General features: G+C 48.9%; 1 protein-coding gene across 4 annotated transcripts; it reads right to left on the bottom strand.

Annotated features, from left to right (window-relative positions):
• Positions 1-468: 468 nt before the first annotated feature.
• On the bottom strand, positions 469-40,328 carry LOC115189823 (adipocyte plasma membrane-associated protein). Of its 4 annotated transcripts, none has more exons than XR_003877006.1 (10): positions 40,133-40,328; positions 28,912-29,001; positions 23,716-23,837; positions 23,433-23,531; positions 20,006-20,158; positions 16,326-16,441; positions 16,085-16,245; positions 15,484-15,679; positions 922-1,353; positions 469-567 (listed from the first exon to the last, which is right to left on the bottom strand). XR_003877006.1 is itself a non-coding variant. In XM_029748329.1 (9 exons), coding segments are annotated over exons 1-9 (1,146 nt in total). In that variant the 5' UTR covers positions 40,135-40,328; the 3' UTR covers positions 785-1,146. The 4 variants fall into 4 exon arrangements, 2 of the variants coding, with proteins under 2 accessions (XP_029604189.1, XP_029604190.1); XR_003877005.1 differs by lacking the exon at positions 469-567 and adding an exon at positions 789-874; XM_029748329.1 differs by lacking the exon at positions 469-567 and having other exon boundaries at positions 785-1,353.
• Positions 40,329-59,965: the final 19,637 nt, after the last annotated feature.

The following is a 59,965-nucleotide window of genomic DNA, read 5'->3' as shown; positions in this document are numbered from 1 at the left end:
CTACCGTACCTCCTCCACCTCCTCCTCCTCCTCCCAGTCTGTTATCTACAGTAGACCCAGGACCCCTACCGTACCTCCTCCTCCTCCTCCTCCTCCCAGTCTGGTATCTACAGTAGACCCAGGACCCCTACCGTACCTCCTCCTCCTCCTCCCAGTCTGGTATCTACAGTAGACCCAGGACCCCTACCGTACCTCCTCCTCCTCCTCCCAGTCTGGTATCTACAGTAGACCCAGGACCCCTACCGTACCTCCTCCTCCTCCTCCTCCCAGTCTGTTATCTACAGTAGACCCAGGACCCCTACCGTACCTCCTCCTCCTCCTCCTCCCAGTCTGTTATCTACAGTAGACCCAGGACCCCTACCGTACCTCCTCCTCCTCCTCCTCCTCCTCCTCCTCCTCCCAGTCTCTTATCTACAGTAGACCCAGGAACCCTACCGTACCTCCTCCTCCTCCTCCTCCTCCCAGTCTGGTATCTACAGTAGACCCAGGACCCCTACCGTACCTCCTCCTCCTCCTCCTCCTCCCAGTCTGGTATCTACAGTAGACCCAGGACCCCTACCGTACCTCCTCCTCCTCCTCCTCCTCCTCCTCCCAGTCTGGTATCTACAGTAGACCCAGGACCCCTACCGTACCTCCTCCTCCTCCTCCCAGTCTGTTATCTACAGTAGACCCAGGACCCCTACCGTACCTCCTCCTCCTCCTCCTAGTCTGTTATCTACAGTAAACCCAGGACCCCTACCGTACCTCCTCCTCCTCCTCCTCCTCCCAGTCTGGTATCTACAGTAGACCCAGGACCCCTACCGTACCTCCTCCTCCTCCTCCTCCCAGTCTGTTATCTACAGTAGACCCAGGACCCCTACCGTACCTCCTCCTCCTCCTCCTAGTCTGTTATCTACAGTAGACCCAGGACCCCTACCGTACCTCCTCCTCCTCCCAGTCTGGTATCTACAGTAGACCCAGGACCCCTACCGTACCTCCTCCTCTCCCTCCTCCCAGTCTGTTATCTACAGTAGACCCAGGACCCCTACCGTACCTCCTCCTCCTCCTCCTAGTCTGTTATCTACAGTAGACCCAGGACCCCTACCGTACCTCCTCCTCCTCCTCCTCCCAGTCTGGTATCTACAGTAGACAGCTAGCGGTTAGCGGTTAGCTCCAGTCCTCCAGGACAGGGAGGAAGGGCAGGTCGGTGCTACCCAGGTAGAGTCTCCCCTGGTGGGCGAACACATCGCTGACGGCCCAGGTCAGGCTGCCTGTAGGGTCATGGAGACTCCCCAGCACCTCCCCTTCGCCGTCCAACTCCAACACCAGGCCGTATCTAGGCAACAGCATGTTGTACCAGCTCAGAGGAACCACCTGGTAGAAAACAGAACACGAACTCCAGCCTTTAATACGTCACTTTATCATGGAAATACACCGGACAAAACATTAGGAACACCTTCCTCATATTGAGTTGCCCTCAGAACAGCCTCAATTCGTCGGGACATGGACTCTACAAGGTGTCGAAAGCGTTCCACAGGGATGCTGGCCCGTGTTGACTCCAGGGATGCTGGCCCGTGTTGACTCCAGGGATGCTGGCCCATGTTGACTCCAGGGATGCTGGCCCATGTTGCCTCCAGGGATGCTGGCCCATGTTGACTCCAGGGATGCTGGCCCATGTTGACTCCAATGCTTCCCACAGTTGTGTCCAGTTGGCTGGATGTCCTTTGGGTGGTGGACCGTTCTTGATACACACGGGAAACTGTTGAGCGTGGAAAAACCCAGCAACGTTGCAGTTCTTGACACAAACCGGTGCGCCTGGCACCTACTACTCAGACCCCGTTCAAAGACAACTAAATATTTTGTTCACCCTCTGAATGGCACACATTCTCAATTATCTCAAGCCTTAACAATCCTTCTTTAAAATCGGTCTCCTCCCCTTCGTCTACACTGATTTGAAGTGGATTTAACAAGTGACATTAATAAGGGATCATATCTTTCACCTGGATTCACCTGGTCAGTCTGTGCCACGGAAAGAGCAGGTGTTCTTAATGTTTTGTCCACTAAGTTTATATTCCCGGATACAAGCTTAAAATTAACTTATTATAACGATATCATATTAAACCTGGAAACAACCACCAGAACACAAAGGGTACAGACTTTACTATTAGTATTATACCATTGTACTATACTATAATATTACTACAGCATAGTACAATGCAGAACAGGACTGTTTATATACATTATCTCCTCTAGAATATCATGTTGCTGGCTGAATTATCTCTTGTATTTATCTCTACTAGAATACAGTGGCTTGCGAAAGTATTCACCCCTTGGCATTTTTCCTATTTTGTTGCCTTACAACCTGGGAATTAAAATACATTTTTGTGGTGTTTGTATCATTTGATTTACACAACATGACTACCACTTTGAAGATGCAAAATATTTGTTATTGTGAAACAAACAAGAAATAAGACAAAAAAACTGAATTTGAGCGTGATAACTATTCACTCCCCCAAAGTCAATCCTTTGTAGAGCCACCTTTTGCACCAATTTCCCTTTAAACCACTGAGTGTTGCTTTAGCAGTATGCTTAGGGTCATTGTCCTGCTGGAAAGTGAACCTCCGTCCCAGTCTCAAATCTCTGGAAGACTGAAACAAGTTTCCCTCAAGAATTTCCCTTTATTTAACGCTATCCATTAATCCTTCAATTCTGACCAGTTTCCCAGTCCCTGCCAATGAAAAACATCCCCACAGCATGATGCTGCCACCACCATGGGGATGGGGATGGTGTTCTCGGGGTGATGAGAGGTGTTGGGTTTGCGCCAGACATAGCATTTATTTTGATGGCCAAAAAGCTATTTTTTTGTCTCATCTGACCAGAGTACCTTCTTCCATATGTTTGGGGAGTCTCCCACATGCCTTTTGGCGAACACCAAATGTATTTGCTTATTTTTTTCTTTAAGAAATGGCATTTTTCTGGCCACTCTTCCGTAAAGCCCAGCTCTGTGGAGTGTACGGCTTAAAGTGGTCCTGTGGACAGATACTCCAATCTCCGCTGTAGAGCTTTGCAGCTCCTTCAGGGTTATCTTTGGTCTCTTTGTTGCCTCTCTGATTAATGCCCCCATTGCCTGGTCCGTGAGTTTTGGTTGGCAGGTTTGTTGTGGTGCCATATTCTTTCCATTTTTTAATTGTGGATGTAATGGTGCTCCGTGAGATGTTCAAAGTTTCGGATATTTTTTTATAACCCAACCCTGATCTGTACTTCTCCACAACTTTGTCCCTGATCTGTTTGGAGAGCTCCTTGGTCTTCATGGTGCCGCTTGCTTGGTGGTGCCTCTTGCTTGGTGGGGCCGCTTGCTTGGTGGGGCCGCTTGCTTGGTGGGGCCGCTTGCTTGGTGGTGCCTCTTGCTTGGTGGGGCCTCTTGCTTGGTGGGGCCTCTTGCTTGGTGGGGCCTCTTGCTTGGTGGGGCCGCTTGCTTGGTGGTGCCTCTTGCTTGGTGGTGCCTCTTGCTTGGTGGTGCCTCTTGCTTAGTGGTGCCCCTTGCTTGGTGGGGCCCCTTGCTTAGTGGTGCCCCTTGCTTGGTGTGGCCCCTTGCTTGGTGGGGCCTCTTGCTTGGTGGGGCCTCTTGCTTGGTGGTGCCCCTTGCTTAGTGGGGCCTCTTGCTTAGTGGTGCCCCTTGCTTGGTGGGGCCCCTTGCTTAGTGGGGCCCCTTGCTTGGTGGGGCCCCTTGCTTGGTGGTGCCTCTTGCTTGGTGGTGCCCCTTGCTTGGTGGTGCCCCTTGCTTGGTGGTGCCTCTTGCTTGTTGGGGCCTCTTGCTTAGTGGTGCCCCTTGCTTGGTGGGGCCCCTTGCTTGGTGGTGCCTCTTGCTTGGTGGGGCCTCTTGCTTGGTGGTGTTGCAGACTCTGGGGCCTTTCAGAACAGGTCTATATATACTGAGATCATGTGACAGATCATTTGACACTTAGATTGCAGACAGGTGGACTTTATTTAATGAATTATGTGACTTCTGAAGGTAATTGTTTGCACCAGATCTTATTTAGGGGCTTCATAGCAAAGGGGGTGAATACATATGCAAGCACCACTTTTCTGTAAATGTTTGTAGAATTTTTTAAACAAGTTATTTTTCTCATTTCACTTCACCAATTTGGACTATTTGGTGTTTGTCCATTACATGAAATCCAAATAAAAATGCATTTAAATTACAGGTTGTAATGTAACAAAATAAGAAAAACACCAACGGGGGGGTGAATACTTTAGCAAGGCCCTGTATCATGTTGCTGTCTGAATCATCTCTTAAAGGAGTCTCTCTGTCCTCTCAGATTAAAGGAGTCTCTCTGTCCTCTCAGATTAAAGGAGTCTCTCTGTCCTCTCAGATTAAAGGAGTCTCTCTGTCCTCTCAGATTAAAGGAGTCTCTCTGTCCTCTCAGATTAAAGGAGTCTCTCTGTCCTCTCAGATTAAAGGAGTCTCTCTGTCCTCTCAGATTAAAGGAGTCTCTCTGTCCTCTCAGATTACTCTCTCTAGTCTCACTGCAGCCTGGAACAAAGACAACACAGAGAGAGAGGTTTACAACACAGGGACTGGGGAGAGAGGTTTACCACACAGGGACGTGGGGAGAGAGGTTTACCACACAGGGACGTGGGGAGAGAGGTTTACCACACAGGGACGTGGGAGAGAGGTTTACCACACAGGGACGTGGGGAGAGAGGTTTACCACACAGGGACGTGGGAGAGAGGTTTACCACACAGGGACTGGGGAGAGAGGTTTACCACACAGGGGCTGGGGAGAGAGGTTTACCACACAGGGACTGGGGAGAGAGGTTTACCACACAGGGGCTGGGGAGAGAGGTTTACCACACAGGGACTGGGGAGAGAGGTTTACCACACAGGGAGGTGGGAGAGAGGTTTACCACACAGGGACTGGGGAGAGAGGTTTACCACACAGGGAGGTGGGAGAGAGGTTTACAACACAGGGACTGGGGGAGAGAGGTTTACCACACAGGGGCTGGGGAGAGAGGTTTTACCACACAGGGACTGGGAGAGAGGTTTACCACACAGGGACTGGGGAGAGAGGTTTACCACACGGGGACTGGGGAGAGAGGTTTACCACACAGGACTGGGAGAGAGGTTTACCACACAGGGACGTGGGGAGAGAGTTTACCACACAGGGACTGGGGAGAGAGGTTTACCACACAGGGACTGGGGAGAGAGGTTTACCACACAGGGACTGGGGAGAGAGGTTTACCACACAGGGACTGGGGGAGAGAGGTTTACCACACAGGGACTGGGGAGAGAGGTTTACCACACAGGGGCTGGGGAGAGAGGTTTACCACACAGGGACGTGGGGAGAGAGGGTTTACCACACAGGGACTGGGGAGAGAGGTTTACCACACAGGGACTGGGGAGAGAGGTTTACCACACAGGGACTGGGGAGAGAGGTTTACCACACAGGGAGGTGGGAGAGAGGTTTACCACACAGGGAGGTGGGAGAGAGGTTTACCACACAGGGGCTGGGGAGAGAGGTTTACCACACAGGGACTGGGGAGAGAGGTTTACCACACAGGGACTGGGGAGAGAGGTTTACCACACAGGGGCTGGGGAGAGAGGTTTACCACACAGGGGCTGGGGAGAGAGTTTTACCACACAGGGACTGGGGAGAGAGGTTTTACCACACAGGGACGTGGGGAGAGAGGTTTACCACACAGGGACGTGGGGAGAGAGGTTTACCACACAGGGACGTGGGAGAGAGGTTTACCACACAGGGACTGGGGAGAGAGGTTTACCACACAGGGACTGGGGAGAGAGGTTTACCACACAGGGACTGGGGAGAGAGGTTTACCACACAGGGACGTGGGGAGAGAGGTTTACCACACAGGGACGTGGGAGAGAGGTTTACCACACATGGACTGGGGAGAGAGGTTTACCACACAGGGACTGGGGAGAGAGGTTTACCACACAGGGACGTGGGGAGAGAGGTTTACCACACAGGGACGTGGGGAGAGAGGTTTACCACACAGGGACTGGGGAGAGAGGTTTACCACACAGGGACTGGGGAGAGAGGTTTACCACACAGGGACGTGGGGAGAGAGGTTTACCACACAGGGACTGGGGAGAGAGGTTTACCACACAGGGACTGGGGAGAGAGGTTTACCACACAGGGACGTGGGAGAGAGGTTTACCACACAGGGAGGTGGGAGAGAGGTTTACCACACAGGGACTGGGGAGAGAGGTTTACCACACAGGGAGGTGGGAGAGAGGTTTACCACACAGGGGCTGGGGAGAGAGGTTTACCACACAGGGGCTGGGGAGAGAGGTTTACCACACAGGGACTGGGGAGAGAGGTTTACCACACAGGGACTGGGGAGAGAGGTTTACCACACAGGGACTGGGGAGAGAGGTTTACCACACAGGGACGTGGGAGAGAGATTTACCACACAGGGACTGGGGAGAGAGGTTTACCACACAGGGACTGGGGAGAGAGGTTTACCACACAGGGACTGGGGAGAGAGGTTTACAACACAGGGACTGGGGAGAGAGGTTTACCACACAGGGACTGGGGAGAGAGGTTTACCACACAGGGACTGGGGAGAGAGTTTTACCACACAGGGACGTGGGGAGAGAGTTTTACCACACAGGGACGTGGGGAGAGAGGTTTACCACACAGGGACGTGGGGAGAGAGGTTTACCACACAGGGACGTGGGAGAGAGGTTTACCACACAGGGACTGGGGAGAGAGGTTTACCACACAGGGACTGGGAGAGAGGTTTACCACACAGGGACTGGGGAGAGAGGTTTACCACACAGGGACTGGGGAGAGAGGTTTACCACACAGGGACTGGGGAGAGAGGTTTACCACACAGGGACTGGGGAGAGAGGTTTACCACACAGGGACTGGGAGAGAGGTTTACCACACAGGGACGTGGGGAGAGAGGTTTACCACACAGGGACGTGGGGAGAGAGGTTTACCACACAGGGACTGGGGAGAGAGGTTTACCACACAGGGACTGGGGAGAGAGGTTTACCACACAGGGACGTGGGGAGAGAGGTTTACCACACAGGGACTGGGGAGAGAGGTTACCACACAGGGACTGGGGAGAGAGGTTTACCACACAGGGACGTGGGGAGAGGTTTACCACACAGGGAGGTGGGAGAGAGGTTTACCACACAGGGACGTGGGAGAGAGGTTTTACCACACAGGGAGGTGGAGGAGAGGTTTACCACACAGGGACTGGGGAGAGAGGTTTACCACACAGGGACTGGGAGAGAGGTTTACCACACAGGGGCTGGGGAAGAGGTTTACCACACAGGGGCTGGGGAGAGAGTTTTAACCACACAGGGACTGGGGAGAGAGTTTTACCACACAGGGACGTGGGGAGAGAGGTTTACCACACAGGGACGTGGGGAGAGAGGTTTACCACACAGGGACGTTGGAGAGAGGTTTACCACACAGGGACTGGGGAGAGAGGTTTACCACACAGGGACTGGGGAGAGAGGTTTTACCCCTTACACAGGGACTGGGGAGAGAGGTTTACCACACAGGGACGTGGGAGAGAGGATTTACCACACAGGGACTGGGGAGAGCAGGAGGTTCCACACAGGGACTGGGGAGAGAGGTTTACCACACAGGGACGTGGGGGAGAGAGGTTTACCACACAGGGACGTGGGGAGAGAGGTTTACCACACAGGGACTGGGGAGAGAGGTTTACCACACAGGGACTGGGGAGAGAGTTTACCACACAGGGGCTGGGGAGAGAGGTTTACCACACAGGGGCTGGGGAGAGAGTTTACCACACAGGGACTGGGGAGAGAGTTTTACCACACAGGGACGTTGGGAGAGAGGTTTAACCACACAGGGACGTGGGGAGAGAGGTTTACCACACAGGGGACGTGGGAGAGAGGTTTACCACACAGGGACTGGGGAGAGAGGTTTACCACACAGGGACTGGGGAGAGAGGTTTACCACACAGGACTGGGGGGAGAGAGGTTTACCACACAGGGACTGGGGAGAGAGGTTTACCACACAGGGACGTGGGGAGAGAGGTTTACCACACAGGGACGTGGGGAGAGAGGTTGACCACACAGGGACTGGGGAGAGGTTTACCACACAGGGACTGGGGAGAGAGGTTTACCACACAGGGACGTGGGGAGAGAGGTTTACCACACAGGGACGTGGGGGAGAGAGGTTTACCACACAGGGACTGGGGAGAGAGGTTTACCACACAGGGACTGGGGAGAGAGGTTTACCACACAGGGACGTGGGGAGAGAGGTTTACCACACAGGGACTGGGGAGAGAGGTTTACCACACAGGGACGTGGGAGAGAGGTTTACCACACAGGGAGGTGGGAGAGAGGTTTACCACACAGGGACTGGGGAGAGAGGTTTACCACACAGGGAGGTGGGAGAGAGGTTTACAACACAGGGACTGGGGAGAGAGGTTTACCACACAGGGGCTGGGGAGAGAGGTTTACCACACAGGGACTGGGGAGAGAGGTTTACCACACAGGGACTGGGGAGAGAGGTTTACCACACAGGGACTGGGGAGAGAGGTTTACCACACAGGGACGTGGGAGAGAGATTTAACACACAGGGACTGGGGAGAGAGGTTTACCACACAGGGACTGGGGAGAGAGGTTTACCACACAGGGACTGGGGAGAGAGGTTTACAACACAGGGACTGGGGAGAGAGGTTTACCACACAGGGACTGGGGAGAGAGGTTTACCACACAGGGACTGGGGAGAGAGGTTACCACACAGGGGCTGGGGAGAGAGGTTTACCACACAGGGACGTGGGGAGAGAGGTTTACCACACAGGGACTGGGGAGAGAGGTTTACCACACAGGGACTGGGGAGAGAGGTTTACCACACAGGGACTGGGGAGAGAGGTTTACCACACAGGGAGGTGGGAGAGAGGTTTACCACACAGGGAGGTGGGAGAGAGGTTTACCACACAGGGGCTGGGGAGAGAGGTTTACCACACAGGGACTGGGGAGAGAGGTTTACCACACAGGGACTGGGGAGAGAGGTTTACCACACAGGGGCTGGGGAGAGAGGTTTACCACACAGGGGCTGGGGAGAGAGTTTTACCACACAGGGACTGGGGAGAGAGTTTTACCACACAGGGACGTGGGGAGAGAGGTTTACCACACAGGGACGTGGGGAGAGAGGTTTACCACACAGGGACGTGGGAGAGAGGTTTACCACACAGGGACCGGGGAGAGAGGTTTACCACACAGGGACCGGGGAGAGAGGTTTACCACACAGGGACTGGGGAGAGAGAGTTACCACACAGGGACGTGGGGAGAGAGGTTTACCACACAGGGACGTGGGAGAGAGGTTTACCACACAGGGACTGGGGAGAGAGGTTTACCACACAGGGACTGGGGAGAGAGGTTTACCACACAGGGACGTGGGGAGAGAGGTTTACCACACAGGGACGTGGGGAGAGAGGTTTACCACACAGGGACTGGGGAGAGAGGTTTACCACACAGGGACTGGGGAGAGAGGTTTACCACACAGGGACGTGGGGAGAGAGGTTTACCACACAGGGACTGGGGAGAGAGGTTTACCACACAGGGACTGGGGAGAGAGGTTTACCACACAGGGACGTGGGAGAGAGGTTTACCACACAGGGAGGTGGGAGAGAGGTTTACCACACAGGGACGTGGGAGAGAGGTTTACCACACAGGGAGGTGGGGAGAGAGGTTTACCACACAGGGACTGGGGAGAGAGGTTTACCACACAGGGACTGGGGAGAGAGGTTTTACCACACAGGGGCTGGGGAGAGAGGTTTACCACACAGGGGCTGGGGAGAGAGTTTACCACACAGGGGACTGGGGAGAGAGTTTTACCACACAGGGACGTGGGGAGAGAGGTTTACCACACAGGGACGTGGGGAGAGAGGTTTACCACACAGGGACGTTGGAGAGAGGTTTACCACACAGGGACTGGGGAGAGAGGTTTACCACACAGGGACTGGGGAGAGAGGTTTACCACACAGGGACTGGGGGAGAGAGGTTTACCACACAGGGACGTGGGAGAGAGGTTTACCACACAGGGACGTGGGGAGAGAGGTTTACCACACAGGGACTGGGGAGAGAGGTTTACCACACAGGGACTGGGGAGAGAGGTTTACCACACAGGGACGTGGGGAGAGAGGTTTACCACACAGGGACTGGGGAGAGAGGTTTACCACACAGGGAGGTGGGAGAGAGGTTTACCACACAGGGAGGTGGGAGAGAGGTTTACCACACAGGGAGGTGGGAGAGAGGTTTACCACACAGGGACGTGGGAGAGAGGTTTACCACACAGGGAGGTGGGAGAGAGGTTTACCACACAGGGACTGGGGAGAGAGGTTTACCACACAGGGACTGGGGAGAGAGGTTTACCACACAGGGGCTGGGGAGAGAGGTTTACCACACAGGGACGTGGGAGAGAGGTTTACCACACAGGGAGGTGGGAGAGAGGTTTACCACACAGGGACGTGGGAGAGAGGTTTACCACACAGGGAGGTGGGAGAGAGGTTTACCACACAGGGACTGGGGAGAGAGGTTTACCACACAGGGACTGGGGAGAGAGGTTTACCACACAGGGGCTGGGGAGAGAGGTTTACCACACAGGGGCTGGGGAGAGAGTTTTACCACACAGGGACTGGGGAGAGAGTTTTACCACACAGGGACGTGGGGAGAGAGGTTTACCACACAGGGACGTGGGGAGAGAGGTTTACCACACAGGGACGTTGGAGAGAGGTTTACCACACAGGGACTGGGGAGAGAGGTTTACCACACAGGGACTGGGGAGAGAGGTTTACCACACAGGGACTGGGGAGAGAGGTTTACCACACAGGGACGTGGGGAGAGAGGTTTACCACACAGGGACGTGGGAGAGAGATTTACCACACAGGGACTGGGGAGAGAGGTTTACCACACAGGGACTGGGGAGAGAGGTTTACCACACAGGGACGTGGGGAGAGAGGTTTACCACACAGGGACGTGGGGAGAGAGGTTTACCACACAGGGACTGGGGAGAGAGGTTTACCACACAGGGACTGGGGAGAGAGGTTTACCACACAGGGGCTGGGGAGAGAGGTTTACCACACAGGGGCTGGGGAGAGAGTTTTACCACACAGGGACTGGGGAGAGAGTTTTACCACACAGGGACGTGGGGAGAGAGGTTTACCACACAGGGACGTGGGGAGAGAGGTTTACCACACAGGGACGTGGGAGAGAGGTTTACCACACAGGGACTGGGGAGAGAGGTTTACCACACAGGGACTGGGGAGAGAGGTTTACCACACAGGGACTGGGGAGAGAGGTTTACCACACAGGGACTGGGGAGAGAGGTTTACCACACAGGGACGTGGGGAGAGAGGTTTACCACACAGGGACTGGGGAGAGAGGTTTACCACACAGGGACTGGGGAGAGAGGTTTACCACACAGGGACGTGGGGAGAGAGGTTTACCACACAGGGACGTGGGGAGAGAGGTTTACCACACAGGGACTGGGGAGAGAGGTTTACCACACAGGGACTGGGGAGAGAGGTTTACCACACAGGGACGTGGGGAGAGAGGTTTACCACACAGGGACTGGGGAGAGAGGTTACCACACAGGGACGTGGGAGAGAGGTTTACCACACAGGGAGGTGGGAGAGAGGTTTACCACACAGGGACTGGGGAGAGAGGTTTACCACACAGGGAGGTGGGAGAGAGGTTTACAACACAGGGACTGGGGAGAGAGGTTTACCACACAGGGGCTGGGGAGAGAGGTTTACCACACAGGGACTGGGGAGAGAGGTTTACCACACAGGGACTGGGGAGAGAGGTTTACCACACAGGGACTGGGGAGAGAGGTTTACCACACAGGGACGTGGGAGAGAGATTTAACACACAGGGACTGGGGAGAGAGGTTTACCACACAGGGACTGGGGAGAGAGGTTTACCACACAGGGACTGGGGAGAGAGGTTTACAACACAGGGACTGGGGAGAGAGGTTTACCACACAGGGACTGGGGAGAGAGGTTTACCACACAGGGACTGGGGAGAGAGGTTTACCACACAGGGGCTGGGGAGAGAGGTTTACCACACAGGGACGTGGGGAGAGAGGTTTACCACACAGGGACTGGGGAGAGAGGTTTACCACACAGGGACTGGGGAGAGAGGTTTACCACACAGGGACTGGGGAGAGAGGTTTACCACACAGGGAGGTGGGAGAGAGGTTTACCACACAGGGAGGTGGGAGAGAGGTTTACCACACAGGGGCTGGGGAGAGAGGTTTACCACACAGGGACTGGGGAGAGAGGTTTACCACACAGGGACTGGGGAGAGAGGTTTACCACACAGGGGCTGGGGAGAGAGGTTTACCACACAGGGGCTGGGGAGAGAGTTTTACCACACAGGGACTGGGGAGAGAGTTTTACCACACAGGGACGTGGGGAGAGAGGTTTACCACACAGGGACGTGGGGAGAGAGGTTTACCACACAGGGACGTGGGAGAGAGGTTTACCACACAGGGACCGGGGAGAGAGGTTTACCACACAGGGACCGGGGAGAGAGGTTTACCACACAGGGACTGGGGAGAGAGAGTTACCACACAGGGACGTGGGGAGAGAGGTTTACCACACAGGGACGTGGGAGAGAGGTTTACCACACAGGGACTGGGGAGAGAGGTTTACCACACAGGGACTGGGGAGAGAGGTTTACCACACAGGGACGTGGGGAGAGAGGTTTACCACACAGGGACGTGGGGAGAGAGGTTTACCACACAGGGACTGGGGAGAGAGGTTTACCACACAGGGACTGGGGAGAGAGGTTTACCACACAGGGACGTGGGGAGAGAGGTTTACCACACAGGGACTGGGGAGAGAGGTTTACCACACAGGGACTGGGGAGAGAGGTTTACCACACAGGGACGTGGGAGAGAGGTTTACCACACAGGGAGGTGGGAGAGAGGTTTACCACACAGGGACGTGGGAGAGAGGTTTACCACACAGGGAGGTGGGAGAGAGGTTTACCACACAGGGACTGGGGAGAGAGGTTTACCACACAGGGACTGGGGAGAGAGGTTTACCACACAGGGGCTGGGGAGAGAGGTTTACCACACAGGGGCTGGGGAGAGAGTTTTACCACACAGGGACTGGGGAGAGAGTTTTACCACACAGGGACGTGGGGAGAGAGGTTTACCACACAGGGACGTGGGGAGAGAGGTTTACCACACAGGGACGTTGGAGAGAGGTTTACCACACAGGGACTGGGGAGAGAGGTTTACCACACAGGGACTGGGGAGAGAGGTTTACCACACAGGGACTGGGGAGAGAGGTTTACCACACAGGGACGTGGGGAGAGAGGTTTACCACACAGGGACGTGGGGAGAGAGGTTTACCACACAGGGACTGGGGAGAGAGGTTTACCACACAGGGACTGGGGAGAGAGGTTACCACACAGGGACGTGGGGAGAGAGGTTTACCACACAGGGACTGGGGAGAGAGGTTTACCACACAGGGAGGTGGGAGAGAGGTTTACCACACAGGGAGGTGGGGAGAGAGGTTTACCACACAGGGAGGTGGGAGAGAGGTTTACCACACAGGGACGTGGGAGAGAGGTTTACCACACAGGGAGGTGGGAGAGAGGTTTACCACACAGGGACTGGGGAGAGAGGTTTACCACACAGGGACTGGGGAGAGAGGTTTACCACACAGGGACTGGGGAGAGAGGTTTACCACACAGGGACGTGGGAGGGAGGTTACAACACAGGGACTGGGGAGAGAGGTTTACCACACAGGGACTGGGGAGAGAGGTTTACCACACAGGGACTGGGGAGAGAGGTTTACCACACAGGGAGGTGGGAGAGAGGTTTACAACACAGGGACTGGGGAGAGAGGTTTACCACACAGGGACTGGGGAGAGAGGTTTACCACACAGGGACTGGGGAGAGAGGTTTACCACACAGGGACTGGGGAGAGAGGTTTACCACACAGGGACGTGGGAGAGAGGTTTACCACACAGGGACTGGGGAGAGAGGTTTACCACACAGGGACTGGGGAGAGAGGTTTACCACACAGGGACTGGGGAGAGAGGTTTACCACACAGGGACGTGGGAGGGAGGTTACAACACAGGGAGGTGGGAGAGAGGTTTACAACACAGGGACTGGGGAGAGAGGTTTACCACACAGGGACTGGGGAGAGAGGTTTACCACACAGGGACTGGGGAGAGAGGTTTACCACACAGGGACTGGGGAGAGAGGTTTACCACACAGGGACTGGGGAGAGAGGTTTACCACACAGGGAGGTGGGAGAGAGGTTTACAACACAGGGACTGGGGAGAGAGGTTTACCACACAGGGACTGGGGAGAGAGGTTTACCACACAGGGACTGGGGAGAGAGGTTTACCACACAGGGACGTGGGGAGAGAGGTTTACAACACAGGGACTGGGGAGAGAGGTTTACCACACAGGGACGTGGGAGAGAGGTTTACCACACAGGGACTGGAGAGAGGTTTACCACACAGGGAGGTGGGGAGAGAGGTTTACCACACAGTGACTGGGGAGAGAGTTTTACCACACAGGGACTGGGGAGAGAGGTTTACCACACAGGGAGGTGGGGAGAGAGGTTTACCACACAGGGACTGGGGAGAGAGGTTTACCACACAGGGACGTGGGGAGAGAGGTTTACCACACAGGGACGTGGGAGAGAGGTTTACCACACAGGGACGTGGGAGAGAGGTTTACCACACAGGGACTGGGGAGAGAGTTTACCACACAGGGAGATGGGAGAGAGGTTTACCACACAGGGGCTGGGGAGAGAGGTTTACCACACAGGGACTGGGGAGAGAGGTTTACCACACAGGGACTGGGCAGAGAGGTTTACCACACAGGGAGGTGGGAGAGAGGTTTACCACACAGGGAGGTGGGAGAGAGGTTTACCACACAGGGAGGTGGGAGAGAGGTTTACCACACAGGGACTGGGGAGAGAGGTTTACCACACAGGGACTGGGGAGAGAGGTTTACCACAGGGACTGGGGAGAGAGGTTTACCACACAGGGAGGTGGGAGAGAGGTTTACCACACAGGGAGGTGGGAGAGAGGTTTACCACACAGGGAGGTGGGAGAGAGGTTTACCACACAGGGAGGTGGGAGAGAGGTTTACCACACAGGGACTGGGGAGAGAGGTTTACCACACAGGGAGGTGGGGAGAGAGGTTTACCACACAGGGACGTGGGAGAGAGGTTTACCACACAGGGACTGGGGAGAGAGGTTTACCACACAGGGACTGGGGAGAGAGGTTTACCACACAGGGACGTGGGGAGAGAGGTTTACCACACAGGGGCTGGGGAGAGAGGTTTACCACACAGGGACGTGGGAGAGAGGTTTACCACACAGGGAGGTGGGAGAGAGGTTTACCACACAGGGACTGGGGAGAGAGGTTTACCACACAGGGACTGGGGAGAGAGGTTTACCACACAGGGACTGGGGAGAGAGGTCTACAACAGAATGATGATGATGATGGTGAAACTAACCTTAGCCAGAAAGCGTTTGACCGCTGGGTACGGACCAATCAGGTCCAGGAACGGAGGCACGAGCTTCCTGAAGCGTGTGGTCGTTAGGCCAACCAGGAAGGTTCCACGGTCGCTAAGGCGGATGTTGTCAGGGTAACCGGGCATATTGTTCAGGATGACCTCCTTGGTGCCAGCCTTGGGGCCTTTCAGCCAGTACCTACAGAGGGAGAGAGAGAAAAGGAACCATCAGTCATTTAAACAAAAGGCCTTTCAGCCAGTATCTGGAGAGAGGGAGGGAGGGAGGGAGGGAGGGAGGGAGGGGGGGAGGGGGAGAGGCAGGGAGGGGGAGAGGGGGGGGGAGGGAAGGAGAGAGGCAGGGAGGGAGGGAGGGAGGGGGGGGAGGGGGAGAGGGAGGGGGGGGGGAGTGGGGGAGAGAGAGAGAACAATGCCAGTCAGAACAAAAGGCCTGTCTGTACTGTGAGGCTCCTCTGTCCTGCTGATCAGCCACCTCTGATAACACAATGATATTTACATGTTAAAAGGAAAAGCACAGGAAGGACAGTTACTATGGAAAACACTGTCCTCCGTGTGTGTGTGTGTGTGTGTGTGTGTGTGTGTGTACCTGAGGACACACCCGATGCTGGTCTCGGCCAGCAGCAGGAAGCTCTCGTCAGGTGACAGGGCGATGCCATTGGGCATGTAGAGACCATCCAGCAGGACACCCACACGCCCTGACGCAGGGTCAAAGGTCAGGAGACGACCCAGAGCGTTGGTCTCTATCACCTAGTCGTTAGAGGTCAGGGGTTACAGAGCGGAAAATAAAGAAGAACGGTGATTTCTGGGAATAACAGAAAGCGCCAGACCTCTAGTTTGACGTGTCGTCGTCCCCAGCGAGAGGAGGAGTCCGTAAAGTAAATGATCCCCGTCTGAGAGGAGATCTCCAGCCCGTTCAGGAACGCGAACTGGACCCCGGCAGCTCCTACAGAGATATTCCATCTGTTAACTGGATTAGCATCACAAACCAGAGATATTCCATCTGTTAACTGGATTAGCCTCACAGCACAGAGATATTCCATCTGTTAACTGGATTAGCATCACAGCACAGAGATATTCCATCTGTTAACTGGATTAGCATCACAGCACAGAGATATTCCATCTGTTAACTGGATTAGCATCACAGCACAGAGATATTCCATCTGTTAACTGGATTAGCATCACAGCACAGAGATATTCCATCTGTTAACTGGATTAGCCTCACAGCACAGAGATATTCCATCTGTTAACTGGATTAGCATCACAGCACAGAGATATTCCATCTGTTAACTGGATTAGCATCACAAACCAGAGATATTCCATATGTTAACTGGATTAGCATCACAGCACAGAGATATTCCATCTGTTAACTGGATTAGCATCACAGCACAGAGATATTCCATCTGTTAACTGGATTAGCATCACAAGCCTGACTACCACATTTGGTTGCTTTACAGCCTTATTCTAAAACTGATTTAATCAAACTCAATCTACACACAGTACCCCATAATGACATCACAATACCCCACAATGACATCACAATACCCCATAATGACATCACAATACCCCACAATGACATCACAATACCCCATAATGACATCACAATACCCCATAATGACATCACAATACCCCATAATGACATCACAATACCCCATAATGACATCACAATACCCCATAATGACAAAGCAAAAACATTTTTGATAATTTATTACAAATAAAATACAGAAATATCACATTTACATAAGTATTCAGACCCTTTACTCAGTACTTTGTTGAAGCAATATTGGCAGCGATTACAGCCTCGAGTCTTCTTGGGTATGATGCTACAAGCTTGGCACACCTGTATTTGGGGAGTTTCTCCCATTCTTCTCTGTAGATCCTCAAGCTCTGTCAGGTTGGATGGGGAGCGTTGCTGCACTGCTATTTTCAGGTCTCTCCAGAGATGTGCTATGTTCTGTACTTTGCTCCATTCATCTTTCCCTCAATCCTGACTAGTCTCCCAGTCCCTGCAACTGAAAAACATCCCCACAGTATGATGCTGCCACCACCATGCTTCACCGTAGGGATGGTGCAGGTTTCCTCCAGACGTGACGCTTGGCATTCAGGCCAAAGAGTTCAATCTTGGTTTCATCAGACCAGAGAATCTTGTTTCTCATGGTCTGAGAATCCTTTAGGTGCCTTTTGGCAAACTCCAAGCGGGCTGTCATGTGCCTTTTACTGAGGAGTGGCTTCTGTCTGGCCACTCTACCATAAAGACCTGATTGGTGGAGTGCTGCAGAGATGGTTGTCCTTCTGGAAGGTTCTCCCATCTCCACAGAGGAACTCTGGAGCTCTGTCAGAGTGACCATCAGGTTCTTGGTCACCTCCCTGACCAAGGCCCTTCTCCCCCGATTGCTCAGTTTGGCCGGGCGGCCAGCTCTAGGAAGAATCTTGGTGGTTCCAAACTTCTTCCATTTAAGAATGATGGAGGCCACTGTGTTCTTGGTGACATTCAAGAAGGTACCCTTCCCCAGATCTGTGCCTCGACACAATCCTGTCTCGGAGCTCTACGGACAATTCCTTCGACCTCATGGCTTGGTTTTTGCTCTGACATCCACTGTCAACTGTGGGACCTTATATAGACAGGTGTGCCTTTACAAATCATGTCCAATGAATTTAATTTACCACAGGTGGACTCCAAACAAGTTGTAGAAACATCCCAAGGATGATCAATGGAAACAGGATGCACCTGAGCTCAATTTTTAGTCTCATAGCAAAAGGTCTGAATACTTATGTAAATAAAGTATTTCTGTTTTTTATTTTAATACATTTGGAAAAAAATTCTAAACACCTGTTTTTGCTTTGTCATTATGGGGTGTTGTGATGTCATTATGGGGTTTTGTGATGTCATTATGGGGTGTTGTGATGTCATTATGGGGTGTTGTGATGTCATTATGGGGTGTTGTGATGTCATTATGGGTTTTGTGATGTCATTATGGGGTACTGTGATGTTTATGGGGTATTGGGATGTCATTATGGGGTGTTGTGATGTCATTGTGGGGTATTGTGATGTCATTGTGGGGTATTGTGATGTCATTGTGGGGTATTGTGATGTCATTGTGGGGTATTGTGATGTCATTATGGGGTATTGTGATGTCATTATGGGGTATTGTGATGTCATTATGGGGTATTGTGATGTCATTGTGGGGTATTGTGATGTCATTGTGGGGTATTGTGATGTCATTGTGGGGTATTGTGATGTCATTATGGGGTATTGTGATGTCATTATGGGGTATTGTGATGTCATTATTATTATGGGGTATTTGTGTAGATTGATAAGGAACATTTTTTATTTAATCCGTTTTAGAATAAGGCTGTAAAGTAACTAAATGTGGGGAAGGTTAAGGGGTCTGAATACTTTCCGAATGCACTGTACACGTAAAAAAGAAGAAAAAAAAGTATAGTTTCCGGATCTTTCTTCTTCTCTCAGATATAGGACACTTCAGAACAAACCTCCTTTAGGTTTTTTGGGGGGAAATCTGTTATTCAATGTGTTTCTATGGGCTAATAGCAGTAATCTGTTATTCAATGTGTTTCTATGGGCTAATAGCAGTAATCTGTTATTCAATGTGTTTCTATGGGCTAATAGCAGTAATCTGTTATTCAATGTGTTTCTATGGGCTAATAGCAGTAATCTGTTATTCAATGTGTTTCTATGGGCTAATAGCAGTAATCTGTTATTCAATGTGTTTCTATGGGCTAATAGCAGTAATCTGTTATTCAATGTGTTTCTATGGGCTAATAGCAGTAAGGACTATCTATTCTATATGTTAGCTTAGAACATGCTGTCCAGTCTGGAGGTTAGGGGACGGTACCTGTCTTGCTGTCCAGTCTGGGGGTAGGGGACGGTACCTGTCTTGCTGTCCAGTCTGGGGGTTAGGGGACGGTACCTGTCTTGCTGTCCAGTCTGGGGGTTAGGGGACGTTACCTGTCTTGCTGTCCAGTCTGGGGGTTAGGGGAGGTTACCTGTCTTGTGTCCAGTCTGGGAGTTAGGGGACGGTACCTGTCTTGCTGTCCAGTAGCAGGGTCTTGTGTCCAGTCTGGGGGTAGGGGACGTTACCTGTCTTGTGTCCAGTCTGGGGGTTAGGGGACGGTACCTGTCTTGCTGTCCAGTCTGGAGGTTAGGGGACGTTACCTGTCTTGTGTCCAGTAGCAGGGTCTTGTGTCCAGTCTGGGGGTTAGGGGACGTTACCTGTCTTGTGTCCAGTCTGGGGGTAGGGGACGGTACCTGTCTTGTGTCCAGTCTGGAGGTTAGGGGACGGTATCCGTCTTGCTGTCCAGTCTGGGGGTAGGGGACGGTACCTGTCTTGCTGTCCAGTCTGGGGGTAGGGGACGGTACCTGTCTTGTGTCCAGTCTGGGGGTTAAGGGACGGTACCTGTCTTGCTGTCCAGTAGCAGGGTCTTGCTGTCCAGTCTGGGGGTTAGGGGAGGTTACCTGTCTTGTGTCCAGTCTGGGGGTAGGGGACGGTACCTGTCTTGCTGTCCAGAAGCAGGGTCTTGTGTCCAGTCTGGGGGTCAACAGAAAACAGTCCAAAGTAGGAGTCCACTACAATCAGCTGACCACCACTGTCCAACCGCACCCCATGAGGACGACCACAGACTGGCTCATAGTCTGCACTGCTCCCTAGAGGACCAACAGAGATAACATCATAGTCTGTCCTGCTCCCTAGAGGACCAACAGAGATAACATCATAGTCTGTCCTGCTCCCTAGAGGACCAACAGAGATAACATCATAGTCTGTCCTGCTACCTAGAGGACCAACAGAGATAACATCATAGTCTGTCCTGCTCCCTAGAGGACCAACAGAGATAACATCATAGTCTGTCCTGCTACCTAGAGGACAAACAGAGATAACATCATAGTCTGTCCTGTTACCTAGAGGACCAACAGAGATAACATCATAGGACCAACAGAGATAACATCATAGTCTGTGCTGCTCCCTAGAGGACCAACAGAGATAACATCATAGTCTGTCCTGTTACCTAGAGGACCAACAGAGATAACATCATAGGACCAACAGAGATAACATCATAGTCTGTCCTGGTCCCTAGAGGACCAACAGAGATAACATCATAGTCTGTCCTGTTACATAGAGGACCAACAGAGATAACATCATAGTCTGTCCTGCTACCTAGAGGACCAACAGAGATAACATCATAGTCTGTCCTGTTACCTAGAGGACCAACAGAGATAACATCATAGTCTGTCCTGTTACCTAGAGGACCAACAGAGATAACATCATAGTCTGTCCTGCTCCCTAGAGGACCAACAGAGATAACATCATAGTCTGTCCTGTTACCTAGAGGACCAACAGAGATAACATCATAGGACCAACAGAGATAACATCATAGTCTGTCCTGTTACCTAGAGGACCAACAGAGATAACATCATAGTCTGTCCTGCTCCCTAGAGGACCAACAGAGATAACATCATAGTCTGTCCTGTTACCTAGACGACCAACAGAGATAACATCATAGTCTGTCCTGTTACCTAGAGGACCAACAGAGATAACATCATAGTCTGTCCTGCTACCTAGAGGACCAACAGAGATAACATCATAGTCTGTCCTGCTCCCTAGAGGACCAACAGAGATAACATCATAGTCTGTCCTGTTACCTAGACGACCAACAGAGATAACATCATAGTCTGTCCTGCTACCTAGAGGACCAACAGAGATAACATCATAGTCTGTCCTGTTACCTAGAAGACCAACAGAGATAACATCATAGGACCAACAGAGATAACATCATAGTCTGTCCTGTTACCTAGAGGACCAACAGAGATAACATCATAGTCTGTCCTGCTCCCTAGAGGACCAACAGAGATAACATCATAGTCTGTCCTGTTACCTAGACGACCAACAGAGATAACATCATAGTCTGTCCTGTTACCTAGAAGACCAACAGAGATAACATCAAAGGACCAACAGAGATAACATCATAGTCTGTCCTGATCTCCCCCATCTGGAACGACATCAGAGGATTTATAGAGATTTACTGGACCGTCTAACACAACCTGACACACACACACACACACACACACACACACACACACACACACACACACACACACACACAATCTGGCACACACAACCTGGCACACACACACAACCTGACACACACACACACACACACACACACAATCTGGCACACACACACGTCTGTTTTGGCCAGAGCTCAGAGGAAGACAAATCGGCTGCCAGCCACATCAACAGAGATCTGAACAGAACACACACACACACACACACACACACACACACACACACACACACACACTCCCCTAGAACATCTGAAATATTCAGGTTCTCCTCCTTTTCTAAATGTTCTCTCACCTGTTTCATACCTACTGAACTGAACGCAGCCCTGTAGACCCCAGACAGATTTCATCATACATCAATAAGCCTGCTAAGTACTGACCCCACTCCTACTACTGTTAGCTAGCCAGGTAGCCATGAAGAACTGTTAGCTAGCCAGATAGCCATGAAGAATTGTTAGCTAACCAGATAGCCATGAAGAATTGTTAGCTAGCCAGATAGCCATGAAGAATTGTTAGCTAGCCAGATAGCCATGAAGAATTGTTAGCTTGCCAGATAGCCACGAAGAACTGTTAGCCAGAAATAGCCACGAAGAATTGTTAGCTAACCAGGTAGCCATGAAGAACTGTTAGCTAACCAGATAGCCATGAAGAATTGTTAGCTAGCCAGATAGCCATGAAGAATTGTTAGCTAGCCAGATAGCCATGAAGAATTGTTAGCTTGCCAGATAGCCACGAAGAACTGTTAGCTAGCCAGATAGCCATGAAGAACTGTTAGCTAGCCAGATAGCCATGAAGAATTGTTAGCCAGAAATAGCCATGAAGAATTGTTAGCCAGAAATAGCCATGAAGAACTGTTAGCTAGCCAGATAGCCATGAAGAATTGTTAGCTAGCCAGATAGCCATGAAGAACTGTTAGGTAGCCAGATAACTATGAAGAACTGTTAGCTAGCCAGATAGCCATGAAGAACTGTTAGCTAGCCAGATAACTATGAAGAACTGTTAGCTAGCCAGATAACCATGAAGAATTGTTAGCCAGAAATAGCCATGAAGAATTGTTAGCCAGAAATAGCCATGAAGAACTGTTAGCTAGCCAGATAGCCATGAAGAATTGTTAGCTAGCCAGATAGCCATGAAGAACTGTTAGGTAGCCAGATAACTATGAAGAACTGTTAGCTAGCCAGATAGCCATGAAGAACTGTTAGCTAGCCAGATAACTATGAAGAACTGTTAGCTAGCCAGATAACCATGAAGAATTGTTAGCTAGCCAGATAACCATGAAGAATTGTTAGCTAGCCAGATAACCATGAAGAATTGTTAGCTAGCTACCCACAAAGAATTGAAAAGACATCCATCTTGCATAATATTAGTTTTAATAGTTAGTATAATAGATAGTTTAACAGGCAAAAATTATCTGGTTAGCTACATTATTACGAAGGCTGGAAGACGGTTCAGTGAATGGGTAAGTCCATAGGGCTAACTGGCTAGCTAGCTAGCCACTATGAAAAATGTCCCATGTGGGGGACGAGTTAGGGTTAGTTAGCGTTAGGGTTGGTTAGTGTTAGGGTTAGTTAGCGTTAGCGTTAGTTAGCGGTAGGGTTAGTTACTGACCACACTCCTGTAAGTCCTGTCCCATGTAGGTGATGAGTTAGGGTTAGTTAGCGTTAGGGTTAGTTAGTTACTGACCACACTCCTGTAAGTCCTGACCCATGTGGGTGATGAGTTAGGGTTAGTTAGCGTTAGCGTTAGTTAGCGTTAGGGTTAGTTACTGACCACACTCCTGTAAGTCCTGTCCCATGTGGGTGATGAGTTAGGGTTAGTTAGCGTTAGGGTTGGTTAGCGTTAGGGTTAGTTAGTTACTGACCACACTCCTGTAAGTCCTGTCCCATGTGGGCGATGAGGGTTAGAGTCTCCTGGTGGATCCTCCACAGCTTCCCATCCACCGTCCCTGTGTACACGTTACCTAGGAGACGCCAGGGGTTAAAGGTCAGGGGTCAGACAGGTTCTCGTAACAGTGGTAGGAGATCAAAAAAAGGTATTTCCAGTCAAAGGTCATATAAAACACTGACGAGGCGGATGTAAGACAAACAGACGCGATTAAATTAAAAACATGCTGAATGAAAAACAACTCAGACAAGAGTTCTTACCCTCCTGGTCAGCAGTGAAGGATTCTGGTCCGTGTAGTTGTCCAGTGAACAGCCTGCGTCCGTTCTGTAGTCTGGTGTTGACAGCCAGTGGGCCCTCCAGGAGCGGAGGGGGTCCCTTGAATCTGACAGACAATAACTCTTTAACCTTTAACCCCTAATCTGACAGACAATAACTCTTTAACCTTTAACCCCTAATCTGACAAAGAGTCAATATTTGCAGTGTTGACCCTTCTTTTTCATGACCTCTGCAATTCGCCCTGACATGCTGTCAATTAACTTCTGGGCCACATCCTAACTGATGGCAGCCCATTCTTGCATAATCAATGCTTGGAGTTTGCCAGAATTCGTGGGTTTTTGTTTGTCCACCCGCCTCTGGAGGATTGACCACAAGTTCTCAATGGGATTAAAGTCTGGGGAGTTTTCTGGCCACGGACCCAAACTATCGATGTTTTGTTCCCCGAGACACTTAGTTATCACTTTTGCCTTATGGCAAGGTGCTCCATCATGCTGGAAAAGGCATTGTTCGTCACCAAACTGTTCCTGGATGGTTGGGAGAAGTTGCTCTCGGAGGATGTGTTGGTACCATTCTTTATTCATGGCTGTGTTCTTAGGCAAAATTGTGAGTGAGCCCACTCCTTTGGTTGAGAAGCAACCCCACACATGGATGGTCTCAGGATGCTTTACTGTTGGCATGACACAGGACTGATGGTAACGCTCACCTTGTCTTCTCCGGACAAGCTTTTTTCCGGATGCCCCAAACAATCGAAAGGGGATTCATCAGAGAAAATGACTTTACCCCAGTCCTCAACAGTCCAATCCCTGTACCTTTTGCAGAATATCAGTCTGTCCCTGATGTTTTTCCTGGAGAGAAGTGGCTTCTTTGCTGCCCTTCTTGACACCAGGCCATCCTCCAAAAGTCTTCGCCTCACTGTGCGTGCAGATTCAATCACACCTGCCTGCTGCCATTCCTGAGCAAGCTCTGTACTGGTGGTGCTCCGATCCCGCAGCTGAATCAACTTTAGGAGACGGTCCTGGCGCTTGCTAGACTTTCGTGGGCGCCCTGAAGCCTTCTTCACAACAATTGAACCGCTCTCCTTGAAGTTCTTGATGATCCGATAAATGGTTGATTTGTGTGCAATCTTACTGGCAGCAATATCCTTGCCTGTGAAGCCCTTTTTGTGCAAAGCAATGATGACGGCACGTGTTTCCTTGCAGGTAACTATGTTTGACAGAGGAAGAACAATGATTCCAAGCACCACCCTCCTTTTGAAGCTTCCAGTCTGTTATTCGAACTCAATCAGCATGACAGAGTTATCTCCAGCCTTGTCCTTGTCAACACTCACACCTGTGTTAACGAGAGAATCACTGACATGATGTCAGCTGGTCCTTTTGTGGCAGGGCTGAAATGCAGTGGAAATGTTTTTTTGGGGATTCAGTTCATTTGCATGGCAAAGAGGGACTTTGCAATTCATCTGATCACTCTTCATAACATTCTGGAGTATATGCAAATTGCCATCATACAAACTGAGGCAGCAGACTTTGTGAAAAATGAATATTTGTGTCATTCTCAAAACCTTTGGCAACGACTGTAGTCGAGGTAATATGTACATGTAAGTGGAGGTAAAGTGACTATGCATAGATAATAAACAGCGAGTAGCAGCAGTGTTAAAACAAAGGGGGTCAATGTAAATAGTCTGGGTCACCATTTGATTAACTGGTCAGCAGTCTGATAGCTTGGTGGGTAGAAGCTGTTCAGCAGTCTGATGGCTTGGTGGGTAGAAGCTGTTCAGCAGTCTGATGGCTTGGGGGTAGAAGCTGTTCAGCAGTCTGATGGCTTGGGGGGGTAGAAGCTGTTCAGCAGTCTGATGGCTTGGGGGGGTAGAAGCTGTTCAGCAGTCTGATGGCTTGGGGGTAGAAGCTGTTCAGCAGTCTTATGGCTTGGGGGTAGAAGCTGTTCAGCAGTCTGATGGCTTGGGGGTAGAAGCTGTTCAGCAGTCTTTTGGCTTGGGGGGGTAGAAGCTGTTCAGCAGTCTTTTGGCTTGGGGGGGTAGAAGCTGTTCAGCAGTCTTTTGGCTTGGGGGGGTAGAAGCTGTTCAGCAGTCTTTTGGCTTGGGGGGGTAGAAGCTGTTCAGCAGTCTGATGGCTTGGGGGTAGAAGCTGTTCAGCAGTCTGATGGCTTGGTGGGTAGAAGCTGTTCAGCAGTCTGATGGCTTGGGGGGGTAGAAGCTGTTCATCAGTCTGATGGCTTGGGGGGAGAAGCTGTTCATCAGTCTGATAGCTTGGGGGTAGAAGCTGTTCAGCAGTCTGATGGCTTGGGGGTAGAAGCTGTTCAGCAGTCTGATGGCTTGGGGGGGTAGAAGCTGTTCAGCAGTCTGATGGCTTGGGGGGGTAGAAGCTGTTCAGCAGTCTGATAGCTTGGGGGTAGAAGCTGTTCAGCAGTCTGATGGCTTGGGGGGGTAGAAGCTGTTCAGCAGTCTGATAGCTTGGGGGTAGAAGCTGTTCAGCAGTCTGATGGCTTGGGGGGGTAGAAGCTGTTCAGCAGTCTGATGGCTTGGGGGGGTAGAAGCTGTTCAGCAGTCTGATGGCTTGGGGGGGTAGAAGCTGTTCAGCAGTCTGATGGCTTGGGGGGGTAGAAGCTGTTCAGCAGTCTGATGGCTTGGTGGGTAGAAGCTGTTCAGCAGTCTTATGGCTTGGGGGTAGAAGCTGTTCAGCAGTCTGATGGCTTGGGGGGTAGAAGCTGTTCAGCAGTCTGATGGCTTGGGGGTAGAAGCTGTTCAGCAGTCTGATGGCTTGGGGGTAGAAGCTGTTCAGTAGTCTGATGGCTTGGGGGGTAGAAGCTGTTCAGCAGTCTGATGGCTTGGGGGTAGAAGCTGTTCAGCAGTCTGATGGCTTGGGGGGTAGAAGCTGTTCAGCAGTCTGATGGCTTGGGGGGGTAGAAGCTGTTCAGCAGTCTGATGGCTTGGGGGTAGAAGCTGTTCAGCAGTCTGATAGCTTGGGGGTAGAAGCTGTTCAGCAGTCTGATAGCTTGGGGGTAGAAGCTGTTCAGCAGTCTGATGGCTTGGGGGGGTAGAAGCTGTTCAGCAGTCTGATGGCTTGGGGGGGTAGAAGCTGTTCAGCAGTCTGATGGCTTGGTGGGTAGAAGCTGTTCAGCAGTCTTATGGCTTGGGGGTAGAAGCTGTTCAGCAGTCTGATGGCTTGGGGGGTAGAAGCTGTTCAGCAGTCTGATGGCTTGGGGGTAGAAGCTGTTCAGCAGTCTGATGGCTTGGGGGTAGAAGCTGTTCAGTAGTCTGATGGCTTGGGGGGTAGAAGCTGTTCAGCAGTCTGATGGCTTGGGGGTAGAAGCTGTTCAGCAGTCTGATGGCTTGGGGGGTAGAAGCTGTTCAGCAGTCTGATGGCTTGGGGGGGTAGAAGCTGTTCAGCAGTCTGATGGCTTGGGGGGAGAAGCTGTTCAGCAGTCTGATGGCTTGGGGGTAGAAGCTGTTCAGCAGTCTGATGGCTTGGGGGTAGAAGCTGTTCAGCAGTCTGATGGCTTGGGGGGGTAGAAGCTGTTCAGCAGTCTGATGGCTTGGGGGGGTAGAAGCTGTTCAGCAGTCTGATGGCTTGGTGGGTAGAAGCTGTTCAGCAGTCTTATGGCTTGGGGGTAGAAGCTGTTCAGCAGTCTGATGGCTTGGGGGGGTAGAAGCTGTTCAGCAGTCTGATGGCTTGGGGGGGGTAGAAGCTGTTCAGCAGTCTAATGGCTTGGTGGGTAGAAGCTGTTCAGCAGTCTTATGGCTTGGGGGTAGAAGCTGTTCAGCAGTCTGATGGCTTGGGGGGTAGAAGCTGTTCAGCAGTCTGATGGCTTGGGGGTAGAAGCTGTTCAGCAGTCTGATGGCTTGGGGGTAGAAGCTGTTCAGTAGTCTGATGGCTTGGGGGGGTAGAAGCTGTTCAGCAGTTTGATGGCTTGGGGGTAGAAGCTGTTCAGCAGTCTGATGGCTTGGGGGTAGAAGCTGTTCAGCAGTCTGATGGCTTGGGGGTAGAAGCTGTTAAGAAGCCTTTTGGACCCAGACTTGGCATTCCGGTACCGCTTGCCATGCAGTAGCAGAGAGAACAGTCTGTGACTAGGGTGGCTGGGGTCTTTGACCATTTTTAGGGCCTTCCTCTGACACCGCCTGGTATAGAGGTCCTGGAAGGCAGGAAGCTTGGCCCCAGTGATGTACTGGGCCATTCGCACTACCCTCTGTAGTGCCTTGTGGTTGGATGTCATACCGCCTGGTATAGCAGCTGCCATACCAGCCGGTGATGCAACCAGTCAGGATGCTCTCGATGGCGCAGCTGTATAACTTTTTGAGGAACTGAGGACCCATGCCAAATATTTTCAGTTTCCTGAGGGGGAATAGGCGTTGTCATGCCCTCTTCACGACTGTCTTGGTGCGTTTGGACCATGATATTTTGTTGGTGATGTGGACACCAAGGAACTTGAAGCTCTCAACCTGCTCCACTGCAGCCCCGTCGATGAGAATGGGGGCGTGCTCTGTCTTCCTTTTCCTGTAGTGCACGATCATCTCCTTTGTCTTGATCACGTTGAGGGAGAGGTTGTTATTCTGGCACCACACGGTCAGGTCTCTGACCTCCTCCCTATAGACTGTCTCATTTTTGTTGGTGATCAGGCCTACCACTGTTGTGTTGTCGGTAAACTTAATGATTGTGTTGGAGTCGTGTTTGGCCGTGCAGTCGTGGGTGAACAGGGAGTACAGGAGGGGACTGAGCACGCACCCCTGAGGGGCCCCTGTGTTGAGGATCAGTGTGGCAGATGTGTTGCTACCTAACCTTACCACCTGGGGGCGGCCCGTCAGGAAGTCCAGGATCCAGTTGCAGAGGGAGGTGTTTAGTCCCAGGGTCCTTAGCTTAGTGATGAGCTTTGAGGGCACTAGGGTGTTGAACACTGAGCTGTAGTCAATGAATAGCATTCTCACATAAGTGTTCCTTTTGTCCAGGTGGGAAAGGGCAGTGTGGAGTGCGATAGAGATTGCATCATATGCGGATCTGTTGGGGGCGGTATGCAGATTGGAGTGGGGTTAGGGTTTCTGGGATGATGGTGTTGACGTGAGCCATGACCAGCCTTTCAAAGCACTTCATGGCTACAGACGTGAGTGTTAGTTTGCGAAGCTCTGCCACATCCGACGAGCATCAGAGCCGGTGTGGTGTGTCTGTACTTACGTGTAAGGCTGAGGGTCTATGGGCGAGGGGAGGAAGTAGATCCACACAGCCACAGATAGCAGGACCACTAATATCGCTCTCTTCCCCAGCCTGAAGACAGGAGACAACACAACAGATAATCACATATACACTGAGTGAACAAAACGTTAAGAACACCGTCATAATATTGAGTTGCCCTCAGAACAGCCTCATTTCGTCGGGACACGGGACTCTACAAAGGTGTCGAAAGCGTTCCACATGGGAATGCTGGTCCATGTTGACTCCAATGCTTCCCATAGTTGTGTCCAGTTGGCTGGATGTCCTTTGGGTGGTGGACCGTTCTTGATTCACAAAGGAAACTGTTGAGCGTGAAAAAACCAGCAGCGTTGCAGTTCTGGACACAAACCGGTGCGCCTGGCACCTACTACCATTACCCCGTTCAAAGGCACTTCAATATTTTCCTCTTGCCCGTTCACCCTCTGAACGGGCACACATACACAATCCATGTCTCAACTGTCTCGAGGTTTAAAACTATTTATTGAACCTGTCTCCTCCCTTTCATCTACACTGATTGATTTATCTCCTGTCTTCTGTCTCTGGTGTTGTGTTATACCGCCATGTCACCCCCCCCCCACCACCACCTCTCCCTGCTCCCCCCCACCATCCAGCCTATCCCAGGGGGCATTGCTTTCCAGCTGCAGGAAATATGCACTCTGTCTGGCTACAGGACAAATGGTACAGTATGTTATGTCGGATCCCTTATCTGATTGGCTTGCTCGTCCTCCCTACCTCTGAGGAAGCACAGTTCCCGCTCAGCCCAGTCAAAACTGTTCGCTGCTCTGGCCTCCCCACCTCTGAGAAAGCACAGTTCCCGCTCAGCCCAGTCAAAACTGTTCGCTGCTCTGGCCCCCCTACCTCTGAGGAAGCACAGTTCCCGCTCAGCCCAGTCAAAACTGTTCGCTGCTCTGGCCCCCCTACCTCTGAGGAAGCACAGTTCCCGCTCAGCCCAGTCAAAACTGTTCGCTGCTCTGGCACCCCTATGGTGGAACAAGCTCCCTCACGACGCCAGGACAGCGGAGTCAATCACCACCTTCCGGAGACACCTGAAACCCCACCTCTTTAAGGAATACCTGGGATAGGATAAAGTAATCCTTCTAACCCCCCCCCCAAAAAAGATATAGATGTACGATTGTAAAGTGGTTGTTCCACTGGATATCATAAGGTGAATGCACCAATTAGTAAGTCGCTCTGGATAAGAGCGTCTGCTAAATGACGTAAATGTAAATGTAAATGGCTATGGAATTACACAGGACTGATAGAGTTTTTAATCTCATCTGAGCTGCAGTTATTGGGTAATATTCTAATAGGATATATTCAAAGATTCATTTCAATAGTTTCATAACATGGAATTTTTCCAGCGTGAGTTGCACTTGTACGACAATATCGTTATCATAATCAATTACAACATGGACAAAAATGTCAACAACTCAAAATTCTACCAAAACATGACTGTGGTCATTCATCCAGCTGTATCCTAGTGGTCATTCATCCAACAGTAACCTAGTGGTCATTCATCCAGCAGTAACCTAGTGGTCATCCATCCAACAGTAACCTAGTGGTCATTCATCCAGCAGTAACCTAGTGGTCATTCATCCAGCAGTAACCTAGTGGTCATTCATCCAGCAGTAACCTAGTGGTCATTCATCCAGCAGTAACCTAGTGGTCATTCATCCAACAGTAACCTAGTGGTCATTCATCCAGCAGTAACCTAGTGGTCATTCATCCAGCAGTAACCTAGTGGTTATTCATCCAGCAGTAACCTAGTGGTCATTCATCCAGCAGTAACCTAGTGGTCATTCATCCAGCAGTAACCTAGTGGTCATTCATCCAGCAGTAACCTAGTGGTCATTCATCCAGCAGTAACCTAGTGGTCATTCATCCAGCAGTAACCTAGTGGTCATTCATCCAGCAGTAACCTAGTGGTCATTCATCCAGCAGTAACCTAGTGGTCATTCATCAGTAACCTAGTGGTCATTCATCCAGCAGTAACCTAGTGGTCATTCATCCAGCAGTAACCTAGTGGTCATTCATCCAGCAGTAACCTAGTGGTCATTCATCCAGCAGTAACCTGGTGGTCATTCATCCAGCAGTAACCTAGTGGTCATTCATCCAGCAGTAACCTAGTGGTCATTCATCCAGCAGTAACCTGGTGGTCATTCATCCAGCAGTAACCTAGTGGTCATTCATCCAGCAGTAATCTAGTGGTCATTCATCCAGCAGTAACCTAGTGGTCATTCATCCAGCAGTAACCTAGTGGTCATTCATCCAGCAGTAACCTAGTGGTCATTCATCCAGCAGTAACCTAGTGGTCATTCATCAGTAACCTAGTGGTCATTCATCCAGCAGTAATCTAGTGGTCATTCATCCAGCGGTAACCTAGTGATCATTCATCCAGCAGTAACCTAGTGGTCATTCATCCAGCAGTAACCTAGTGGTCATTCATCCAGCAGTAACCTAGTGGTCATTCATCCAGCAGTAACCTAGTGGTCATTCATCCAGCAGTAACCTAGTGGTCATTCATCCAACAGTAACCTAGAGGTCATTCATCCAGCAGTAACCTAGTGGTCATTCATCCAGCAGTAACCTAGTGGTCATTCATCCAGCAGTAACCTAGTGGTTATTCATCCAGCAGTAACCTAGTGGTCATTCATCCAGCAGTAACCTAGTGGTCATTCATCCAGCAGTAACCTAGTGGTCATTCATCCAGCAGTAACCTAGTGGTCATTCATCCAGCAGTAACCTAGTGGTCATTCATCCAGCAGTAACCTAGTGGTCATTCATCCAGCAGTAACCTAGTGGTCATTCATCAGTAACCTAGTGGTCATTCATCAGTAACCTAGTGGTCATTCATCCAGCAGTAACCTAGTGGTCATTCATCCAGCAGTAACCTAGTGGTCATTCATCCAGCAGTAACCTGGTGGTCATTCATCCAGCAGTAACCTAGTGGTCATTCATCCAGCAGTAACCTAGTGGTCATTCATCCAGCAGTAACCTGGTGGTCATTCATCCAGCAGTAACCTAGTGGTCATTCATCCAGCAGTAACCTAGTGGTCATTCATCCAGCAGTAACCTGGTGGTCATTCATCCAGCAGTAACCTAGTGGTCATTCATCCAGCAGTAATCTAGTGGTCATTCATCCAGCAGTAACCTAGTGGTCATTCATCCAGCAGTAATCTAGTGGTCATTCATCCAGCGGTAACCTAGTGATCATTCATCCAGCAGTAACCTAGTGGTCATTCATCCAGCAGTAACCTAGTGGTCATTCATCCAGCAGTAACCTAGTGGTCATTCATCCAGCAGTAACCTAGTGGTCATTCATCAGTAACCTAGTGGTCATTCATCCAGCAGTAATCTAGTGGTCATTCATCCAGCGGTAACCTAGTGATCATTCATCCAGCAGTAACCTAGTGGTCATTCATCCAGCGGTAACCTAGTGGTCATTCATCCAGCGGTAACCTAGTGGTCATTCATCTAGCGGTAACCTAGTGGTCATTCATCCAGCAGTAACCTAGTGGTCATTCAGCAGTAACCTAGTGGTCATTCATCCAGCAGTAACCTAGTGGTCATTCATCCAGCAGTAACCTAGTGGTCATTCATCCAGCAGTAACCTAGTGGTCATTCATCCAGCAGTAACCTAGTGGTCATTCATCCAGCAGTAACCTAGTGGTCATTCATCCAGCAGTAACCTAGTGGTCATTCATCCAGCAGTAACCTAGTGGTCATTCATCCAGCAGTAACCTAGTGGTCATTCATCCAGCAGTAACCTAGTGGTCATTCATCCAGCAGTAACCTAGTGGTCATTCACCCAGCAGTAACCTAGTGGTCATTCATCCAGCAGTAACCTAGTGGTCATTCATCCAGCAGTAACCAATTGGTCATTCATCCCGCAGTAACCTAGTGGTCATTCATCCAGCAGTAACCTAGTGGTCATTCATCCAGCAGTAACCTAGTGGTCATTCATCCAGCAGTAACCTAGTGGTCATTCATCCAGCAGTAACCTAGTGGTCATCCAGCAGTAACCTAGTGGTCATTCATCCAGCAGTAACCTAGTGGTCATTCATCCAGCAGTAACCTAGTGGTCATTCATCCAGCAGTAACCTAGTGGTCATTCACCCAGCAGTAACCTAGTGGTCATTCATCCAGCAGTAACCTAGTGGTCATTCATCCAGCAGTAACCAATTGGTCATTCATCCAGCAGTAACCTAGTGGTCATTCATCCAGCAGTAACCTAGTGGTCATTCATCCAGCAGTAACCTAGTGGTCATTCATCCAGCAGTAACCTAAATCAAATCAAATCAAATCAAATTTATTTATATAGCCCTTCGTACATCAGCTGAAATCTCAAAGTGCTGTACAGAAACCCAGCCTAAAACCCCAAACAGCAAGCAATGCATGTGAAAGAAGCACGGTGGCTGGGAAAAACTCCCTAGGAAAAACTCCTGAGAAAGGCCAAAAACCTAGGAAGAAACCTAGAGAGGAACCAGGCTATGAGGGGTGGCCAGTCCTCTTCTGGCTGTGCCGGGTGGATATTATAACAGAACATGGTCAAGATGTTAAAATGTTCGTAAATGACCAGCATGGTCAAATAATAATAATCATAGTAATTGTCGAGGGTGCAACAAGCACGTCCGGTGAACAGGTCAGGGTTCCGTAGCCGCAGGCAGAACAGTTGAAACTGGAGCAGCAGCATGGCCAGGTGGACTGGGGACAGCAAGGAGTCATCATGCCAGGTAGTCCTAGGGCTCAGGTCCTCCGAGAGAAAGAAAGAAACAAAGAGAGAATTAGAGAGAGCATATTTACATTCACACAGGACACCGGATAAGACAAGAGAATACTCCAGATGAAACAGACTGACCCTAGCCCCCCGACACATAAACTACTGCAGCATAAATACTGGAGGCTGAGACAGGAGGGATCAGAAGACACTGTGGCCCCATCCGATGATACCCCCGGACAGGGCCAAACAGGCAGGATATAACCCCACCCACTTTGCCAAAGCACAGCCCCCACACCACTAGAGGGATATCTACAACCACCAACTTACCGTCCGAAGACAAGGCCGAGTATAGCCCACAAAGATGTCCGCCACGGCACAACCCAAGGGGGGGGCGCCAACCCAGACAGGAAGACCACGTCAGTGGCTCAACCTACTCAAGTGACGCACCCCTCCCATGGACGGCATGGAAGAACACCAGTAAGTCAGTGACTCAGCCCCTGTAAAAGGGTTAGAGGCAGAGAATCCCAGTGGGAAGAGGGGAACCGACAAGGCAGAGACAGCAAGGGCGGTTCGTTGCTCCAGCCTTTCCGTTCACCTTCACACTCCTGGGCCAGACTATACTTAATCATAGGACCTACTGAAGAGATAAGTCTTCAGTAAAGACTTAAAGGTTGAGACTGAGTCTGCGTCTCTCACATGGGTAGGCAGACCATTCCATAAAAATGGAGCTCTATAGGAGAAAGCCCTACCTCCAGCCGTTTGCTTAGAAATTCTAGGGACAATTAGGAGGCCTGCGTCTTGTGACCGTAGCGTACGTGTAGGTATGTACGGCAGGACCAAATCGGAAAGATAGGTAGGAGCAAGCCCATGTAATGCTTTGTAGGTTAGCAGTAAAACCTTGAAATCAGCCCTTGCCTTAACAGGAAGCCAGTGTAGGGAAGCTAGCACTGGAGTAATATGATCAAATTTTTTGGTTCTAGTCAGGATTCTAGCAGCCGTATTTAGCACTAACTGAAGTTTGTTTAGTGCTTTATCCGGGTAGCCGGAAAGTAGAGCATTGCAGTAGTCGAGCCTAGAAGTAACAAAAGCATGGATTAATTTTTCTGCGTCATTTTTGGACAGAAAGTTTCTGATTTTTGCAATGTTACGTAGATGGAAAAAAGCTGTCCTTGAAGCAGTCTTGATATGTTCTTCAAAAGAGAGATCAGGGTCCAGAGTAACGCCGAGGTCCTTCACAGTTTTATTTGAGACGACTGTACAACCATCCAGATTAATTGTCAGATTCAACAGAAGATCTCTTTGTTTCTTGGGACCTAGGACAAGCATCTCTGTTTTGTCCGAGTTTAAAAGTAGAAAATTTGCAGCCATCCACTTCCTTATGTCTGAAACACAGGCTTCTAGCGAGAGCAATTTTGGGGCTTCACCATGTTTCATTGAAATGTACAGCTGTGTGTCGTCCGCATAGCAGTGAAATTTAACATTATGTTTTCGAATGACATCCCCAAGAGGTAAAATATATAGTGAAAACAATAGTGGTCCTAGAACGGAACCTTGAGGAACACCGAAATTTACAATTGATTTGTCAGAGGACAAACCATTCACAGAGACAAACTGATATCTTTCCGACAGATAAGATCTAAACCAGGCCAGAACTTGTCCATGTAGACCAATTTGGGTTTCCAATCTCTCCAAAAGAATGTGGTGATCGATGGTATCAAAAGCGGCACTAAGATCTAGGAGCATGAGGACAGATGCAGAGCCTCGGTCTGACGTCATTAAAAGGTCATTTACCACCTTCACAAGTGCAGTCTCAGTGCTATGATGGGGTCTAAAACCAGACTGAAGCGTTTCGTATACATTGTTTGTCTTCAGGAAGGCAGTGAGTTGCTGCGCAACAACTTTTTCTAAAATTTTTGAGAGGAATGGAAGATTCGATATAGGCCGATAGTTTTTTATAATTTCTGGGTCAAGATTCGGCTTTTTCAAGAGAGGCTTTATTACTGCCACTTTTAGTGAGCTTGGTACACATCCGGTGGATAGAGAGCCGTTTATTATGTTCAACATAGGAGGGCCAAGCACAGGAAGCAGCTCTTTCAGTAGTTTAGTTGGAATAGGGTCCAGTATGCAGCTTGAGGGTTTGGAGGCCATGATTATTTTCATCATTGTGTCAAGAGATATAGTACTAAAACACTTTAGTATCTCCCTTGAGCCAAGGTCCTGGCAGAGTTGTGCAGACTCTGGACAATGAAGCCCTGGAGGAATACCCAGATTTAAAGAGGAGTCCGTAATTTGCTTTCTAATGATCATGATCTTTTCCTCAAAAAAGTTCATAAATTTATTACTGCTGAAGTGAAAGCCATCCTCCATTTGCGAATGCTGCTTTTTAGTTAGCTTTGCGACAGTGTCAAAAAGAAATTTCGGATTGTTCTTATTTTCCTCAATTAAGTTGGAAAAATAGGATGATCGTGCAGCAGTGAGGGCTCTTCGATACTGCACGGTACTGTCTTTCCAAGCTAGTCGGAAGACTTCCAGTTTAGTGTGGCGCCATTTCCGTTCCAATTTTCTGGAAGCTTGCTTCAGAGCTCGTGTATTTTCTGTATACCAGGGAGCTAGTTTCTTATGACAGATGTTTTTAATTTTTAGGGGTGCAACTGCATCTAGGGTATTGCGCAAGGTTGAATTGAGTTCCTCGGTTAGGTGGTTAACTGATTCTTGTCCTCTGACGTCCTTGGGTAGGCAGAGGGAGTCTGGAAGGGCATCAAGGAATCTTTGGGTTGTCTGAGAATTTATAGCACGACTTTTAATCTTCCTTGGTTGGGGTCTGAGCAGATTATTTGTTGCAATTGTAAACGCAATAAAATGGTGGTCCGATAATCCAGGATTATGAGGAAAAACATTAAGATCCACAACATTTATTCCATGGGACAAAACTAGGTCCAGAGTATGACTGTGGCAGTGAGTAGGTCCAGAGACATGTTGGACAAAACCCACTGAGTCGATGATGGCTCCGAAAGCCTTTTGGAGTGGGTCTGTGGACTTTTCCATGTGAATGTTAAAGTCACCAAAAATTAGAATATTATCTGCTATGACTACAAGATCCGATAGGAATTCAGGGAACTCAGTAAGGAACACTGCATATGGCCCAGGAGGCCTGTAAACAGTAGCTATAAAAAGTGATTGAGTAGGCTGCATAGATTTCATGACTAGAAGCTCAAAAGACGAAAACGTCATTGTTTTTTTTTTTGTAAATTGAAATTTGCTATCGTAAATGTTAGCAACACCTCCGCCTTTGCCGGATGCACGGGGGGTTTGGTCACTAGTGTAACCAGGGGGTGAGGCCTCATTTAACACAGTAAATTCATCAGGCTTAAGCCATGTTTCAGTCAGGCCAATCACATCAAGATTATGATCAGTGATTAGTTCATTGACTATAACTGCCTTGGAAGTGAGGGATCTAACATTAAGTAACCCAATTTTGAGATGTGAAGTATCACAATCTCTTTCAATAATGGCAGGAATGGAGGAGGTCTTTATACTAGTAAGATTACTGAAGCGAACACCGCCATTTTTAATTTTGCCCAACCAAGATCGAGGCACAGACACGGTCTCAATGGAGAAAGCTGAGCTGACTACGCTAACTGTGCTAGTGGCAGACTCCACTAAGCTGGCAGGCTGGCTAACAGCCTGTTGCCTGGCCTGCACCCTATTTCATTGTGGAGCTAGAGGAGTTAGAGCCCTGTCTATGTTCGTAGATAAGATGAGAGCACCCCTCCAGCTAGGATGGAGTCCGTCACTCCTCAGCAGGCCAGGCTTGGTCCTGTTTGTGGGTGAATCCCAGAAAGAGGGCCAGTTATCTACAAATTCTATCTTTTGGGAGGGGCAGAAAACAGTTTTCATCCAGCGATTGAGTTGTGAGACTCTGCTGTAGAGCTCATCACTCCCCCTAACTGGGAGGGGGCCAGAGACAATTACTCGATGCCGACACATCTTTCTAGCTGATTTACACGCTGAAGCTATATTGCGCTTGGTGACCTCTGACTGTTTCATCCTAACATCGTTGGTGCCGACGTGGATAACAATATCTCTATACTCTCTACACTCGCCAGTTTTAGCTTTAGCCAGCACCGTCTTTAGATTAGCCTTAACGTCGGTAGCCCTGCCCCCTGGTAAACAGTGTATGATCGCTGGATGATTAGTTTTAAGTCTAATACTGCGGGTAATGGAGTCGCCAATGACTAGGGTTTTCAATTTGTCAGAGCTAATGGTGGGAGCCGTCGGCGTCTCAGACCCCACAACGGGAGGAGCAGAGACCAGAGAAGTCTCGGCCTCCGACTCCGACTCGCTTAACGGGGAGAACCGGTTGAAAGTTTCTGTCGGCTGAATAAGCGACACCGGTTGAGCATTCCTACAGCGTTTCCCTCCAGAAGCCATGAGAAAGATGTCCGGCTGCGGGGACCGTGCGAGGGGGTTTATACTAACGTTACTATCTGTACTTACTGGTGGCACAGACGCTGTTTCATCCTTTCCTACACTGAAATGACCCTTGCCTAACGATTGCGTCTGAAGCTGGGCTTGCAGCACAGCTATCCTTGCCGTAAGGCGATCGTTCTCCTGTATATTATGAGTACAACGACTGCAATTAGAAGGCATCATGTTAATGTTACTTAGCTTCGGCTGTTTGAAGTCCTGACGAACCATGTCCAGATAAAACCTCCGGGGTAGGAAAGTTGAATGAAAAAAAAAGTTGAGTGAGGGAAAAAGTAAAAATATACGGTAATGAAAAAGTAAAAACCGTCAGGTAGCAAAGTAAAAACGGCAACAAAAACGCACAACAGCGTAAACAAGTCTGCAAGTTGTGACCGGAAACAGGAAACAGGAACTCCTAGTGGTCATTCATCCAGCAGTAACCTAGTGGTCATTCATCCAGCAGTAACCTAGTGGTCATTCATCCAGCAGTAACCTAGTGGTCATTCATCCAGCAGTAACCTAGTGGTCATTCATCCAACAGTAACTTAGTGGTCATTCATCCAACAGTAACCTAGTGGTCATTCATCCAACAGTAACCTAGTGGTCATTTATCCAACAGTAACCTAGTGGTCATTCATCCAACAGTAACCTAGTGGTCATTCATCCAGCAGTAACCTAGTGGTCATTCATTCAGCAGTAACCTAGTGGTCATTTATCCAGCAGTAACCTAGTGGTCATTCATCCAGCAGTAACCTAGTGGTCATCCAGCAGTAACCTAGTGGTCATTCATCCAGCAGTATCCTAGTGGTCATTCATCCAGCAGTAACCTAGTGGTCATTCATCCAGCAGTAACCTAGTGGTCATTCATCCAGCTGTAACCTAGTGGTCATTCATCCAGCAGTAACCTAGTGGTCATTCATCAGTAACCTAGTGGTCATTCATCCAGCAGTAACCTAGTGGTCATTCATCCAGCAGTAACCTAGTGGTCATTCATCCAACAGTAACCTAGTGGTCATTCATCCAGCAGTAACCTAGTGGTCATTCATCCAGCAGTAACCTAGTGGTCATTCATCCAGCAATAACCTAGTGGTCATTCATCCAGCAGTAACCTAGTGGTCATTCATCCAGCAGTAACCTAGTGGTCATCCAGCAGTAACCTAGTGGTCATTCATCCAGCAGTAACCTAGTGGTCATTCATCCAGCTGTAACCTAGTGGTCATTCATCCAGCAGTAACCTAGTGGTCATTCATCCAGCAGTAACCTAGTGGTCATTCATCCAGCAGTAACCTAGTGGTCATTCATCCAGCAGTAACCTAGTGGTCATTCATCCAGCAGTAACCTAGTGGTCATTCATCCAACAGTAACCTAGTGGTCATTCATCCAACAGTAACCTAGTGGTCATTCATTCAGCAGTAACCTAGTGGTCATCCAGCAGTAACCTAGTGGTCATTCATCCAACAGTAACCTAGTGGTCATTCATCCAGCAGTAACCTAGTGGTCATTCATCCAGCAGTAACCTAGTGGTCATTCATCCAGCAGTAACCTAGTGGTCATTCATCCAGCAGTAACCTAGTGGTCATTCATCCAGCAGTAACCTAGTGGTCATTCATCCAGCAGTAACCTAGTGGTCATTCATCCAGCAGTAACCTAGTGGTCATTCATCCAGCAGTAACCTAGTGGTCATTCATCCAGCAGTAACCTAGTGGTCATTCATCCAGCAGTAACCTAGTGGTCATTCATTCAGCAGTAACCTAGTGGTCATTCATCCAGCAGTAACCTAGTGGTCATTCATCCATCAGTAACCTAGTGGTTATTCATCCAGCAGTAACCTAGTGGTCATTCATCCAACAGTAACCTAGAGGTCATTCATCCAGCAGTAACCTAGTGGTCACAGTTCCCGCTCAGCCCAGTCAAAACTGTTCATGCTTAAAATCTTTTCCGTAACTTCATTACTGTTCTATCACGAAGCAAAACAACTCCGGTAAAAACGTAACCTACATCGTAGATTCCTCCGCAGCTCGCTCCTGTCCGGTGAGATCACAGCCCGGTTCGCTCCCGTCCGGTGAGATCACATATCACGGTTGGATCCTGTGTCCGGTGAGACTCGCCGCCATGAAGCAAAGTTGTTGTCTGCTCTGGGGAGCGCCGCGGGAGAGAGACTGAGACTGAGAGTGAGTGTGTGTGTGTGTGTGTGTGTGTGTGTGGGCTGAGAGAGACTGAGTGTGTGTGTGTCTGTGTGTGTGTGTGTGTGTGTGTGTGCTGAGAGAGACTGAGTGTGTGTGTGTGTGTGTGTGTGTGTGTGTGTGTGTGTGTGTGTGTGTGTGCTGAGAGAGACTGAGTGTGTGTGTGTGATTTATAAAGAGTTCATCCAGGGGACAGATGACTGGAATGGGAGGTGTGAGATGAGGGAGGTTTATTTACGCTGTTGTCTTCTTCCTCAACTGTCATGATATTGTTTCGCCACTAGAGGGAACCACCTGACCAGCCCTGGGCCTGAGCAGTCTGTTTCCAAGTCAACTTTTATTTGTCACATGCTTACGTAAACAACAGGTTGATTTTATACCCCCCACACCAGCACAACCAGGACACACAGGTTGATTTTATACCCCCACACCAGCACGACCAGGACACACAGGTTGATTTTATACCCCCACACCAGCACGACCAGGACACACAGGTTGATTTTATACCCCCACACCAGCACGACCAGGACACACAGGTTGATTTTATACCCCCAACACCAGCACGACCAGGACACACAGGTTGATTTTATACCCCCCAAACCAGCACGACCAGGACACACAGGTTGATTTTATACCCCCCACACCAGCACGACCAGGACACACAGGTTGATTTTATACCCCCACACCAGCACGACCAGGACACACAGGTTGATTTTATACCCCCACACCAGCACGACCAGGACACACAGGTTGATTTTATACCCCCACACCAGCACGACCAGGACACACAGGTTGATTTTATACCCCCCACACCAGCACGACCAGGACACACAGGTTGATTTTATACCCCCCAAACCAGCACGACCAGGACACACAGGTTGATTTTATACCCCCACACCAGCACGACCAGGACACACAGGTTGATTTTATACCCCCCACACCAGCACGACCAGGACACACAGGTTAAAATATCATAACAAACTCTGAACTAATTATATTCATTTGAGGACAGGTCGAAAAGCAATAAACATTTATGGTAATTTAGCTACCTAGCTTTATGTTGCTAGCTCATTTGTCCTGTGATTATAAACATTGGGTTGTTATTTTACCTGAAATGCACAAGGTCCTCAACGCCGACAATTAATCCACAGATAAAACGGTGAGGCAGATTAGTTTCTCATCATCTCTCCTCCTTCCTTCAGGCTTCTTCTTCTTATTCTGGACTTAATATGGTGGGTGGCAACCAACTTTACAGCATTACTACATCCTACCAGTGGGTGGTCCTAAATTCATCTTTCAATCACCCATAAGGGTATATGGTCGGTTGACCAGTCAGGAGCTGGAGAACTGGCTGAGAGCGGAGCTGGAGAACTGGCTGAGAGCGGAGCTGGAGAACTGGCTGAGAGCGGAGCTGGAGAACTGGCTGAGAGCGGAGCTGGAGAACTGGCTGAGAGCGGAGCTGGAGAACTGGCTGAGAGCGGAGCTGGAGAACTGGCTGAGAGTGGTTGACTGGTCAGGACTGCCCGACAAGTCAAAGGCGTGGATGTATCCGCAAGGCATCCTCCCGAGGATACTCTGACCTCTGCTCATCTACGAAGTACGTTTCTCCACAGTGGAGAACTTGGAGAGTGGTCAATACAGGGAGTGGAGCGACCCAAAGGTGGCCCAATGGGTGATAGTGGTCAATACAGGGAGTGGAGCAACCCAAAGGTGGCCCAATGGGTGATAGTGGTCAAGACCGGGAGGAAATGGAGAGCAGAGGAGGCCGTGCTGCAGGCTGAGTCTTGGCTGTGCCACAGTATCCTGGTGGGAGCAGTGACCCGGTGAAAAGATGGTCTGAGAACCTTGTCCAACACCCTGGTACGACACTGTCAAGGGGAAGGAGACACGCAAGCTTGGTCAGGTGGTGGTGAGAGCAGCTGTGGAAGATGAGAGGTCCAGCAGAGCAGTGGGAATGAGACAGCAAGGTGCCTGGACGAGGTGAGAGCACACAAAGGACAGGAAAGTCTTGTGGACTGACCTCTGGCAGGTCAGAACCACACTGCATTAAGTTCCTGATCCAGGCGGTGAACAGGAAAATCTTGTGGACTGACCTCTGGCAGGCGGAACCACACTGCATTAAGTTCCCGATCCAGGCGGTGAACAGGAAAGTCTTGTGGACGGACCTCTGGCAGGCGGAACCACACTCCATTAAGTTCCCGATCCAGGCGGTGAACAGGAAAGTCTTGTGGACTGACCTCTGGCAGGTCGGAACCACACTGCATTAAGTTCCCGATCCAGGCGGTGGACAGGAAAGTCTTGTGGACTGACCTCTGGCAGGTCGGAACCACACTGCATTAAGTTCCCGATCCAGGCGGTGAACAGGAAAGTCTTGTGGACTGACCTCTGGCAGGCGGAACCACACTGCATTAAGTTCCCGATCCAGGCGGTGAACAGGAAAGTCTTGTGGACTGACCTCTGGCAGGCGGAACCACACTGCATTAAGTTCCCGATCCAGGCGGTGAACAGGAAAGTCTTGTCGACTGACCTCTGGCAGGCGGAATCACACTGCATTAAGTTCACGATCCAGGCGGTGAACAGGAAAGTCTTGTGGACTGACCTCTGGCAGGTCGGAACCACACTGCATTAAGTTCCCGATCCAGGCGGTGGACAGGAAAGTCTTGTGGACTGACCTCTGGCAGGCGGAACCACACTGCATTAAGTTCCTGATCCAGGCGGTGAACAGGAAAGTCTTGTGGACTGACCTCTGGCAGGCGGAACCACACTGCATTAAGTTCCCGATCCAGGCGGTGAACAGGAAAGTCTTGTGGACTGACCTCTGGCAGGTCGGAAGAACACTGCATTAAGTTCCCGATCCAGGCGGTGAACAGGAAAGTCTTGTGGACTGACCACTGGCAGGTCGGAACCACACTGCATTAAGTTCCTGATCCAGGCAGTGAACAGGAAAGTCTTGTGGACTGACCTCTGCCAGGTCGGAACCACACTGCATTAAGTTCCTGATCCAGGCGGTGAACAGGAAAGTCTTGTGGACTGACCTCTGGCAGGCGGAACCACACTGCATTAACCTCTTTGGTATAGGGGGCAGTATTGAGAATTTTGGAAAAAATATGTTCCCATTTTTAACTGCCTCCTACACCAACTCAGAAGCTAGAATATGCATATTATTGTTCAGGTTTGGATAGAAAACACTCTGAATTTTCTAAAACTGTTTGAATGGTGTCTGTGAGTATAACAGAACTCCTATGGCAGGCAAAAACCTGACAAGGCTTCAAGCAGGAAGTACCCTGTCTGACAAGGAGTCGTGCGTCTTACCTCTTTTTATTGAAAAGTAAGGATCTTAGCTGTAACGTGACAATTCCCAGGGCTCCAATAGGCTCTCAGAGCCCGCGAAATAACTGAAGGTTTACGAGGGAACCTCAGGTTGAAATATATTATCGCCTTTTGTAAGTGGATGCTCGGAGGACCTTTCAATGATGCGCGTGCATGAGTCGCTTCTGAGGAGAAATTTTATTCGGCTGTTTAGGCTCAATGCATACTCCCGGTCGGAATATTAACACTTCTCTATGACATAAATGGCATAAAAATTGGTTTTAAACAGCGGTTGACATGCTTCGAAGTACGGTAATGGAATATTTAGACATTTTTGACACGCCAATGCGCCATGCGCGACACCGCGAAGAAGCATTCTAGAACTCACGAACAAAACGTCGCTGTTTGGATATAACGATGGATTATTTGGGACCAAACCAACATTTGTTATTGAAGTAGAAGTCCTGGCAGTGTATTCTGATGAAGAACAAGCAAGGTAAGAACATCTTTCTTATAGGAAATGTGATTTTGGTGGATGCTGACCTGGGTGGGTATCTAAATAGCTAGCCCTGTAATGCCGGGCTATGTACTTAGATTATTGCAAAATGTGCTTCATCCGAAAAGCTATTTTAAAATCGGACATATCGAGTGCATAGAGGGGTAATGTATCTATAATTCTTAAAATAATTGTTATGCTTTTTGTGAACGTTTATCGTGAGTAATTTAGCAAACTGTTAGTAAATTCACCGGAAGTTTGCGGTGGTTATGCTTTTTCTGAACGTCACATGCTAATGTAAAAAGCTGGTTTTTGATATAAATATGAACTTGATTGAACAGACATGCATGTATTGTATAACACAATGTCCTAGGTGTGTCATCTGATGAAGATTATAAAAGGTTAGTGCTGCATTTAGCTGTGGTTTGGGTTTATGTGACATGATATGCTAGCTTGAAAAATGGGTGTCAGATTTTTTCTGGCTGGGCACTCTGCTGACATAATCTAATGTTTTGCTTTTGTTGTAAAGCCTTTTTGAAATCGGACAGTGGGGTTAGATTAACGAGATTCTTGTCTTTAAATAGCTGTGAAATAGTCATATGTTTGAGAAATTGAAGTTATAGCATTTCTAACGATTCAAAAATCGCGCCACTGGATTTCAGTGGCTGTTACGTAGGTGGGACGAGTTCGTCCCACATGTACTAGAGAGGTTAAGTTCCTGATCCAGGCGGTGAACAGGAAAGTCTTGTGGACTGACCTCTGGCAGGTCGGAACCACACTGCATTAAGTTCCTGATCCAGGCGGTGGACAGGAAGGTTTTGTGGACTGACCTCTGGCAGGCAGAACCACACTGCATTAAGTTCCTGATCCAGGCGGTGGACAGGAAAGTCTTGTGGACTGACCTCTGGCAGGCGGAACCACACTGCATTAAGTTCCTGATCCAGGCGGTGAACAGGAAAGTCTTGTGGACTGACCTCTGGCAGGCGAAACCACACTGCATTAAGTTCCCGATACAGGCGGTGAACAGGAAAGTCTTGTGGACTGACCTCTGGCAGGTCGGAACCACACTGCATTAAGTTCCCGATCCAGGCGGTGAACAGGAAAGTCTTGTGGACTGACCTCTGGCAGGTCGGAACCACACTGCATTAAGTTCCCGATCCAGGCGGTGAACAGGAAAGTCTTGTGGACTGACCTCTGGCAGGCGGAACCACACTGCATTAAGTTCCTGATCCAGGCGGTGGACAGGAAAGTCTTGTGGACTGACCTCTGGCAGGCGGAACCACACTGCATTAAGTTCCTGATCCAGGCGGTGAACAGGAAAGTCTTGTGGACTGACCTCTGGCAGGCGGAACCACACTGCATTAAGTTCCTGATCCAGGCGGTGAACAGGAAAGTCTTGTGGACTGACCTCTGGCAGGCGGAACCACACTGCATTAAGTTCCTGATCCAGGCGGTGAACAGGAAAGTCTTGTGGACTGACCTCTGGCAGGTCGGAAGAACACTGCATTAAGTTCCCGATCCAGGCGGTTAACAGGAAAGTCTTGTGGACTGACCTCTGCCAGGTCGGAAACACACTGCATTAAGTTCCTGATCCAGGCGGTGAACAGGAAAGTCTTGTGGACTGACCTCTGGCAGGTCGGAATCACACTGCATTAAGTTCCTGATCCAGGCGGTGAACAGGAAAGTCTTGTGGACTGACCTCTGGCAGGCGGAACCATACTGCATTAAGTTCCTGATCCAGGCGGTGAACAGGAAAGTCTTGTGGACTGACCTCTGACAGGTCGGAACCACACTGCATTAAGTTCCCGATCCAGGCGGTGTATGATGTTCTACCCAGCTCACCAAACCTGATCTGCTGGGGGGCAAAGTGGAAACTCCTGCATACCCAGTATAGTCCAAGAGAGGGACACTGGAGCACATCCTGAACTGCTGTCCTAAAGCTCTGGGAGGGGGCCGTTATCGCTGGTGCCATGACCAGGTTCTCAAGACCATTCAGAAGCAATCTGCACAGGAATCAGCAAGAGTAAGCGAGCTCAGCCTACCTGTCAGAAGATCACTTTCATCCGAGCTGGAGAAACCAGGATCAAAATCCAAACCACCAGCAGGGATCCTAGCTACTGCTCAGCACTGGCAGCTGACAGCAGACCAGGAGAAGCAGCTGAAGTTCCCGCAGCACATGGTCAAGACAACCCTGAGACCAGACATCACCCCTGGTCTCAGAGTTCACAAAGACCATCATTATTCTGGAGCTGACAGTCCCTTCTGAAGATTGTCTTGAGGAGGCGTACAGGAGGAAGAGGGCCAAGAACGAGGGACTGGTCATCAACTGCCAGAAGCAGGATTGGAAGGCTAGGTATATTTCTTTTTCTGTTATTTTACCAGGTAAGTTGACTGAAAACACATTCTCATTTACAGCAACGACCTGGGGAACAGTTACAGGGGAGAGGAGGGGGATGAATGAGCCAATTGGAAACTGGGGATTATTAGGTGACCATGATGGTTTGAGGGACAGATTGGGAGTTTAACCAGGACACCAGGGGTTAACACCCCTACTCTTACGATAAGTACCATGGGATCTTTAATGACCTCAGAGAGTCAGGACACCCGTTTAACGTCCCATCCGAAAGACAGCACCCTACACAGGGCAATGTCCCCAATCACTGCCCTGGGGCATTGGGATATTTTTTAGACCAGAGGAAAGAGTGCCTCCTACTGGCCCTCCAAAACCACTTCCAGCAGCATCTGGTCTCCCATCCAGGGACTGACCAGGACCAACCCTGCTTAGCTTCAGAAGCAAGCCAGCAGTAGTATGCAGGGTGGTATGCCTATCGAGGTAGGCTACAGCGGTTTCGCTGGGTGATCCCTCTACAGAGCCTACAACACACTCGGCATCAATGGAGCGAAGAGGAGGAGAGCCATCAGCAACACCATCGAGGCAGCTGAAAAAGCCTCAAGATGGCCCTGGATCAAGAGAAGAGATCCATGGGGAGCAGCATAATGCCACCTGGACACAAGTCGGTGTCTGATCAACCTCGGGTGAGTTACCTGGGCGAGGGCGTCTGATCAACCTCGGGTGGGTCACCTGGGCGAGGGCGTCTGATCAACCACGGGTGGGTCACCTGGGCGAGGGCGTCTGATCGACCTCGGGTCGGTCACCTGGGCGAGGGCGTCTGATCAACCTCGGGTGGGTCACCTGGGCGAGGGTGTCTGATCGACCTCGGGTGGGTCACCTGGGCGAGGGCGTCTGATCAACCTCGGGTGGGTCACCTGGGCGAGGGCTTCTGATCGACCTCGGGTGGGTCACCTGGGCAAGGGCGTCTGATCAACCTCGGGTGGGTCACCTGGGCGAGGGCGTCTGATCAACCTCGGGTGGGTCACCTGGGCGAGGGCGTCTGATGTTGTAAGACTCAAAACACCCTATGACCCCAGGTTACATCACTGATGATGTGTCCAGGAGCATCAAGAGATGTATTCATTCAACCTGTCCAGTACGCAGACGACCTGCTCACAGAGCTTCCTGTACAGGTAATCTATTTCCGTAAAGTGTTGAGGCCAGCAATTAAAGACAATGAGAGGCTCAATGAAACATGTTACAGAACTTCTGTATTTCAAGCACCACTCCCTTCTTCCTAGTTTCCCCTGATGTTGCTACGGCGATCAAGCAGTTTTTTTTTTATCATCCCTGTATCTGTCGCTTCTGCATAGAGATTGTTTTCTAAACTGAAACTCCTAATGATCTGAAGCATTGGTCTCTCGGTCTGATTGGCGCTTTTGAACGCCTGAGTTTAAGCCCTTCTCATCGTACTGGCGCGGTTGTAGCCTTGAACACGGTATTTGTTCGCCGATGTCCCCTTTATACTGATGTCCCCTTTATGCCGATGTCCCCTTTATGCCGATGTCCCCTTTATACCGATGTCCCCTTTATACCGATGTCCCCTTTATACCGATGTCCCCATTATGCCGATGTCCCCTTTATGCCGATGTCCCCTTTATACCGATGTCCCCTTTATGCCGATGTCCCCTTTATACCGATGTCCCCTTTATGCCGATGTCCCCTTTATACCGATGTCCCCTTTATACGTTCAATCGGTTACAGTCGGTCTTTTTCAAGGCCTGAGGCACTTTTTTTCGGTCACATTTCTGAAGCCCAAACAAAGAAACATTTTATATTCCAAATACATATGGAAATTAAAACGGTTTTATGAATAATTTTTTTTGGGGGGGGAGGGATACTCTCAAAATGATTTGTGTCCTTTTTTAAAAAAAACACTATGATAGACATCAAGATGGAGGCTTAACGGGACATTCCAGCGACAGGGTGGATTTTCTGACAGGAAATCCCTCTTCATCTGTCACGTCCTGACCAGTAATAGGGGTTATTGGTTATTGTAGTTTGGTCAGGGCGTGGCAGGGGGGTGTTTGTTTAGAGTGTTTCGGGATTTGTTGGGCTATGTTCTATGTTAGTCTATTTCTATGTTAGTTCTAGTATGTCTATTTCTATGTGGTGTTTATTGGGTGGACCTTCAATAGGAAGCAGCTGCTCCTAGTTGCTTCTAATTGAAGGTCCTATTTAAGAGGGGATGTTTTTTTTTATGGCTTTTGTGGGTAGTTATTTCCTGTTTAGTGTTGTTTTGTTGTTGTTTTTGTATACGTGTTTATTTTTTGTTTTCCTTCTTCAATAAAAAAATGAAGATGAGTATACACATTCCCTCTGCGTTTTGGTCCAATTCTGTAACGCCCTGGCCATAGAGAGGGTTTTTTTGTTCTTTATTTTGATTAGGCCAGGGTGTTACATTGGGTAGGCCAGGGTGTTACATTGGGTAGGCGTTCTATGTTTTTTCTAGGTTTTGTATTTCTTTGTTTTGGGCCGTGTGTGGCTCCCAATCAGGCACAGCTGAAGTTCGTTGTTGTTGATTGGGAGTCACACATAAGGAGCATGTGTTTTCTTTGGGTTTTGTGGGGGATTATTTCTGTTTAATGTTTTGCACCTGACAGGACTGTTTGGCTGTCGGTTTTCTTGTTTGTTTTGTATAGTGTTCTTACGTAATTAAAAATACAAAGATGAACACTAACTCCGCTGCGTATTGGTCCACTTTCTTGGACGATGACTTCTCTGTTTCGTCTGACGAAGAAGACAGCCGTTACAAATCCCTACGACACACGTTCCCTCTGCGTTTTGGTCCAATCCCTACGAGACCCGTTCCCGCTGCGTTTTGGTCCAATCCCTACGAGACCCGTTCCTGCTGCGTTTTGGTCCAATCCCTACGAGACCCGTTCCCGCTGCGTTTTGGTCCGATCCCTACGACACCCGTTCCCGCTGCGTTTTGGTCCGATCCCTACGAGACCCGTTCCCGCTGCGTTTTGGTCCAATCCCTACGAGACCCGTTCCTGCTGCGTTTTGGTCCGATCCCTACGACACCCGTTCCTGCTGCGTTTTGGTCCGATCCCTACGAGACACGTTCCCGCTGCGTTTTGGTCCGATCCCTACGAGACACGTTCCCGCTGCGTTTTGGTCCAATCCCTACGAGACCCGTTCCTCATGTGAGATTATTTAAGAGTGGTGTCACAGGCGTCAATGAACGGCGACCAAAATGCAGCGGGTATAGTGCTCATCTTTCCTGTTTATTTAGAAAAAACACTCAAAACGAAATAAACAGACGACGAAAACAGTTCCATAAGGCTCCCAGGCTATACAGAAAACAACCACCCACAAAAACACAGGAAAAACAGGCTGCCTAAGTATGGCTTCCAATCAGAGACAACGACAGACACCTGCCTCTGATTGGAAGCCATTCCCGGCCAAAACATAGAAAAAGAAACATAGAAATAAAAAACTAGAACCAAAATCCCCTAGAACCAAAAAAAAAAAAAAAGCACAAAACAAACACCCTCTGCCACACCCAGACCAAACTACAATTACAAATAACCCCTTTTACTGGTCAGGATGTGACATGTGGATATTCCGATCGAATGTCTTCAAAACCGTTTTCCATTAATTCCCAGGGATGTTCCGTGAAATAAAGAAATAAATCAGGTTTAATTTTTCCTCGACATCCCTTTCTGAAAAGAAGAGCGCAGGACTACTGTAATGTAGGCTATTCATGTTATATAATATGGGCTTATCACCAAGAAGGGGGCATTCAATTCAATTAACACAATATTTCAACTTACACTTGTAGCGCTCGTCGTAGTGGACGGACCAAGGCGCAGCGGGTTGAGTGCTCATATTAACTTTATTAGAACACTTATAAACAAAACAAGGGCGGGCGGGGGGGGGGGGGCGACCGGCCGACAAACAGTCTTGCAGGCAACACACAGCTACGCAAAGAACAAATCCCATGACAAACACAGTCCTATTTATAGGACCTTCAATCAGAGGCAACGATAGACAGCTGCTTCCAATTGACGGCCCCAACCCCAATTACCTAAAACATAGAAATAGAAATGACTAGACATAACATAGAAATACACTAACATAGAACAATGACAAAAACCCCGGAATACATAAACCAAACACCCCTCTACATACACACACACCCCCCGAACCATATAAAACAAACAGCCTCTGCCACGTCCTGACCAAACTATAATAACCAATAACTCCTATTACTGGACAGGACGTGACAGCACTGTTAATGTTGGAGGATTTAATTAGGGCCAATAGTCCAATAGCCTCTTACCAAACCCTGTTAACCTGTTGTAACCCTATTATAGTGATAAACATATTGATCTGAGAGCGGGACAGACGCAGTCTGTCAGCAGAGATAATGCAGGGAGAGCTCGTCTCCACTCCCTCCCTCCCTCCATTCATCCTTCTATCTGATGATGATAGTAGTCTAGCTGGTGCTGTCCCAGCCTCCCTCTCTCCATCCTTCTATCTGATGATAGTAGTCTAGCTGGTGCTGTTCCAGCCTCCCTCTCTCCATTCATCCTTCTATCTGATGATAGTAGTCTAGCTGGTGCTGTTCCAGCCTCCCTCCCTCCCTCTCTCCATTCATCCTTCTATCTGATGATAGTAGTCTAGCTGGTGCCGTCCCAGCCTCCCTCTGTACAGATCAGGGCGGGGCGTTGGAGAGAGAGAGAGAGAGAGAGGGGAATGCAGCCTCTGTCTCTGCTCTCCTTCCGTTTTGTAGGATCAGTCTGCCTCTGTTCGTTTCGTCCCTTAAAGAAATGATGGCCACTGCAGCGTTACTCCCTCCATCCATTTCGCCGACCCATCGCGGCTGTTCGGACGGCTGTTGAAAAATCGACACCCTACGTTTCAGATATGGCCCATATCGGGGCGGTGTGACACAAGGAACGGCACCAAGTGGATGATCTTAACGCACGTTTAGGGAGGACCGGGTGGTCGCGGAGGAGAGCGGAGACTATTGTGCTCCCAGGTTCGGCGGAGAGAGAGAGAGAGAGAGGATCGCTCGATGGTCTGATGGCGCAGAAAATTCGCCATTGTCTGGATGTGCAAATCTCCGGCGAGCCCTGAGAACAGAAGCCCGATCGACTCCCTTCAGTTGAACAACAGTAGAGATACCATGATCTCATCGGTGCCTTGCGTTTTATATCTGCTGTTCTGTATCCAGGTAAGACGGAGCAGTTTCTGTTCAATCATTACTAATCAATAGAGAGAGAGAGGGAGAGAGGGGGAGAGAGAGAGAGACAGAGAGAGAGAGAGAGACAGAGAGAGAGATGGTCCGCATGTCTGATGGTAAATGAAGCTGAAGACGTCTGTTTTCTTTTTTCGCGGAACAGCCTCTGCTCTAACATCCCGAGGACAGCCTTTCAACGTGTATTTATGGATATAAAAACACCACCGTTATAATACTTTCATACCTATTATCGTGCCAAATGTGGTCTAGGTCGGGAGATAACGCGGTATGGCATGCTAGGTCTGGAGATAACGCGGTATGGCATGCTAGGTCCGGAGATAACACGCTATGGCATGCTAGGTCCGGAGATAACACGCTATGGCACGCTAGGTCTGGAGATAACACGCTATGGCACGCTAGGTCCGGAGATAACACGCTATGGCATGCTAGGTCCGGAGATAACACGCTATGGCATGCTAGGTCCGGAGATAACACGCTATGGCATGCTAGGTCCGGAGATAACACGGTATGGCATGCTAGGTCCGGAGATAACACGCTATGGCATGCTAGGTCCGGAGATAACACGCTATGGCATGCTAGGTCTGGAGATAACACGCTATGGCATGCTAGGTCCGGAGATAACACGGTATGGCATGCTAGGTCTGGAGATAACACGCTATGGCATGCTAGTTCTGGAGATAACGCGGTATGGCATGCTAGGTCTGGAGATAACACGCTATGGCATGCTAGGTCCGGAGATAACACGCTATGGCATGCTAGGTCCGGAGATAACACGCTATGGCATGCTAGGTCTGGAGATAACACGCTATGGCATGCTAGCTCTGGAGATAACACGCTATGGCATGCTAGGTCTGGAGATAACGCGCTATGGCATGCTAGGTCTGGAGATAACACGCTATGGCATGCTAGGTCTGGAGATAACACGCTATGGCATGCTAGGTCTGGAGATAACACGCTATGGCATGCTAGGTCTGGAGATAACACGCTATGGCATGCTAGGTCTGGAGATAACACGCTATGGCATGCTAGGTCCGGAGATAGCACGCTATGGCATGCTAGGTCTGGAGATAACACGCTATGGCATGCTAGCTCTGGAGATAACACGCTATGGCATGCTAGGTCTGGAGATAACACGCTATGGCATGCTAGGTCTGGAGATAACACGCTATGGCATGCTAGGTCTGGAGATAACACGCTATGGCATGCTAGGTCTGGAGATAACACGCTATGGCATGCTAGGTCTGGAGATAACACGCTATGGCATGCTAGGTCTGGGTTCTGTAATGTTTCTCTGGGATAAATTGGGTCATTCGACTGTGAGGCTGTGGGAGGGAGGGAGGGAGGGAGGGGGGCTCTCTGTGATTCCAGCATCACTAGACTGACATCATCCCCGAGCAGGGTAGAACGGAAGGATACAGCTTCTAGTATCATATATATATCACAACTATAGGTTTACGATACAATGTATCCAGTCCTGAAACAGCTTCTAGTATCATATATATATATCACAACTATAGGTTTACGATACAATGTATCCAGCCCTGAAACAGCTTCTAGTATCATATATATATATCACAACTATAGGTTTACGATACAATGTATCCAGCCCTGAAACAGCTTCTAGTATCATATATATATATATCACAACTATAGGTTTACGATACAATGTATCCAGTCCTGAAACAGCTTCTAGTATCATATATATATATATCACAACTATAGGTTTACGATACAATGTATCCAGTCCTGAAACAGCTTCTAGTATCATATATATATATATATCACAACTATAGGTTTATGATACAATGTATCCAGTCCTGAAACAGCTTCTGGTATCATATATATATATCACAACTATAGGTTTACGATACAATGTATCCAGCCCTGAAACAGCTTCTAGTATCATATATATATATCACAACTATAGGTTTATGATACAATGTATCCAGTCCTGAAACAGCTTCTGGTGTCATATATATATATCACAACTATAGGTTTACGATACAATGTATCCAGCCCTGAAACAGGTTGCATTCCGATCCCACCAGTCTGTCTGTCTAGAATGAGATTCCTGTTCCGTCCAGACTGAATCGGGCCTGGACTTGCCACTACATCATGTCCAAACAGACAACAGGATGGGTAGATGATGCTGCAGGCCCGAGGTTACGGAATAACAGCAGGGCTTCTCACACAGAACAGGGCTTCTCGGGGCTTCTCACACAGAACAGTGCTTCTCAGGGCTTCTGACACAGAACAGGGCTTCTCAGGGCTTCTCACACAGAACAGGGCTTCTCAGGGCTTCTCACACAGAACAGGGCTTCTCAGGGCTTCTCACACAGAACACATTGATAACATCCGAGGCTTTTTTTTATCTATCAAATATATATGGTTTCTTGTGCCTCAAGAAAGGAATCAACATTATTTTGAGTGGGAAGACAAGATGTATTTTCACCAGTATCCTGATAGAAGTTCTCTGTGTAAAATACATTGTGTGTTTTGTGTTGTCACCAGGGTTAGATGTAAAGGATTACAACAAAAAAAACAGTAACTCAAATCAAATCCAATGTTATTGGTCACATACACATGGTTAGCAGATGTTAATGTGAGTGTAGTGAAATGCTTGTGTTTCTAGTTCCCGACAGTGCAGTAATATCTAACAAGTAATCTACCAATTCCACAACAACTACATAATAAACACAAATCTAAAGAGATGGAATAGGAATATGAACATATAAATATATGGATGAGCGATGGCCGAACGGCATAGGCAAGATGCAGTAGATGTTACAGAGTACAGTATATACATATGAGATGAGTAATGTAGGGTATGTAAACATTATTAAAGTGACTAGTGATCCATTTATTAAAGTGGCCAATGATTTCAAGTCTGTATGTTGGCAGCAGCCTCTGTGTTACTGATGGCTGTTTAACAGTCTCTCTGTCCCAGTGATGGCTGTTTAACAGTCTGATGGCCTTGAGATAGAAGCTGTTTTCCAGTCTCTCTGTCCCCAGCTTTGATGCACCTGTACTGACCTCGCCTTCTGGATGATAGCGGGGTGAACAGGCAGTGGCTCGGGTGGTTGCTGTCCTTGATGATCTTTTTGGCCTTCCTGTGACATCAGGTGGTGTAGGTGTCCTGGAGGGCAGGTAGTTTGCCCCCCGGTGATGCGTTGTGCAGACCTCACTACCCTCTGGAGAGTCTTCCGGTGGAGGGTGGAGGGTGATGCAGACTCACTACCCTCTGGAGAGCCTTGCGGTTGAGGGTGGAGGGTGACGCGGTCTGCAGACCCTCACTACCCTCTGGACACACCAATCAGAGACCTACTATGGTGACCACCAATCAGAGACCTACTATGGTGACACACCAAACCAATCAGAGACCTACTATGCTGACACACCAATCAGAGACCTACTATGCTGACACACCAATCAGAGACCTACTATGGTGGCACACCAATCAGAGACCTACTATGCTGACACACCAATCAGAGACCTACTATGGTGACACACCAATCAGAGACCTACTATAGTGGCACACCAATCAGAGACCTACTATGGTGACACACCAATCAGAGACCTACTATGGTGGCACACCAATCAGAGACCTACTATGGTGACACACCAATCAGAGACCTACTATGGTGACACACCAATCAGAGACCTACTATGGTGGCACACCAATCAGAGACCTACTATGCTGACACCAATCAGAGACCTACTATGGTGACCACCAATCAGAGACCTACTATGCTGACACCAATCAGAGACCTACTATGGTGACACACCAATCAGAGACCTGCTATGGTGGCACACCAAATGTGTTTGATGGATTGTGGGTAAAGAGCAGGAATATGCTTTTGTAAACCGACTTGCCAAAACTATAGTTTGTTAACAAGAAATTTGTGGAGTGGTTGAAAAACGAGTTTTAATGACTCCAACTTTAAGTGTATGAAAACATTTATTTTGTTAAATTTTATAAATAGTTTTGACCCACATACAGTTGAAGTGGGAGGTTTACATCCACTCAGGTTGGAGTCATTAAAACTCGTTTTTCAACCAATCCACAAATTTCTTGTTAACAAACTATAGTTTTGGCAAGTCGGTTAGGACATCTACTTTGTGCAGGACACAAGTAATTTTTCCTACAATTATTTATAGACAGATTATTTCACTTATAATTCACTGTATCACAATTCCAGTGGGTCAGAAGTTTACTATAACAACCTGTCTAGTGTATATAGAATGGACCGGACCCTATAACAACCTGTCTAGTGTATATAGAATGGACCAGACCCTATAACAACCACTGTCTAGTGTATATAGAATGGACCAGACCCTATAACAACCTGTCTAGTGTATATAGAATGGACCAGGCCCTATAACAACCTGTCTAGTGTATATAGAATGGACCAGACCCTATAACAACCTGTCTAGTGTATATAGAATGGACCAGACCCTATAACAACCTGTCTAGTGTATATAGAATGGACCGGACCCTATAACAACCACTGTCTAGTGTATATAGAATGGACCAGACCCCATAACAACCTGTCTAGTGTATATAGAATGGACCAGACCCTATAACAACCTGTCTAGTGTATATAGAATGGACCAGACCCTATAACAACCTGTCTAGTGTATACAGAATGGACCAGACCCCATAACAACCACTGTCTAGTGTATATAGAATGGACCAGACCCTATAACAACCTGTCTAGTGTATATAGAATGGACCAGACCCTATAACAACCACTGTCTAGTGTATATAGAATGGACCAGACCCTATAACAACCTGTCTAGTGTATATAGAATGGACCAGACCCTATAACAACCACTGTCTAGTGTATATAGAATGGACCAGACCCTATAACAACCACTGTCTAGTGTATATAGAATGGACCAGACCCTATAACAACCTGTCTAGTGTATATAGAATGGACCAGACCCTATAACAACCACTGTCTAGTGTATATAGAATGGACCAGACCCTATAACAACCTGTCTAGTGTATATATAATGGACCAGACCCTATAACAACCACTGTCTAGTGTATATAGAATGGACCAGACCCTATAACAACCACTGTCTAGTGTATATAGAATGGACCAGACCCTATAACAACCACTGTCTAGTGTATGTAGAATGGACCGGACCCTATAACAACCTGTCTAGTGTATATAGAATGGACCAGACCCTATAACAACCTGTCTAGTGTATATAGAATGGACCAGACCCTATAACAACCTGTCTAGTGTATATAGAATGGACCAGACCCTATAACAACCTGTCTAGTGTATATAGAATGGACCAGACCCTATAACAACCTGTCTAGTGTATATAGAATGGACCAGACCCTATAACAACCTGTCTAGTGTATATAGAATGGACCAGACCCTATAACAACCTGTCTAGTGTATATAGAATGGACCAGACCCTATAACAACCTGTCTAGTGTATATAGAATGGACCGGACCCTATAACAACCTGTCTAGTGTATATAGAATGGACCAGACCCTATAACAACCTGTCTAGTGTATATAGAATGGACCAGACCCTATAACAACCACTGTCTAGTGTATATAGAATGGACCAGACCCTATAACAACCTGTCTAGTGTATATAGAATGGACCAGACCCTATAACAACCACTGTCTAGTGTATATATAATGGACCAGACCCTATAACAACCTGTCTAGTGTATATAGAATGGACCAGACCCTATAACAACCTGTCTAGTGTATATAGAATGGACCGGACCCTATAACAACCACTGTCTAGTGTATATAGAATGGACCAGACCCTATAACAACCTGTCTAGTGTATATAGAATGGACCAGACCCTATAACAACCTGTCTAGTGTATATAGAATGGACCAGACCCTATAACAACCTGTCTAGTGTATATAGAATGGACCAGACCCTATAACAACCTGTCTAGTGTATATAGAATGGACCAGACCCTATAACAACCACTGTCTAGTGTATATAGAATGGACCAGACCCTGTATTGATATTTAAAAAAAAAAAAAATTATTTCACCTTTATTTAACCAGGTATGCTAGTTGAGAACAAGTCCTTTATTTAACCAGGTAGGCTAGTTGAGAACAAATCCTTTATTTAACCAGGTAGGCTAGTAGAGAACAAGTCCTTTATTTAACCAGGTAGGCCAGTTGAGAACAAGTCCTTTATTTAACCAGGTAGGCTAGTAGAGAACAAGTCCTTTATTTAACCAGGTAGGCTAGTTGAGAACAAGTTCTCATTTACAATTGCGACCTGGCCAAGATAAAGCAAAGCAGTTCGACAACATACAACAACACAGAGTTACACATACAGTAAACAACATACAGTCAAAAATACAGTAGAAAAAAATAAGACTATATACAATGTGAGCAAATGATGTGAGATAAGGGAGGTAAAGGCAAAAAAAATGCCATGGTGGCAAAGTAAATAAAGTATAGCAAGAAAAACACTGGAATGGTAGATTTGTAGTTTGAAGAAAGTTCAAAGTTCAAATCTAAATAATATGGTGCAAAGGAGCAAAATAAATAAAATAAATAAATACAGTAGGGGAAGAGGTAGTAGTTTGGGCTAAATTATAGATGGGCTATGTACAGGTGCAGTGATCTGTGAGCTGCTCTGACAGCTGGTGCTTAAAGCTAGTGAGGGAGATAAGTGTTTCCAGTTTCATAGATTTTTGTAGTTCGTTCCAGTCATTGGCAGCAGAGAACTGGAAGGAGAGACGACCAAAGGAGGAGTTGGCTTTAGGGGTGACCAGAGAGATATACCTGCTGGAGCGCGTGCTACAGGTGGGTGCTGCTATGGTGACCAGAGAGATATACCTGCTGGAGCACGTGCTACAGGTGGGTGCTGCTATGGTGACCAGTGAGCGGAGATAAGGGGGGACTTTACCTAGCAGGGTCTTGTAGATGACCTGGAGCCAATGTGTTTGGCGACGATTATGAAGTGAAGGCCAGCCAACGAGAGCATACAGGTCGCAGTGGTGGGTTGTATATGGGGCTTTGGTGACAAAACGGATGGCACTGTGATAGACTGCATCCAGCTTGTTGAGTAGGGTATTGGAGGCTATTTTGTAAATGACATCGCCGAAGTCGAGGATTGGTAGGATGGTCAGTTTTACGAGGGTATGTTTGGCAGCATGAGTGAAGGATGCTTTGTTGTGAAATAGGAAGCCAATTCTAGATTTCACTTTGGATTGTAGATGATTGATGTGAGTCTGGAAGGAGAGTTTACAGTCTAACCAGACACCCAGGTATTTGTAGTTGTCCACGTATTCTAAGTTTGAACCGTCCAGAGAAGTTATGCTGGATGGGCGGGCAGGTGCAGGCAGCGATCGGTTGAAGAGCATGCATTTAGTTTTACTTGTGTTTAGGAGCAGTTGGAGACCACGGAAGGAGAGTTGAATGGTATTGAAGCTCGTCTGGAGGTTTGTTAACACAGTGTCCAAAGAAGGGCCAGAAGTATACAGAATGGTGTCGTCTGCGTAGAGGTGGATCAGAGATTCACCAGCAGCAAGAGCGACATCATTTATGTATACAGAGAAAAGACTTGGCCCAAGAATTGAACCCTGTGGTACCCCCATAGAGACTGCCAGAGGTCCAGACAGTAGGCCCTCCGATTTGACACACTGAACTCTGTCAGAGAAGTAGTTGGTGAACCAGGCGACGCAATCGTTTGAGAAACCAAGGCTACTAAGTCTGCCGATGAGGATGTGGTGATTAACAGAGTCAAAAGCTTTGGCCAGGTCAATGAATACGGCAGCACAGTATTGTTTCTTATCGATGGCGGTTACGATGTCGTTTAGGACCTTGAGCGTGGCTGAGGTGCACCCATGACCAGCTCTGAAACCAGATTGCATAGCGGAGAGGGTGCGGTGGGATTCGAAATAGTCGGTAATCTGTTTGTTGACTTGGCTTTCGAAGACTTTGGAAAGGCAGGGTAGGATGGATATAGGTCTGTAGCAATTTGGGTCAAGAGTGTCACCTCCTTTGAAGAGGGGGATGACAGCAGCTGCTTTCCAATCTATGGGAATCTCAGACGACACGAAAGAGAGGTTGAACAGGCTAGTAATAGGGGTTGCAATAATTTCGGCAGATAATTTTAGAAAGAAAGGGTCCAGATTGTCAAGCCCAGCTGATTTGTAGGGGTCCAGATTTTGCAGCTCTTTCAGAACATCAGCTGAATGGATTTGGGAGAAGGAGAAATGGGGGAGGTTTGGGCG

Source organism: Salmo trutta, unplaced genomic scaffold, assembly GCF_901001165.1.
Source record: "Salmo trutta unplaced genomic scaffold, fSalTru1.1, whole genome shotgun sequence".
In the NCBI taxonomy this organism is placed as follows: Eukaryota; Metazoa; Chordata; class Actinopteri; order Salmoniformes; family Salmonidae; genus Salmo; species Salmo trutta.
This window is presented reverse-complemented; position numbering and strand designations above follow the sequence as displayed.

Coding starts and splice junctions, on each gene's coding strand:
- LOC115189823 (XM_029748329.1), bottom strand. Junction 20,159..23,432: donor ACAGGACTTACAGGAGTGTG/GTCAGTAACTAA, acceptor TTGGTCCTCTAG/GGAGCAGTGCAGACTATGAG. Junction 1,354..15,483: donor TCAAACGCTTTCTGGCTAAG/GTTAGTTTCACC, acceptor GTTTTCTACCAG/GTGGTTCCTCTGAGCTGGTA.